General features: G+C 36.6%; 1 protein-coding gene and 1 long non-coding RNA gene across 2 annotated transcripts; both read right to left on the bottom strand.

The window, feature by feature from the left end:
- Window positions 1-46,264: 46,264 nt before the first annotated feature.
- Window positions 46,265-46,795, bottom strand: LOC147504251 (uncharacterized). The gene is made up of 3 exons (XR_015220367.1): window positions 46,751-46,795; window positions 46,408-46,677; window positions 46,265-46,294 (listed from the first exon to the last, which is right to left on the bottom strand). It is a non-coding gene; the product is annotated as an uncharacterized LOC147504251 (long non-coding RNA).
- Window positions 46,796-55,435: 8,640 nt separating this feature from the next.
- Window positions 55,436-58,507, bottom strand: LOC147504250 (uncharacterized). Its single transcript, XM_086605113.1, has 6 exons — window positions 57,884-58,507; window positions 57,081-57,693; window positions 56,376-56,745; window positions 55,993-56,286; window positions 55,807-55,912; window positions 55,436-55,729 (listed from the first exon to the last, which is right to left on the bottom strand). The coding sequence occupies exons 1-6, from the start codon at window positions 58,505-58,507 to the stop codon at window positions 55,436-55,438; spliced, it is 2,301 nt and encodes a 766-aa protein (XP_086461239.1).
- Between the last annotated feature and the right edge of the window lie 13,582 nt (window positions 58,508-72,089).

Raw genomic sequence — 72,089 nt, 5'->3', positions numbered from 1 at the left:
GGATTCTCCTCGGCCATAATTAAAGGAGATAATGGCAATGGAGAAGTTTGACGAGGTTGGTTTACGGAGGAGGAACTATGTTTAGGAGATAGCATAAGCAGTTGTTTATTATATTTCCGATGCCGATATGTAAGTTCTAATTCCTTATGTTTACCAGACCGTAGTCTCATATAAATACAAATTATAATTCAAGGCTTCATAAGGAACGAATTATGACTGGAGGTTTTAGAATTAAAGGAGGAGGGAGGTGAAGCACGTCTTCCTGAGCTGTTGCTAACTTGAGTAAGTAAGCTAGGATAACGTGTGAATATTCCAGTAGCCAGGTCACTTGATATAATTAAGGGAGGTTGTTCGTGCTAGCACGTTCCTTAATTAGGCAACCTCAATTTTTTTCAAGTTTCCTAGGCACTGATGGAATAGGATGATGATTTATGATGGTGTATTATGCGGGGTGTTATTAAGAAGATTAAGATGAAATTTTAATTATTAGGGCTTTTTTATTTTTATAGTTTTATAGTTTTATATTTTTTATATTTTTAATTTCTTATTTAATTTTTAGTTTACGTAATTAATGTATTATGGAGACGTGATTACGAAACATGCAATTAAAAATGATGGATGTCAAAATAGAAACTAAATATAAAATTAACACATGTTAGTTTTACACATGAAGTCTACATATGCAAATCTATGTGAATAGAAATATGTCCATACACATGCAGTTATCTATAGCTATCGATATGTGCAACTTAAATGTGAGCTAGGAGAATGTCGAGAACGAACTCATACAAATGAATACTGCGTACGTGAATTGATGTAACATACGCATACAAAAATATTCTAAGAAGGTGGTTTGAAACTACACATACATCTAAATATATTCGAATAATATTAATCGTGTTAACGTGAAGATGTAATGACGAACCACATTTATATGCAAAGAGTTCTCATGCCAACACACAAACATGCAAGGTAAAACAGGTTATAGCAACAACTAATTAATATCTTCGACAAAGTTTAAGGAGTTTAAGAATTTGAAACCTGGCGTCCCGCAATTCCTCGTACAACGATCGAACTAACTCCCGAGCTCATGAACTTACTGGATAAATTGGACAAGAGAGTCCAAAAGAATACTGAAAGGGAAAGTGGCCTGTACCTGAAAACCGGAGTGTTGATACTCCAGGTTAGTCTCGCGCACTACTAATATAGTCTCGTCCGAGACTCTTTTGTCAGTTCAATGCTTCAAGTTCCTACGGAATACTTAGACTGTGCTAATGAAAATAAACAAGACTTGGTTTTATGTTTGATGTATTCCAGTTATTACGTTAAAGGTCTAAAGTCCTTCGGCGTGCAGCAACGCTATTTGATAAATGTTGATTTTACGTTTTATTGGTTTTAGTTTACTTAAGTTCGTAGTCCACAGTCCGAAGTCCGAAGTCCGAAGACCAAAGTCCAAAGTCCGTATAGTCAAGTTACCTTACTCACGTGGGTTTGGTAGGATAGGTCGAGTAAGGGATCGTCCAAACCTTAGGGAGCAAGGTTCACAACTGGAATTACAACTTTTAATGAGTAGGATTTTAGGTTTTTTAGTTGGTTCAATTAATTTAACGGAAATGTAAATAATATAAATTACTAACAATGATTTCGATGTGAATAAACAAAGATAGAGAAACAGGGAGAGGGTTAATCATGCTCATGCATGAATAATTTTTTAACAGTTTATATTACCACATCACTACAGCTCTAATTCGTCTCGAGTTCATAGACAAATCCGAGACGACGTCGAGTATTGATCCCTAGCGAAATGCCCACATCTCTGAGCCGCACCGTGCTAGCATAAGAAGTTGAACTAATATTTCATCTCTAGAATATCATTTCAGCTCCTGACTCGATTCTACATTAGCTGGACCAATTGGAGAGCTGTCTGACACCAGAGAGTTGTGCGCGAGACATTTTGGGTCTCTCGTGAGACTATTCTGGAGCATCAGCACTCTAAATTTGTACAGTCTTAGTCATTTTGGGACCGGGTGTCTAATCTACACCTAATTCCTAAGTAGTGATTCTAGAATATGAAAGAGTCAATCCGGATTTTCATACGAGCAGCATAACCCTCCTCCTGAGGGGGGGATTAGCTCATGGTCATTGGAAGAATAATTAAACTTGTTGTATACATTAAATAAATAAATGCAGGACAGAAATTAAACTGGAAAAGAAATGACTTTCATTAAGAAGAAAATGACTTACAGTATTAAGCTGCTGAAATAAAAGGGACAGAATTTAAGTGCTGAAATGAAAAACTAACTGACTGCTAAGCGGAGGCTAAAGCATGAAAATGCTGAAGGCCGAATAATGAAGACCCCCCCCCCCCCCTTCATATATATAGGCTGAATGGCTCGTGAAGCTTTTAACTTGATTTTGTCCTTTTGTTGAATTGCGAGACTCAAAACTTTGAAATACAAAGTTTTTGTTTTACCTGGTTTAGCTTTTGTCTTTTTCTCCATATCAAACCAAATTTTGTTTTTTGTTTTGTCTTGTAGCCCAATTTAATTTAAACTTTGAATTGGTACTTGTCTTCTCACATTGCAAGGTGGCACAAATTTGTGACCACCTCTTGCCACCTGCGTATGCTGACTCGTCATGCCTTTTGGGCCCGCCGAGTGGATCAACTTAGTGTCTAGTGGCGGCGCTGATATTGGCATTTTTACAACTTTTGTCTTTGCGTAGAGTTGGTCGCCCTAGTCGCTCTGGCAGTTCACTAGCCAACGTCGGCATCTAGATTTATCAGATGTGAGCTTCGGAAGTTTGCTGCTTCTTTATATGTGGACCCGTTCTGCACTGGTTTTGTTCTTTTGGAAACTTCGGCTCTAGTCAAGCTTTGTTAGGCTTCACTGGGGTTGAGTGGGAAACTTCAAATATTACAGTATTCCCGTACTTCGATGCATGTTTTAGTATTATATTCATGTTAACTACGAAACCTGCAAAAGTACGAAAATATAATTATTACATGATTATTAAACACATAATCGATCAAAATGCTATGTCTCTCAGGGTTTAATATTACAGTTTTGGGTGCTTATCAATGATCCTATTGCTCATGATGAGATAAAACCTATTGATATAGAAGATGCACATGAAGCAAGAAATGAGGCTCAACCCCTTGGTTCTAACTCGGTTAAGTAAAAACTCCTTCCCATCGACCCATATCACATAACCTCCCTATTATTTGGGTCTCGTTAAATAACCTTCCTGTTTTCCAAAAAAGAGATAAAATCTGGTCTGTTTTTATTTCCCATTTTATCTTATTTCCTTTTTTACCCTTTTGGGATTGAAAATTTCCCGACTATATGTAAATGTATTTTTACATAGTCATATATATATGTAAAACTATATTTGCATAGTCATTGGAGCTATAAAAACTTAAATTTACATAGTAACTTTTGGGATTGAAAATTTTCCGACACCTGACAGAATATATGTAAATGTTTTTTTTACATAGTTATATATATGTAAAACTATATTTATATAGTCATTGGAGCTATGAAAACTTAAATTTACATAATAACTTTTGGGATTAAAAATTTTCCGACGACACCAGACATAATATAAATTTAAATTTTCCTATGAAAAAAAATTTCATATGAAAATTTAAATTTAAATAGGTTAAGAAGACTGTGTAATTTTATATTGTCATATGTAAATACAAATTTACATAGGATGACGTCAGCCCAGGTTTGTTATTAAGCCGAAATTATAAGTAAATATTGATGACGTCAGCCCGGTTTTTACAGGGGTATTTTGGTATGTTTTGGCTTTAATGTTATGTTTTAAATAATAGGGAGGTTTTATGCATTTGTTTGCTTACAGGGGGTTTTTGTGCAACCATTTAAGTACCAGGGAGATTAAACCCATTGTCTAGCAGATGAAGTGCATTAACCACCACCTGAGCAAGCAGAAGTGCATCCTCCTGAGCCACAAAAAGATGGGGTAAGAACGTCCAACAGAGAGAGACAAGCTTCAACCAAGTATCTACCACATACGTATGTTTTACTATCTGATGGTGGAGAACCTATGTACTATCAAGAGGCTCTTGAAGGTACAAACAAAGAGAAGTGGTTGAAGGCCATGCATGATGAGTTAGTTGAGAAACCGAAAGGAAAAAAAATTCTCAAGAATAAGTGGATCTATAAAGTCAAGCATGAGGAGAATAATTCACACCCAAGGCACAAAGCTCACCTTGTTGTGAAGGGATTCGGTCAAAGGAAAGGGATTGACTTTGATGAAAATTTCTCTTCTGTAGTTAAGATGACTTCTATCAGGGTGGTATTGGGTCTAACCACAAGTATGAACCTAGAGGTTGATCAACTAGATGTCAAGACAACTTTTCTTCATGGAGACCTTGAAGAAGGTGTCTACATGGACCAACCATATATAGGGGTTTGAGGTCAAAGGTAAGGAACACCTAGTATACCAGCTGATAAAGAGTTTGAATGGGTTGAAGCAGGCACCGAGATGAAGGTACATAAAGTTTGATTCCTTTATGGTGAAGCAAGGATACAAGAAGTTTGCTTCCGATCATTGTGTGTTTGTTCAAAAATTTCTAGATGGGAATTTCATAGTGCTTTTGTTGTATGTGGATGATATGTTGATAGTTGGCCCAAACATCAACAAAATATCCAAGCTGAAGAAAGACTTTAGTAAGTCCTTTGAGATAAAGGATTTGGGTCAAGCAAAGTAGATAATTGGGACGCGGATCACTTGTGATAAAAAGAGTGGGAAGTTGTGGCTTTCTCAAGAAAGCTACATTGAGAAGGTGTTGAAGAGATTCAACATGGATCAAGCGAAGCCAGTAAGTTGTCCGCTTGGTGGCCAGTTCCGCATGACCAAATAGATGTGTCCAAAGGGTGAGCATGAGAAGAGTCAAATGGAAAAGATTCCTTATGCATCCGCAGTGGGCAGCTTGATGTATGCAATGGTGTGTACAAGACCGGATATTACTTTCGTCATTAGTGTTGTAAGCTGATTTCTATCAAATCCGGGTAATTAGCATTGGGAAGGTGTTCAGTGGGTATTGAGATATCTCAAGGGCACTTCCAAATCGTGTTTGTGTTTTGGTAGAATTAAGCCCTTACTTGAAGGCTATACTGATGCAGATAGACATGGCGGGTTATGTTGACTCTATGAAGTCCACCTCCGGTTATCTGTTTACTTTTGCAGGGGGAACAGTTTCTTGGCAATCTAAGTTGCAAAAGTGTGTTGCCCTCTCCACTACTAAACCCAAGTATATTGCAGCCACTGAGTGTTGCAAAGAGATGCTATGGATGAAGAGGTTCTTCGATGAACTAGGGCTAAAGCAGAAATAGTTTGTAGTTCTATGTGACAGTCAGAGTGCCATCCATTTGAGCAAGAATCCGAGTTTTTATTCTAGATCCAAGCACATACATGTGCGTTATCATTGGATTAGAGAAGTACTCAAAGACAAGCATTTGTGAATTGAGAAGATCCATATCGATAAGAACGGGTCAGATATGATGACCAAGGTCTTACCGAAAGGTAAATTTGATGTTTGTTGTGCTACTACTGGAATGGTAGCACACTCCTCCTGTTGATTTGGGAATGCATGGAGGTATTGATCGACCTCGGCTCCTTTGGACGTCATTAAGATTGAGAGGAAAAGTGTGCCCATCAGACATGAAACGAAACACGAACCTGGAAAAAAAATCGAGTATTTTTGTCTTGACATATTTGATAGGATCTACTTAGGGACGCTATTCCAAAAGTTTCAGAAATGGACCTGCCATTGCATTTCATAGTATTGTTCATTGCATGTATGTTTATATTTAGGTGATTTGATTATTATGCATGTATTAACTTAGGTTTTAAAATGAGTATTCATTATTCCTTGCTAGTGAGAAGTATGAATATCTGAGATAAATTAAGGAAACATTACTGTTGCTTCTTAGTCATTATAGTATAGATGAAGTTTGTGAGTATCTTCTCTGAAAAATCTCACGAGACTAAACTCGTCCACTAGGGGTAACCTAGTGGTTTAAAAGGCTTGTTGCACATGCTGAGTGTAATCGTGATTCCTATGAAAGTGAGTTAGAATTTTTGATTTTTGTTATTTGTTTAGTTTTAGTTTTTCTCGAGGACTAGCAAAAACTAAAACTAAACTAATAACAAAAATAAAAAATTCTAACTCACTTTCATAGGAATCACGATTACACTCAACATGTGCAACAAGCCTTTTAAACCACTAGGTTACCCTTAGACAAGTTTAGTCTCGTGAGAGTTTTCAGAAAAGATACTCACAAACTTCATCTATACTATAATGACTAAGAAGTAACAGTAATGTTTCCTTAATTTATCTCAGATATTCATACTTCTCACTAGCAAAGAATAAAGAATACTCATTTTAAAACCTAAGTTAATACATGCATAATAATCAAATCATCTAAAAATAAACATACATGCAATGAACAATACTATGAAATGCAATGGCAGGTCCGTTTCTGAAACTTTTGGAATAGCGTCCCTAAGTAGGTCCTTACAAATGTGTCAAGATAAAAATACTCTGATTTTTCCACTCAAGTTTCGCTCACTCTATACTATAATGACTAAGAAGTAACAATAATGTTTCCTTAATTTATCTCAGATATTCATACTTTTCACTAGCAAGGAATAAAGAATACTCATTTTAAAACCTAAGTTAATACATGCATAATAATAAAATCATCTAAAAATAAACATACATGCAATGAACAATACTATGAAATGTAATGGAAGGTCCATTTCTGAAACTTTTGGAATAGCGTCCCTAAACTTTCTTACCAATCCACTGAGCTACAACTAGTTGGTTGGTTCGCAGAGATGATTGTCGAGCACAATGAGAATTCGGATTGTATTGACCCTCAATGACAGTGTCTTTCATCAATGCAGGAACTCCAATATACTGGGATTCCTGCAAGGTGGCGTCGAGGTGGAGTTCAGGCGTAATGCCTAAAATCTCAGCCAATAACTCTCTCGATAATTCTCTCTTAGTCCCAGCCACCTTCATGAAATTTTTCTGACCCTCAAACTCTCTCTTCTTATAGAATTGTTCGACCAAATCAGAGTGGTAGAAATCATCTGTTGAGTACCACAACTTGTTCCAATTCCTCCTAATCATCTCGTCATGAAAAAATGGCGTAAAGCGGGCGGCAGTAAAAACTTGTTCAGGCAAAATTCTTCGTCCTAGAGCCACTGAAGTTTTGGAACGATTTGTGGGTTTGAATAAGGTGGAGGAGACGAGTTTGAGTAAACTCACTAAATATTTGGGAGGAGGCACGGTGGTGGTTTGAATTTTTTTTATAGTTTGGTGATTTTTTTATTTATTTTCGGTGGTGCAAAAGGTTGGAATGATGGTGGAGATGTTTTGGAGATGATGAGACTATTTTGGCATGATGTTGTTTAGGTTTTTTTTTTTTTTTTTTTTTTTTTTTTTTAATTTTTTTTATTATTTTATTATTGTTTATTTATTTATTTATTTATTGGTTAAGGTTTAAAATATGGTAATGGCGAAATTGGAAAGAGGAAGAAGAAGAACGCGATGCGTTCTTGGTTCGTACTGTTGACTTGGGCCCAAGCCTAATCAAATTCGGAAATGCCCATTTTGTCCTCATGCATGCAAAAATTAAAATTGGAATTCTCGACTCGTTACCGGTCCGATTTTTGCGAATGAGATATGAAAATGATCAGGAGAGAATTTCCGATCCAATGATCCATACCACATTCTAATCCAACCGCGGATGACATATAGAAAGGCGGTAAATGCCTCAAAATGCGTGAATGACGTAAGTTATGCGTACGAATGAAAACTAAATTCATAAGTAATGTCAACCCGAATCAAATTATGATTAAACGACATATGTAACAAAAATAGAAACTTGAATAATCAAGGACAGAAAAACCAACACCTCACCCCTAAACAAATTTTTGGCAACGAAGTTTGAAAATTTGTTATGACGTGGGTCTTTTAAAGTCAGATTCCCGAGACTTCCTAGATTACTATTTTTATGGTTTTGATATTTTTTTTACTTTTTATGAATAAGATTTAATATAAGAAAAACGAAAAACAATAAAGACATAATTCACACCATAGAGGGACATGACTCAAAAACCGAGAAAACATGCAAGAGTGAAGAACGTAAATTATGTTAAACGTGGACTTAGGATCCGATACTTACAGCCACACACTCCATAGGGAGGGCCCAGTTACCTGAATGGTGCACTTACCAATATATGGACGTGAAAGGAAGTACACCAAGCAACAAATGTCAGTCCTTATAGACAGGGTCCTGTAAAATGACTTCCTCCACATCAGGGGACATTAGCTCATGAAAATGTTTTAACCGTTGGCCATTAACTTGAAAGGTATTGTTGTCCTTGGGATTTACCAAGGAGATTGCCCTGTAAGGGGTGACTTCAGTAACTAGAAAAGGACCAGACCAACGGGTTTTTAATTTCCCTAGAAAAATATGTAGACGTGAGTTGTAAAGTAAGACCTTTTGACCTACCACAAACTCTTTGCGCAAGATTTGCTTATCATGAGCACGTTTCATGTTAGCTTTATAATCTTTTGCGAGATCGTAAGAATCGCTACGGATTTCTTCAAGCTCATTCAATTGCAACTTGCGCTTGACACCCGCCTCATAAAAATTGAAGTGAAGGCTTTTTATAGCCCACATAGCACGGTGCTCCAATTTAACGGGCAAATGACAAGGTTTCCCAAATACAAGTCTAAAGGGAGACATACCTATAGGAGTTTTGAAAGCAGTCCTATATGCCCATAAAGCATCAGATAGACGCTTCGACCAGTCTTTCCTATCAGGATTTACAGTTGCTTCTAAAATCTTTTTGATTTCCCTATTAGAAACTTCTACTTGTCCGCTAGTTTGTGGATGATACGGAGTTGCTACCTTATGTGTAACTCCATACTTTTTTACTAGAGATGCAACAACTCTGTTGCAAAAATGTGTTCCACCATCACTAATGATGGCTTTAGAAAGGCCAAATCGATAGAAAATATACTCTTTAACAAAAAAAACAACTGTCTTATGGTCATTGCTACGACAAGCCATGGCCTTTATCCATTTAGACATGTAGTCCACGACAACTAGAATATATATAAAGCTGTGGAAAATAGGAAAAGGACCTATGAAATCAATGCCCCATACGTCAAAAACTTCTACCACCATGACTGTATTTAGTGGCATCATATTAAGCGTAGTGATTCGCCCAAGTTGTTGGCAACGAACACACGTCTTACAATGCACTTGGGCATCTTAAAAAAGAGTAAGCCAATAAAACCCACATTGAAGAATTTTAGCAGCTGTTTTCATACCATTAAAATGGCCACCACACTCTTTGTCATGGCAGAATGAGAGAACCTCATTGTATTCCCACTGGGGAATACAACGACGAATAATCTGATCCGCACAATACTTAACTCTGGCCAAGAACTTCTTACGTTCATTTCTTGACCAATCATCAGGAATAATATCAAACGCTAATTAATTCACAATGTCAGCATACCATGGTGCAGAAAAAATAGCATACAGATGCTCATTAGGAAAAGAGTCCGGTATGGACTCAGAATCACTATCATTGTCATTTGTAATTCTAGATAAGTGGTCGGAAACAACATTTTCGACCCCTCTTTTGTCATTTATTTCTAATGTGAACTCCTGCAAGAGAAGAATCCGTCGGATTAATCTCTGCTTAGCATCCTTCTTTGCGAGAAGGTACCTAAGGGCTGCATGGTCTATGTAAACTAGAGTCTTAGAACCGACCAAATAAGGACGAAACTTATCTAAAGCATAAGCGACAGCTAAGAATTCTTTTTCAGTAGTTGTATAATTCCTTTGAGCATCATTTAGAGTTTTATTAGCATAATAAATAACAGTGGACTTATTATCTAGTTTATGTCCTAAGACATCACCAACAACATAATCACTAGCATCACACATGAGTTCAAAAGGTTTAGACCAATCGGGAGGTTGTATAATGGGTGCAGAGGTTAAGTCAGCTTTTAAAGTTTCAAAAGCCTATTTACAGATAAAATTAAAATAAAAAATGGCATCCTTTAAAAGTAAATTAGTCAAAGGCCTATCTATTTTTGAAAAATATTTGATAAAACGCCTGTAAAAACCTGCGTGGCCTAGAAAGACTCTAATATCACGGACAGTCCGTGGTATCGGTAGAGTCGCTATCTTATCTAGTTTGGCCTTATCTACTTCGATGGCATCACTAGATACAATGTGACCTAACACTATTCCCTTTTTCACTATGAAATGACATTTTTCCCAATTTAAAACCAGACTCTTCTCTTCATACCGTGTCAAAACCTTAGACATGTTAGATAGGCAGTCAGTGAAAGAGTCTCCATAGATAGAAAAATTATCCATGAATACTTCCATGAAGCGCTCTACCATGTCACTAAATATATGAAGCATACACCGCTGGAAGGTACCAGGAGCATTACAAAGGCCAAAAGGCATTTGTTTATAGGCGTATGTTCCAAATAGACATGTGAAGGTAGTATTTTCTTGGTCATCAATATCAATAATAATTTGAAAATAGCCAGAGTAGCCATCCAAAAAATAGTAAAAAGCATGACCAGCTAGACGTTCTATCATCTGATTTATAAAGGGTAAAGGAAAATGATCCTTTTGTGTGATGGCATTTAAACATCTGTAATCAATAAAGATCCTCCATTTCATAGGACCATGCATGGCAACATATTCACCCTTGGCATTACGTACAATGGTAATCCCTGATTTCTTAGGAACCACATGAATGGGACTTACCCATTCGCTATTAAAGATTGGGTATATGATGTCAGCGTCGAGTAACCGTAAGACTTCTTCCCTGACCACCTCTTTCTTGACAGAGTTCAAGAGACACTAAGGTTCGCAAGAAGTCTTTGTGTTATCCTCCAAATGGATACGATGAGTGCAAACATTAGGGTCAATTCCCTGATAAGTGCTCAAAAAGTGCTATTTAACCCTCGATTATGCCTCTTGTTTAGCCATCTTAGTGGACTAATAGTGTTTGTAAGTTATGTTTTATGATTCTACAGGTCAAAGAGAGAGTTTTGTGGAATATTAGAGAAAATGGGATAAAACGGAGCAATTCGGAGCATTAAGGATCACATGGGAAGCCCGTGGACAATCATGGAGAAGGCCAAGGAATTGGAGTTATTAAAGATGCGACTTGGACCTATTTTAAAGCCTATTTGGAAGCCCAAGGCCAAAGAATTTGTTGCTTGGACCAAAGCCCACAAAAGAGGATAGAATGATAGAGCAGAAGAGACAAAATAGGCTTACGCGTCTGGGACGCATGGATCAAGCGTCCAGACGCATTGATCGCATCTGAGACGCATGGATCGACACTGTAGCCAATTTCTTCTCAGTTTTGGAGACAAAGTTGGACACTAAAAGAAGTCTATTTGTATTAGGAAACAAATGATGGTTTGGAATGCTTCTAGAGCTCATTGTAATCTCTATAAATAGAGGACCTAAGTGCCTCATGTAATTTCCCAATTCACTTATACTCTTGTCTCCAGAACTTGAGGCAGAGAGAGATTAATAATAAAAGATCGGTTTTAACTAGCTGAGTCTTAATAAATTAGTCTTTCAAGTCTTACGTTCTTCGACTCTTCTTCTTCTCGTTTTTCGTATTCTTCCTTCTTTATGGAAGACTAATCTTCTCCTTCAAGGGAGGAGATGAAGCCAGTGCTTAAGGTTTAATGATTCTTCTGGTTTATGGTGTTCTTCAATCAGGTTAGTTCTTTATGTTTTAGTTATTAGTTCCATTGCCCACACGGGGATGGAAGTATAGAATAGGGTTTATGTTTTGCAATATTAATATCATGCTAGTGCTCTTTACTTTTCTTCTAGTAGTATAGTTCTTTAGAGTTAGGAAGTATTCTTTGTGTTGCCTTAGAAGGGTAGCTCGGGGAGCCGCTGCCTAGGGAAGTATTCTTTGTGTTTGCCTTAAGTGGTGATTCATTGAATGGCCGCCCTATTAGGAAGTACTCCTTGATGTTGCTCTCGGTAATACATTGAATTACTGCCCGAGCTTACATAAAAGTAAAGAAGATATTAATAGCATAAACATAGGAACAACCTTAAGTAGAGTTAATTGTTAACGATGTTTCGTCCAAGAGGGCATCGACACTCGCTCGATTGCCTAATTCTAGTCTACTTGTAAGAACAACCATGAAGCAGAAGGTCATAGATTAAAAGTATTGGTGGATTCTAATCTCTTGAATTCCCTCTCTTATAAATTCTCAATAGTTTAGTTAATTTAGTTTAGTTTAGCATTAGAATCTAAAATCTCTACAGTCATAGTTTTTAATCCCTTAAACCCCCTTTTCAGTCCCGTCCTTCACATAACATACACTTAAAAGTGGAATGATACCTTACTCATCCTTTACTTATTGAGGGATAATTAGGTTTTGATATGCTTCTATTTTGTTCAACGACCATACACCACCTACATACACAAAAAGAGGCAAGGTCAAATGGCCCCGCTACCGGGGATATAATTAATTGTAGCCCTGGAAGAAGGTCAAATGGTACCGCTGCTGTTTTAAGTTGTTTATGTTTAACGTTTTCTTTCAAGATTAGAACTTTGGATATTGAGGTAATTTTAGCTGCATCATCCATCCTTTTATGAAAGAAAGAAGCTTGAAGGACATCTTGAAGACAAGATCTACCATCCAAGTTAGTCGAATCTTCATTCTTTTTATTGCTTTCTTAGTATAGTTGCATCGTAGTTTAGTTTTATTGCTTTCTAGTATAATTGCATTTAGGACCTTCTCAATAATTGAAGTTGTAAGCCAACACAGCGAAACATCAAACTCTAGTGTTTCTTGTTTGAATCTTGACAAACGGACTATCGTCTGTGGGCAGTGGTACTTAAGCAATCCAAGTGATTCACCATAACCCTAGAAGAGACAGCTTTAGACAACGGGTGAGATACTAACTGCAAAGCCCAACCCAGTTGAAGGAAAGTAGTTTTACATTTTAGTATAACTTATAATAATTGCATACTATTCAAGCATAGTAGGATAGTTTTTCGTTATTTTCGCATAACATTTTCTAGTGTATGCCCCGTCGTCCATATCATCGTCCAGTAAGAATACAACAGTGGACAAGGTTTAACGACCGACTCACAAGAATACTAGACGAGATTGATACAATGGCCGCACGCAATGATGGAGGTGTTTTGGACACCAATAATCCTGAAGCTATCCCACCCATGCAAGCACAACAGAGAAAGAAGCTGAGTGATTTTTATTCACCAATCATTGGAGACCCACCCAGCAGTATTGTTTTTCCAAAGACATAAGCTAACCAGTTTGAACTTAGAGCATCAGTAATATTTATGCTTCCAAAGTTCAATAGTTCAGACAATGTTCAGCCTTATGTTCACATGAATAAATTTCTATCAGTCCTCAGAACTTTCAAGAACCAGAATATCAATGATGAGAGTATCAAGTTAATTCTTTTTCCACTCTCACTCAAAGGTAAAGCATCTGAATGGTTAACTACACAGCCGATCAATTCAATCAACAACTTGGAGAAGTTGAGAACAAAGTTTATGAACAAGTTCTACCCACCCCAGAAGACAGATGCCATGCAGCAAGCCATCAGCAATTTCAAAGGGAAGGTGACTGAAGAATATCATCAAAGCTGGGAGAAATTCAATAATCTGCTAATCTCATGTCCACATCATGGTTATGATAAGAGCACACTAGCTCATTTTTTCTTTCGAGGACTTTCTACTATGAACAAGCAGATGTTACAGTCAATGCATCAAGGTAAGTTTACATCATTGGATGGAGAGGAAGCCAACAACTTTCTCGAGAATTTAGCGGAAGAAACTCAACAATGGAGTACTAGCAACGAGGACGTAGCTAGAGTGGAGGGGGTGCTGAAGCAATTTGGCAACGAAATTTAAGAAGACCCAAATTAAGCGGTGATATCAATTATGGCAAGCCTATCAATAGGACTTGAAACTCTGAACAAGAAGTTTGATCAGTTCTCTATGAATCCTCCAAAAGCAAACAATTTCCAAGCTAAACCTCAGCCAACCAAGCCTTTTTATGCCATTTGTGAGCTATGTTCTGATGAAGGCCACACCACTGAAGAGTGTTCGTACTATCTGGATACTAATGCAGAGGCATGTAGTATCAACTCTTTATGAAGAAATAACCAGTTCAATCAGGGACAGAATTATTGGAAGCCGCAAAATACAAATTAGAGGAATTTTCCTCCAGGATTCCAAAATCACTCAAATCAGTTCCAGAATAACCAATATCAGTTCCAAAAACGCCAGCAACCATACAAAAATCAACAGTCATTCCAGAACCAGCAATACCAAGCCAACACAAATAGAGAGTTAGTACTAGATCTTATGAGTGGATATATTGCCCCTATGCCTCAGTCGAGCAAAGCAGTTATTCCACATCTGGAAGAAGCTATCACCACCATTGTCAATGAGTTGAAACAGACAAATCAAAGAACCCAGAAGTTGGAGAGTAACTTTAGTGTCATTCAAGGCCATATAGGGCAAATCGCTACTGCCTTGACGAAAAGATCGAAAGGAGCATTACCAAGCCAGCCGGAGCCAAATCCGAAAGGTAGAGGTATCCTGCAGGTGTATAACTTGGAGATTACTCAGTCGAATGCCCAAGTTAATTCTGTCACCACTCTGAGGCCAGGCAAGAAAGTTGATAACAAGATTGTCTATGAGCCAGGAAAAGATTTTGCAGAGCCTGAGGTAACTTATGTTCCCATCATCCCACCCAGTTCTAACATTCCAGATATATCTAGTGTTGTGCCACCCACTGAAGTAACTGTTGAGAGAGAAACTGAAGGAACTATTGTGGAAGTAAGTAAGAAGAAGCCATCATGAGTGACTCCACCTGTCACTCCACTATCTATTACCAAGCCAACCGAAACTGAAAGAAGAGAACCAATATTGAAAAATTTGCCAGCACCGTTTCCTTCGAAACTAGTGAATACCAGGAAGGATGACCAGTACAAGGAAATTTGTGATGTATTTCAGAATTTGCATATTAATATCCCATTTCTGACCGCCATCAAGCAAGTTCTCTCGTATGCCAAGTTCGTAAAAGATCTAGTGAAGAAGAAGACCAACATTCTTAAAGAAGCTTTTATCGCTCAAAGATGTTCATCATACCTACAGAATCTAGCGGTTGTGAAAATGAAAGATCCTGGAAGTCCAATTGTTACATGTAGAATTAGAGATTCTTTGGAGGAGCAAGATTTATTAGATTTGGGTGCCAGTGTGAATCTTCTACCATATTTCATCTACGAGAAGTTAGGCTTGAAGGATCTTAAACCGACTGATGTTACTTTACAGTTGGCAGATAGATCAATAAAGATACCTAAAGGAATCATTGAAGACGTCATAGTCAAGATCGAAGATTTCTATTATCCACTTGATTTCATAGTACTCGACACAACACCTACATCTGGTAGGCAGATGCCAATCATTCTAGGCAGACCATTCTTGGCCACTGCAAATGCACTCATCAACTATCAAAACGGTAATATGACATTATCCTTTGGTAATATGAGAGTCGAAACCAATATCTTCCATACATTACAGCAACCACAGGAGGTGTGTGCTGTGAACGAGGTATGCATGATTGAAGCGTTAACACAGGATTATTTGACGCATTCATATCCTGCTGACGAGTTGTTGAAAGCTCAGATAGACTCAGACTATGAGGAACTTAGTGTCGAGGAAATCAATGCAATTTTGGATTCATCACCTATCATGGATGACAGCAAGTTCAAAGAAAATTTTAGATCGCCTATGCCTGATGGACCATCTAAAGAGCTTAAGAAGGAGCGGCCTAAGCTAGAATTGAAGCATTTGCCGTTTACACTCAAGTATATTTTCTTTGGAGATTTGGGAACCTACCCAGTAGTCATTGCATCAGATTTGACTGAGGAGCAGGAATCCAGGTTAGTAGCACTTTTAAAGGAATACATGTCAGCCATAGGATGGACAATTGATGATATCAAGGGGATCAGCCCTATGATAGTTCAACAAAGGATTCATTTGGAAGAGGATTCCAAGACTTCTAAGCAATCACAGAGGAGGCTTAATCCGAAGATGAAGGAAGTAGTTCGAGAAGAGGACGTCAAACTCCTTGATGCCAGCATTGTCTACCCTATTTCTGATAGTCAATGGGTTAGTCCAGTTCAAGTTGTGTCGAAGAAGTCCAAACCACGATGTCGAAACGAGAACAATGAGTTGATTCCAACCGTGATTCGACCGATGGAGAGTTTGCATCGATTACAGGAAGTTGAATAGCGCATCGAGGAAAGATCATTTTCCATTGCATTTCATCGATAAGATGTTAGAAAGATTAGCTGAACAAGCTTACTACTTCTTTCTTGATGGTTACTCAGGATATTTTCAGATCCATATTCACCCTGGAGACCAAGAGAAGACCACATTCACATGTCCTTTTGAGGATTGTCTGCACCATCTCTCCTTAGTCCTTAAACGCTGTTGCGATACCAACTTAGTTTTGAACTGGGAAAAGTGCCACTTCATGGTAAAGGAAGGGATAGTGTTGGGTCACCAAGTTTCAAAGGAAGGAATTCTAGTAGATCAAGAGAAAATGTCAACAAGAAGTAAGCTAGGTTGCTATAAGAATTGCCATTCTGAAACTTGTCCTGGGTTACAGCCATTAAGAGAAAATTGTTGGTACAAGGTATACTTTTGTCAATCACATGCTGAGAGAGATCAGAAGAATTCCTACAAAGTGGAACCTAGTGGGTGGGAATACTAGTCTTGAGGATCTGACTATAAAGGACTCAAAAGTCTTGAGGATCTTACTATAAAAGACTCAAAAGTCTTGAGAATTTGACTTTAAAAGACTCACATTACATCTTTGGGATCTGACGTAAAAAGACCTAAAAATTTGTTTCTTGAACTAATTCTGATATTCGGCATCAATGGTAATATCCTACCTTTTTCTCATCCATTTCATTTACTTCTTTATACATTGAGGTCAATGCATGCATAAGTAGGGGGAGGGTGTACTTGAGAAATGAATTTCAAAAATTAGTTTTCAAAAACAAAAATATGTTTTTTCTATATCAGTAGCATGAGAAAAATGAATTTTAATGATAAGTTTGGGATATATATTCTATACTTCTTTGTGTTAAGTTTGATAGATAGTTGATATTATTGATTTCATTACCGCTTAGACTATTCATTATGCTCGGACATAGTTCTTGTTGATAGAATTCTTTATCAAGGCACCACCATAATACTTGGTTAGTTTTGTGTACTTTTGCTAGAAAAGAGATTTAAACCACTAGTAAATTGGAAGTAGAATTTTTTGACTTAGCCCATGAGACTTGAGCTTTATACCCATTCTTTGGAGAGTTCTTACAAAAAATCCGAATCTTAGTGACTCAACATCTTTCAGTTCTTTATGTCGTTGTAATATAGTCTCATTTTTTGTTTTGGTTAATCACGAAGTGACATCAACTGGGGAGATAGCCATTAGGTCTTGTAGTCTATTCGAAATAGAGTATCATACTGATAAGTCAAGTAGTGAACCCATTCAGCCTTTATCCCACCTAGTAGGACCATCATGTTAAACCCTTTTAAGCCTTACAATAAGCCATTTTCTTTCATAAAACAATTTACCCTTTACCCAACTCTAGACAAGGAGTATAACCAAAATCTTTATCAGCCATACCCATATGTTTCTGAGAATATGAGGGGCACAAAGAGGAAGAAATAGCACAAAAGGAAGATTACAAGGAAATACCAGAGAGATACAATGAAGACCATCATTCTGTTCTAAGTGAAAGAAGCTAGTGGAAAACAAACATATCAATTACTAATCAAGGATATACCACTGAGTTTAAAAAAAAAAAAAAAAAAAAAAAAAAATAGAATGGATGGAAATGCTAAGACAAAGGAAGAACTTTCTCTGCAATATAAAATTTGAAGAAATCTTCCAAGAGAATGAAGGAAAACCCTTAGTGTTTTCAGAAACAACCTTAGAATCCTTTTTATCTTTCCTTCATAAACCAATACCCAAGCCAAGTTACAACCCATGACTTATCACTATAGTATGATACAAAGTCTAGAATAGGTGAGAGGATGCTAAAGTGAAGGACCCGACACTTCATATGTGATTGACATTCTTTCCATGAGACTACTTTTATTCAGAAGTCTGTTTTTCAAGGTAGTATGTGAGATGTTCGTATGCGTTATTCTTTTCCCCACATACATGAGGTAAAATAGTAGACCATCTTCTGAGAGATTCTTTTCTGAGAGTATGATCGGTGAGGATTAAAAGTCGAGATTATCTACCTATGGTAAACTTGGGATTCCGTTTCTTGGATAGGAGAGTATAGGAGATTGACTAAGTACACACATAAGCCTTGATTAAGAATTTTGTCAATTTTTACTATCTCCCATCATAATTTATGAGTCTTTGTAGCAATACAGTTAGCAATGGAGACTGTCTATTGGAGTAAGCACTAAGTGGGTAAGGAATTTTTCTCTCTGAAAAATACTATCATTCTTAAACATGATATTGATTGATTTTGTGGGTATATCACCTGAAAACCCTCACGAGATTATAACTCGTCCTTTTTGGGGAACTTAAAGGTTTAAAGCCTTGTTGCATATGGTAAATGCAATCGCGATGCCTGCGAAAATGAGTTAGGATTTTATTTTTGTTATTAGGATGTGATTTTGATCACTTATCTATTTTTTTTATCTTATTTGCTAAGAGACTAGCGAAAGGCTAGTTGGGAGTTGTGATAAGTGCTCTAAAAGTGCTATTTAACCCTCGATTATGCCTCTTGTTTAGCCATCTTAGTGGACTAATAGTGTTTGTAAGTTATGTTTTATGATTCTACAGGTCAAAGAGAGACTTTTGTGGAATATTAGAGAAAATGAAAATGGAGCAATTTGGAGCATTAAGGATCACATGGGAAGCCTGTTGACAATCATGGAGAAGGCCAAGGAATTGGAGCTATTAAAGATGCGACTTGGACCTATTTTAAAGCCTATTTGGAAACCCAAGGCCAAAGGATTCGTTGCTTGGACCAAAGCCTGCAAAAGAGGATAGAAGGATAGAGTAGAAGAGACAAAATAGGCTTACGAGTCTGGGACGCATGGATCGAGCGTCCAGACACATTGATCGCATATGAGACGCATGGATCTACACTGTAGCCAATTTCTTCTTAGTTTTGGAGACGAAGTTGGACTCTGAAAGAAGTCTATTTGTATTAGGAAATAAATGACGGTTTGGAATGCTTCTAGAGCTCATTGTAACCTCTATAAATAGAGGACCTAAGTGCCTCATGTAATTTGCCAATTCACTTATACTCTTGTCTCCAGAACTTGAGGCAGAGAGAGATTAATAATAAAAGATCGGTTTTAACTAGCTAAGTCTTAATAAATTAGTCTTTCTAGTCTTATGTTCTTCGACTCTTCTTCTTCTCGTTCTTTATGTTCTTCTTTCTTTATGGAAGACTAATCTTCTCCTTCAAGGGAGGAGATGAAGCCAGTGCTTAAGGTTTAATGATTCTTCTGGTTCATAGCGTTCTTCAATCAGGTTAGTTCTTTATGTTTTTAGTTATTAGTTTCATTGCCCACACCAGGGGATGAAAGTATAAAATAGGGTTTATGTTTTGCAATATTAATATCATGCTAGTGTTCTTTACTTTTCTTCTAGTAGTATAGTTCTTTAGAGTTAGGGAAGTATTCTTTGTGTTGCCTTAGTAGGGGTAGCTCAGGGAGTGGCTGCCTAGGGGAAGTATTCTTTGGGTTTGCCTTAAGTGGTGATTCATTGAATGGCCGCCCTATTAGGAAGTACTCCTTGATGTTGCTCTCGGTAATACATTGAATTGCTGCCCGAGCTTACATAAAAGGAAAGAAGATATTAATAGCATAAACATAGGAACAACCTTAAGTAGAGTTAATTGTTAATGATGTTTCATCCAAGAGGGCATCGGCACTCGCTCGATTGCCTAATTGTAGTCTACTTGTAAGAACAACCGTGGAGCAGAAGGCCATAGATTAAAAGTATTGGTAGATTCTAATCTCTTGAATTCCCTCTCTTATAAATTCTCAATAGTTTAGTTAATTTAGTTTAGTTTAGCATTAGAATCTAAAATCTCTACAGTCATAGTTTTTAATCCCTTAAACCCCCTTTCCAGTCCCATCCTTCACATAACATACACTTAAAAGTGGAACGATACCCTACTTAACTTTTACTTATTGAGGGATAATTAGGTTTTGATACGCTTTTATTTTGTTCAACGACCATACACCATCTACATAAATAAAAAGGGCTTTCATTCCCTTAATCATCCTAATCAATCGCAGAACGATGTTCCTTAATCACCCTAATCAAACGTGCATTTTCATCCTTAGATAACAGAGAAGATATTATTACCAGATGACTACCATCCAGATCAAGTTGAATATACTTTAACTCAGACGGAAGAGGTTTAAGCATCGGGGTGGTGGGAATGTCGATAAATGCTTTTGGAGGGTTCTCATCTTGAGTATTGAATATTTGCTTAGGTAGCAGGTCTTCAAACTCAGTAGATGGAACAATAGAAGGGTCTACGATAGGTGTAGACTTCCTCTGAGTAGGAGTCATTGGCGAAATCTAAACTTCCAAAAGAAAGGAATTTATGCATGTAGTTTTCTGGAAATGTGTTGTTAAAATAATCTTGAGCTAAACTCTCGATCATGCTAACCTCCCCATCTATGGACGAATCTAGTAACTGTTTCATCATTTGAAAAACATTTATCTCAGCAGAAAGATGGCCAAAAGACAAGGACATCGAACCATTGTAGCAGTTTATGAGCGTGTTGGCAGCAGCCAAGAAAAGACGCCCTAAAATGATTGGAACAGAGTCATTAGGGACTTCTGTATCGAGAATAACAAAATCAGCAGGATAGTAGAAATCCTGAACCTTAACAAGCATGTTTTCAACCACCCCCTTAGGATACTTAATAGACCGATCCGCTAATTGCAACGTCATTTTAGTAGGTTGCATCTCCTGTAGACCTATTTGTTTGTATTGATAATACAGGAGTAAGTTAACAGTCGCCCCCCAGATTTAATAAAGTGGTGGTCATGTGTGGGAATCTCCTAAGGTGCATTGTATAGTAGGACGACCAGGGTCTTTGTACTTAATGATTACATTATGTTTTGATAAAGTTGGAAACTGTTCAGTTAGGAAGGCGTCTTTAGGAATATTTGTCTTACGCCTAGTAGTGCACAACTCTTTAAGAAACTTAGCGTGGCGAGATAACTTTTTAATTGCTTCAAGAAAAGGAAGGTTTATTGTTAGATTTTTTAAAACTTCCCTAATCTCATTGTAATTTGTATCCTTGTTCAACATAGCTAATCTCTGGGGAAACGGTGGTTTCTCTCTATATTTAGCGTATGGATCAACTGGATGTCTAACCTTGGCTTTATGTTTCTTAGGTTGTGGTTTAACTAGTACTTCTACAGGGGTATGATCTTCAATTTCTACGTCGGTATCTAGTACAATATCTAGTGTAGGGACCACTGGTGGGGTAACTATAGGCATAGTTACGTTGTTATCAACCACTCTGCCAGAACGGAGAGTGGTGATAGCATTTAGCTCACCTACATTTTCATTGTCCGTACTAGTATTACTGTTATCTCAAAGGCTGTGTTTGTTGTTTTAGGATTAGGTATCACTTGACCTGGAAACACACCTTATGTTTGTACCTTCTCTTGTGCTATCTGCTGTAAGGAAAGTTGGATAGCTTGTAAAATCTGTTGTTGGGTTTGCATAAAGGCGTCAAAATGATCCGGTTGTGGAGGAGTGCTAGCTATATGTTGTGTGACATGGACCATGTCACGTTGATTATTAATTGGTAGATTTTGATAGTTATTATTTAACGGAACGATACCTCTATTAGCATTATAATTATTATTGTTATAATTATTATAAATACCCTAACCTTGTGCTTGACCTTGTCCTTGTCGTGGTTGGGCTTGGTTGTTATAATTATTATAATTACCCTGACCTTGTCCTTGACGTGGTGGATCTTGGTTGTTATAATTAATGGGTGGATTGTAGTTTAAACCCCATAACAATAATACTTTTAGACCAATTATATGAGTAATAAATTAGAGTTAATGCTGATTACGTGCTTTTATATATTTCAGGCATTGGAGTTAATTATGTGCAGAAATGTGTCACTTTGGCGAGTTAAAGGAGCAAGGGTTGGTTGCTAAGAAGTTCTGTGATTAAAGGCCAAGATTCAAGGAGAAAAAAACCACTTTAAAGCCCGGTCAAAGTTGAAAAGTCAAAGTCAATGCGGGCAGAAACAACGCCCAAAACTGTAGTTTAAACCCCCTAATAATAATCCTTTTAGACCAATTATACGAGTAATAAATAAGAGTTAATGCTGATTACGTGCTTTTATGTATTTCAGGCATTGTAGTCAATTATGTGCAGAAATGTATCACTTTGGCGAGATAAAGGAGAAAGGGTTGGTTGCTAAAAAAGTTCTGTGATTAAAGGCCAAGATTCAAGGAGAAAAAGCCTTTTTAAATCCCGGTCAAAGCTGAAAAGTCAAAGTCAACGCGGGCAGAAACAGCGCACAAAAGTCAACGCAGAACTTCTAAAGGCCATATCTTTGGACTTAGACTTCAGAATTAGGCCTACCTTATGTCAAAGCGATCGGATCGGAAAGAGCTTTACAATGGTCTAAACCTTGACCCAATCAAAGGAGCAGAAGTGGATGAAAAGTTTGTTGACACAAAATCCAGCTGAAAAGGCCTCTGTGGACTGAAGAAATTGGGTTTTGGGCTCGATTTTCCGGCCCAATACATGGCTCCTCAGCCCATGCATGAAAATGTGGATCTTGTCTCCTCCTTTTCAGTACACAAGACTTAACTCTTAAAGAAGTAGAAAATTATGTTGCCATTAGCATAGAATTCTAGATCTAGTTTTAGAATCCATTAATTAGTTTTCATATCTTGTTTAGATCTAGTTTTACCTTTCAATTAATTAGTGTTAGAACAAGTAGATTATTATTTTAGAATCAATTATTAGTTTCATAATAAAGTATTCATTTTCATCTAAATTTAGTTTATTAATTAAATTCTTATTTAATTTTAGTATTGTTAAATTCATATCTTAGTTGTTAATCATTTCTTAGTGTTAATTTAGTTTTGAATTCTTGATTAGTTCAAATTCGTAAGTTAGAATCTTTATATTATGTCTTGCTTGAATTCGATTGGAAATTATAGTTTGATGAATCAAGGCTAAACCTCCATTAGAGGGGTTTGATGAAGCCTTGATGAAAACTTGATTGTGTAGTGTAGAACTAGTTATAAGAGTCTATTCCACTCTAGAAGGTAGTTGATTCGCCATGAGAATGGGTTGAATTTTCTTACATGCTAGTCATTATTTGGTAGAGATTGCCATGATTGATTAGGGATTAGCACGACCAATTCTTATCGTAAGAACGTAAGAATTGGATTACAACAATCTATACTAGTTTATTAAGTTGGATTCAAGGTGGATTCAATTCTCCCTAATTCTTTATCTATATTCACACCTAAGTATTTCTGTCATTTCGTTATCCGTATCTTGTTTAGTATTTGAATTGACATCGTAGTATAATTCCCATCATACTCTCATTAACTTTGGATAGAACTGATAATAATAGAAAACGCCAATACTAAAGAACTAGGAGTGGAACGAATCTTCTATTCCCACTGTATTGCTATAGAATCGAGAGTAGAATAACTTTGATAAACATCACACGTAAAATTTAGTTTTAGTATTACTTGCGTTTAAGTTTCATCATTTATGCGTAGGTAAAACTAGCGTTTTCCCATTTATGTGCGCCTTCTTGCTTCGCTTATGAATAACGTATTGTATACGCGAGCTCAGTGTATTTAACAAGTTAGAACACTGAATAACTTGAAGAAATGGTAGTTTGAACTAACCTGTGGAAATCGGGTGGTTCAGAGCAGAGGGCGCGGGGGGCGCTCAGAATCAGCCTAGGTAGGGCGCGGGTCGCGCTCAGGTCCAACTTGAGCTCCAGGCGCTTCAGCGTGGGGGTGCTCAAATTTTGCCTTGGTAATAGGGCGCGGGTCGTGCTGAGGTAAAACTCAAGTTCCAGTGCCTTCCAGCTGGCCTTCGAGTTTTGCCTTGGCAAGGTTGCGGAGTTAGCTTCGAGTAAAAACTCAAGTTCCAGGTGCTTAAGCATGGGGGCGCTCGAGTTTTACCTTAGTAGGGCGCGGGTCGCGCTCCGTGTATTCCTGCGAGGAAAAATTTAGTTCTGAAACAAACAACTACAGTTAGAATCAAACAAGGGTGGGTGGGTTATGGGAAACTTTGGAAGACTAAAAATACTAAAGAAAACAATACTAAAGGGAACTAAGAAGGCAGCGACGCCATTTAATAAATATAAAATGTAGTTTTACCTACGCATAAATGACGAAACTTAAACGCAAGTAAAACAAATGGCAGCGGCGCCATTTGATAAATGGGAAAACATAGTTTTACCTACGAATAAGCGATTAGACTCAACCCAAGTAAAACTAAAACTAAACTTTACGTGTGATGTTTATCAAAGTTATTCTACTCTCGATTCTATAGCAATATAGTGGGAATAGAAGATTCGTTCCACTCCTAGTTATTTAGTATTGACGTTTTCTATTATTATCAGTTTTATCCAAAGTTAATGAAAGTATGATGGGAATTATACTACGATGTCAATTCAAATACTAAACAAGATAGGAATAGCGAAATGACAGAAATACTAAGGTGTGAATATAGATAAAGAATTAGGGGGAATTGAATCCACCTTGAATCCAACTTAATAAACTAGTATAGATTGTTGTAATCTAATTCTTACGTTCTTATGATAAGAATTGGTCGTGTTAATCCCTAATTAATCATGACAATCTCTACCAAATAATGACTAGCATGTGAGGAAGTTCAACCCATTCTCATGGTGAATCAACTACCTTCTACAGTGGAATAGACTCTTACAACTAGTTCTACACTACACAATCATGTTTTCATCAAGACTTCATCAAATCCCTCTAATGGAGGTTTAACCTTGATTCATCAAACTATCATTTCCAATGGAATTCAAACAAGGCATAATATAAAGATTCTAAGTTACTAATTTGAACTAATAAAGAATTCAAAACTAAATTAACACTAAGAAATGATTAACAACTAAGATATAAATTTAACAATACTAAAACTAAATAAGAATTTAATTAATAAACTAAATTAAGATGAAAATGAATACTTTATTATGAAACTAATAATCGATTCTAAAATAATAATCTACTTGTTCTAACACTAATTGAAAGGTAAAACTAGATCTAAACCAGATATGAAAACTAATTAATGGAGTCTAAAACTAGATCTAGAATTCTATGCTAATGGCTACCTAATTTTCTACTTCTTTAAGAGTTAAGTCTTGTGTGTTGAAAAGGAGGAGACAAGATCCATATTTTCGTGCATGGGCTGAGGAGCTATGTTTTGGCCCGGAAAATCGAGCCCAAAACCCAATTTCTTAAGTCCATAGAGGCCTTTTCAGCTGTATTTTGCGTCAACAAACTTTCTATCTACTTTTGCTCCTCTGATTAGGGTAAGGTTTGGACCATTGGAAAGCTCTTTCCGAGCCGGTCGTTTTGACATAAGGTAGGCCCAAGTCGAAGGTCTGAGTCCAAAGATACGGTTTTCAGAAGTTCTACTAACTTTTGTGCGTTGTTTCTGCCCGCGTTGACTTTGACTTTTCAGCTTTGACCAGGCTTGAAAAAAGCTTTTTCTCCTTAAATCTTGGCCTTTAATCACAGAAGTTCTTTGCAACCAACCCTTGCTCCTTTATCTCGCCAAAGTGACACATATCTGCACATAATTGACTCTAATGCCTGAAATACATAAAAGTACGTAATCAGCATTAACTCTTATTTATTACTCGCATAATTGGTCTAAAAGTATTATTGTTAGGGGGTTTAAACTACAATTTTGGGCTCTTATCAAACCACCCCCAAACAGCATTTTGCTTATCCTAAAGCAAATATGAGAAATTAGAATAAGTGACCTAAAATGGAGTTCTAACTACTCTCCTTTCGCCGAGTACGATTGCATTGACCATATGGAACAAGGCCTTAAACCACTAAGAATTCGCTAGTGGATGAGTTATAGCCTCGTGAGAGTTTTCCAGTGAAGGTACTCACAAACTTCATCTATACTACAACGACTAAGAAATAAAACTATTGTTTCCTTATTTATGTCTCAATTATCTATACATCTCACTAGCAATGAATAGAAAATAATCAAGTTGAAACATAAGCTAATATATGCATAATAATCAATCATCTACGAATAAATATATATACAATGAGTACTACTATGAAATGCACTGGCAAGTCCGTTTTTGAAAACTCGGAATAGCGTCCATAAGTAGGTCCTCACATATATGGCAAGTACATTTTCCACTCAAGTGTCGCTACTCTAGTGTGCAGTGGGCACACTCTACCTTACAATCTTAATAACACACAAGGAAGCTGGAGTCGATCAAATACATCTGTCACTTACTATCACACTAACCTATTCTTAATTGAGATAGAGGTCTTTATTAGGTGTTACAGGGATTAGGAGATGGTTTAAGAAGGAATGAAATGGATATTCAAAATGGACAAGTCTGAGATAATAGAGTCTTCATATTATATAACTAGAGAAAACATTGTTCTTTACTTTTTCTTCTACACTTTGTTTCCATCTTTAGCCATATTTTTTTTTTCTTTTTCTTTGGCTTTTGACTCCTTTGATTCTATTTTTTGGAGTTCTAACTCTTTATTTTCTTTTATTTATTTATTTATTTATTTTTATTTGGATGGAAGCTTTCTTTTTCTTAACTGAAACGACTAGCAAATTCTTGATTTCAAAGGTCTTTTTCTTTTCTATTCTTCATCTCTATTCTCAGACTCATTCAAAGAATGGGTAGGCTGATTTTATTTTTTTTTTTTTTTTTTTTTTTTTGTAATAGGGTAAAGGATTTGTGGTTTATGAAAAGGCTAAAGAAAGGCTCAAAGGGGCGACTAGCAGAAAATAATTCATATGTTTGAATTTCTGGATATATCGATAAAAAGGGGGCCTAAATTCTCGTTTAGGATATGGTATAGTGATCAAACAAGTGGACGTGTGATTTCTCTATCCGGATTTTACTTCTCCTTTGTGTCATTTCTCAAATGTTTCACTCATATAAAGATTTAGGCTATATTCTCACAGGATTTGTAGAATAAGTACTCTAGCCTAGATTTCAGAAACTTACTGCCAAACAATCATAGATACTCATGTAATATATTTATAGATAGATACAAGGATTATTATCTACATATTAACCTAAGTTTCTAAAAATTATTCTAATGCAAAAGCTACGTAAGACTTCTAGATTATTTAGAGCATAGAGAAAGAAAACAATACCAATATTCCTAAGTGTAAGTGTATATCATAACTTTTTATTTATTTATTTTTTTGAAATTTTGAAATTTTTACTAGAAAACAAGTGTATACTGTACATATCTATATCTTAACAGATGCCTTAATTACACGTGTTTCTATGCCCCCCCCCCAAACAAGAAGCATGCTTTGTCCTCAAAGTGTTTAAATAAAAAGGGTAGAGAAATACCATGGAAACGCATGAAATTCTGTAACATCTGCAAAACAAGGTTAAAACATACAAATATAGAAAAAGAAAAATAGATGCAACTCTATATGAGTTCCACCCGTTATGGGCTTAACAAGAATCAAATTGCTTGGGACATAAGCAGACACTAACTGAAATAAAAACTTACCTTAACTCCTGTTTAATCATCATCCTCATTCTCTTCAATAAAGAAATGAGGTTCCTTCGCATCCTGCCATGCCATGATGATTTGCCAGGCTTCACGCCACTTATCATCTACTATATCTAACCTGTCAAGCACCACTTGGTCAGATGGGGTGTAAGGTGCAACCTGATGAGGTTGTATCCTCCACCCTTGCCAAGTCATTGCACGAAAAGATCGAATAATACAATTGGTGGGTCTCACAATGTCGACCCTAACCCAATCCGTGAAGTGGGCACAAAAAATAGAGAATAAACATAGCATAATACGGCAAATTAAAACAGGCATAAGAAGGTACTTATGCCTCTTGTTATGGGCTTGAGCTAAACTAGACATTAGGGTATGGGGAATATCATAGAGTGTACGTCCCCCAACTAAAGCAAGGAAAATATCACAAGTTTTGTCATTCATAGAAGAATAACACCATTCCCCTCTAATGTTTAGCATGATCCAAAATATAACAGTGCCCACGTTTATAGACAGGCTACCAAGGGCGACGTTATAATCCCCTTGGTCCTCTATCCTAAATATTCCTACCCGTACTGCTCATGCAAATCCTTATAGTTATACATGTACATATTATCTACCAAATAGGCCCATGAGTCTTGTATTTCAGCGGGCATAGCAAGTCCAAGAACAAAGGCTAGCAAAAACCTAGAAATTTCCATCGGTTCATCCCCGATGGTGATGGAGAACACATGTTCTCCATCTGGTCTATCAAAGAACTTACAATTATCATAAAAATAAGATGTAAGTGCGAGAGAATAAAGTTCATAAGGTCTTACCATTAGCGGTTCCCAGCCTACATGTATGATAACATCACGAAACCAAGCACCATCAGCGTCACTTTGGAACAAGTCTTCAAAAGACTGCTCCTGTATGAGTGTAGGAGAGTTCATTTCAATAAATGCACTCTAGAATTGTTGCAAACTACCATGGAAAACCAGACAAAAAATCAGAATTTTTTGTGGCTACGAAGGTCAGGGTGCGGGTGGCGCTCAAATTTAGCCTTGGAAGGGCGCGGGTCGCGCTCAGGTGTAAATTGAGTTACAGTGTTTTGGGCGCGGGGCGTGCTCAGAATTGGTCTTGCTAGGGCGTGTGTCGTGCTCCGTGTGTTCTAAGTAGGATGAAGGGAAAAATAAAAGGAAAAATTTAGAGTTTTAAGGTGAGAGATGAGAGTGAGATGTGTAGGTTTTGTGTGGAGGATGAAGGAAGTTTATATAGGGTGTTAGTTTCTAAAATGAATCGACAAGTTTCCAAAAATCTTTAAGGCAATTGTCGGAAACAAAATATTTCCAAAACCTAAAACGGAAACAACCCATATGCATTATTCCAAAACAAACCTAATATCTTTTAGATTGAATTTAGAATAGCAACTTCCTAACTCTTTGAAATTTCATCCTACCACAATATCTAATCATAGCCATGCCAATATCAGCAACATTTCCAACAATCATCGCAAAATTACTGCTAAAATTGTGGATCATATAAAAACAATGCTAAAAAAAATAATACCACCCTTAAACAATTCGGGAAGGTGGGATTAACGCAAAAATCATCGCATGCTTAGACAAGAACCAAATTAAATTAAAATAGAAATTCAAATAACAATTAACTACCGAATTCAAATTTAACTACTGAATTTAACAACTTAACATCCAAACTACTAAAAACCCTAAAAACGACATCAACACAACAAACAACAAGAAATCTAGCTACGAGATAAGGAAGGGATAAGAATAGGAATTTGAGTGATCAAGACTGGAAAAACCAAACACCCCACTTGGATGAGGAAATTCTTGCAGACGACTCTTTAGGACTAGTTTTGGATGACCACTCAAATTTGAGCGATGCCTCCGAGGAACCTCCCACTGATCCATCTGACGATAAATATAATGATGACACTTTAGAAGATATTTATAAAGGTGTGACAAAGGAAGAATTTGATAACTATTGGCATTCTCTTAATATGGACCCCTCCTGTTGAGCATGTCCAGGCCTTTGTGTTTGCTAACCACACTCGGCTGGATGATTCCTTGACACATTCGAATGATGCCATTGAGGATACTTATAATGTTTAAGAGGAAGAGGGTGAGGACATAGAGATTAACAATTCTAATCTAAGGCATGAACAAGTTAATGTGCAAGAAAAAGAGGAAGTAACTTTTTTAGCGCAATGTGAATCAAAATTTAGTTTGGCAGCTAAGGAAATAACAATGGAAGAAATAGATAAATTTCTTAAAGATAAAGCCACGAACCACAACTTATGGATTCAGCTAAGCTAGATGAAGATTTCTATGATTTCTTAAGAGCGTGTGAGGATCCACTAATTGATGAACCACCAACCAACCACCATCCACCTGAGTTACCACCTCCTATAATCCAACCATCTACCACAACTAAGCCATCCATTCACCCACCATTTCAAAGGAACCTCAATTTTGCCCTTGAGCAAATTGCTTCAGAGACCCTCTATAAGTTTTTCAACCCTCACGATGAAGAATGTTTGCCTAGCACACAATCCTATGAGTACACCATTCTTGTAGTTGAGAGCCAAGCTTTGATCGAGTGTAGTGAGAAACCTAGTTTGTCTTATTTTTCCGCATCTGAGCCTCATGAAAGACATCAGGATCCATACTTCATTCCTTTCTCACCTAAAGTATCGATGATTCATCTTTTGGGTCATTCTAACTCTTTAACATAGCTACAACATGATGGTTTGCATATGTTCTTTGATGGGTTGCTTACGGTTTTTTTTATTCTTCTACATGATTGCTTCCAATTATACAACTTCATTCTATTTAGGGGTGCATTTAGTATCATGTGTTTATGGCTAGACCCCCAACTCTTTCAACTATTAGTTTATAATTGACCACGCATCATTCATTTTGTGCCACCCTAGTTTTTTGCTTGTTTGGGGGTGTGCACAGTCTACGGGAATCTGACTTGAAAAGACCCACATTTTAAAACAAATTTTCAAAAATCTATTTTCAAAAATTTAACCTATTTTCAAAAACTTGATAGGAATTTAACCGGCCTAACTAAATAGACTAATTAAACCCTACTTTAATAATAATAAAACTCGCAAGCGCACGAGGTCTATTATAATAGGTGTGCAAGAACGAGGTCGATCCCACATGGATTGTTGTTTAGGGACAATTGAATATTAAAATATTACCTAATCTAATTCGAACAATATTTGTTGATTTGAATTGATTACTACTAAAACTATTTTACTTAACTACGGTCTAAAACGGAAATAAACTAAATAATTGGGTTTATGTTATGTGGAAAGAATACTAGGACTATGACTCCATCTTAAACCATTGTTTGTATTTGTATGATTGGATTCTCTATTTCGATCAGTTTTTATACGAGCGGCATTGGCAATGAGTATTGACTGCCTTCTCGATGATATGAACGTGGTAACTCTTAATCGATAAGTGTCTTCTAACGGTTCAACACTAAGGTCAATGTCACATAAATATTCGTCTTCTTACAGCACGAATAGTACACAATCTGGACTTAAACAGTAAAAATGTGTTTAACTAATAACAAAAGTGACCAAACAATATCGCATGCATCACATACCATATGAAAGACTAAACCTTTTGCTAATTAATCATGAACAGTGAAGAGTTTATATAAATATTAAGTATACTGAAAATCAGAGAACCAATCCCGAACACAAACAACCAGTTCCAGACTTCGCCTGTCCTAGTCTAGAGTTAGCTATGCATGGTATTTCGAACAACCAAGATAGAAGAAAATAAAGTCATTAGTAAAACCAATATCATGTTGTGCTCGTCTGGCTTCATCCTCGTCTGTTCTCGATCTCGATCTTAGAACGACTCCAATTTTCGGTGTTCTGTTCTCTTTTGGTCTCTGCAGCAGCCCCCTCAAAACTCCCTTTTTCTCAGTATTTTTCCCTTTTCTTCAGTCATGAAAGTGGTAGAATAGAATTAGGATTTTCCCTTTCGGTCTCGAGATTTTCGGGATTCAATCCCACCAAATTGGAAAGAGACGTACTGGGGGTTTGTTTTGGTTTTGATTTATTAAATGAAATACTGGAATTGGAAATACTTATATGATCTGGTGGTTTAGTATGTATGGAAGGAATGATTGATGGGTTATGATGGTGTGGGGTTTGATTGGTTTGGTTGATTGGTTCGATTTGGTCACGGGAATGTGAGAGAAACTTTGCTCCTGTTCGTGAGAAAGAAAGGGTGGATACTAATAAGGTGCTTTAAGATGGACGGTGAATGGTATGGCCATTAGTTAGTTGTGTGGGCTTTGATGTTTATGGGCTTTTCTATTTAAGTTTAAGTATAAAAGATGGATGCACCTGGTCTGGTCTTTAACACCTGGTCTGGTCCAATAGTTCATGTTCATGGATCACTTTGGCCAAGCCCATATTCTAACCAACATATCCACGCCTCACTTTATAGGCATCCGCCCATATTTTTCTCACAATATATATAAGCGCGCGGATCAATCCATGTAATTGTAGTCCAATAAATTCTTAGTAGCAGACATGCGAACAATATATTCCCAATAGTACTGAGCACCTCCATTGAACTGAATAACTAACACTGAGCAAATCACGAACTTATGCATTTTCGATAGTTTTGACACTTTTAATCAACTTAACTCCAATTCCTGCAAAATCACTAAAAACATACTAACTAAATCAAACAAATAAAGTAAACGAACTAACTGATATAAAATTGGGCATAAATAATATAACATTTACGTGCTTATCAAATACCCCCAAACTTACATTTTGCTAGTCCTCGAGCAAAACTAAAGTTAAACTAATAAGAAAAATAAAGATCCTAACTCACTTTCATAGGAATCACGATTCCACTTGGCATATGTAACAAGCCTTTTAAACCCCTAGGTTTACCCTAGTGGACGAGTTTAGTCTCGTGAGAGTTTTCAGATAAGTTACTCACAAATTTCATCTACACTATAACGACTAATAAATAACAGTAATGTTTTCTTAATTTAATCTCAAGTGCCCATACATCTCACTAGCAAGGAATAAAAAATACTCATTTTAAAACGTAAGTTAATACATGCATAATAATCAAATCATCTAAAAATAAACATACATTCAATGAATAATACTATGAAATGCAGTGGCAGGTTCGTTTTTCAAACTTTTGGAATAGGGTCCCTAAGTAGGTCCTCACAAATGTGTCAAGACAAAAATACTCTGATTTTTCCACTCAGATTTCGCTCACTCTAGTGTGCAGTGGACACACTTTTCCTCTCAATCTGAATGACATCCAAAGGAGCCGAGGTCGATCAAACACATTTGCCACTTACTATCACACCAACCTATTCCTATTTGAGCTAAAGGTCTTTATTAGGTGTTATGGATGGTTTAGGTGATAGTTTAGGAATAAATGGAATGGATAAACAAAATAGACAAGTTTGAGAAAATAAGGTCTTCAAATTATCTAACTAGAGAAAGTCTTGTTCTTACTTTGCTTCTACACTTTGTTTCCATCCTTAGCCCTTTTGTTTTGGCTTTTAACTCTTTTGATTATGTTTTTGGAGTTCTAACTTTTTATTTTATTATTTTGGAAACTTTCTTTTCTTTTCTATTTCTTTTGAAGCAACTAACCAATATTTGTTTCTACACAAGTTTTTCTCCTCTTCTCTTTTCTTCATTTCATCCTATTTCTCAAACTTATCAACTGGGTGGGTAATTTTATTTTTATTTGGTTTTTATAAGGGGTAAAGAATGTGTGGTTTATGAAAAAACTAATGAAAGGCTCAGTGAGGCGACTGGCAAAAAAAATATTCTTAGGTTTGAATTTCTGGCTATATCGATCATAGATGGCCTAAATTCTCTTTTAGGATATGGTATAGTGATCAAGCAAGTGGACGTGTGTTTTCTCTACTCGGAATTACTTCTCCTTTGTGTCATCACTCAGATATTAACTCAGATGAGGCTATTAGGCTAGATTCTCATAGGATATGTAAAATTAAGCACTCTAACCTAGGTCTCAGAAAAGTACTGCCCACTACACTCATGATGTTCATGCAAGACATTTATGAAAAGATGCAGAGACTATTACCTATATATTAACCTAAATTTCTAATAACTACTCTTAATTCTAATGCTAACTGAGATTTCTAGACTATAATCATCATAGAAAAGGAAACAATACCATTACCCCTAAAGTGCATAGTATAAATAAGTTTTATTTTTTGCTAAACAAAACATTTTGCTCCCACCCCCAAACTTATTTTAGACATTGTCCTCAATGTTGACAGATATGCTCAATTCCAAAAATTAATAACATGGACAAGTAAAAGAATAAGGAAAGAAGTTACCAATAGCTCCATGAACGAAAAATAAAGCTCGAGTCACCTGCAGAAATTAGTACCTCACTAAAGATATAACATTGAAAAATAGAAAAGGAACCAATTTACTACGATGACTAACCTGTTGCACATATCTCATTCCATAGAGTTACACGTCTCTAAAAACACGGAGAAAAAGTGCTAAAGTGGAATGCATGAGATATGCGAAAGGTACACATGACTAAAAAAAAAAAACATGGGTTGCCTCCCACAAGTGCTACAGTTAACGTCTCTAGCAGATGAATGCTTCACACAACTGATCAGTGCTATGTGAGCTTAGTTTCGCAAACATCCACAAATAAAAGCATACATATAGAATAAGCAAATATGAACAATAAAATGGAAAATAAATTCCCAACTGTTATGGCCATATTCATTGCTCCATCTTGTTCACCGAACTCTTTTTGGTTTCCTTCGCTTGGTTTGGCGGGGTTCGGGGCAGCGCCCCGATTTTATTTTATTTTATTTTTTATTTTTTATTTTTATTTACAAGCCTGAGCGTGCCACACGCTCAGTTTTGCCTTGCATACGGCGCGACCCGCGCTCTAGCCTAGACCAACTTACAATACTTTGAGGGTGGGGTGCGCTCGGTTTTTGTTTGTCTAAGGCGCGACCCTGCCCATGCCTATTTCAGTGATTATTATTATTATTTTATTTTATTTTTTTTATAGAGAAATCCATTGCCGTTTCGTGCTCTCGACACTTAATTTTGGCTAAGTAAGATGCCAACAACACTTAAAAAGAAATGAAAAGCAATAAAACATACATGATACTCAATCAGTCATGATAAATAGGATCAAGAAGACTTACCTCTTCCACATCCTGCCCGGCCAAACCGTCAAGGTATGGTTTCAAACGTTGACCATTTACCTTAAACACATGACCATCCGTAGGATCTTCTATCTCAACAACACCATGAGGAAAAACAATTTTAACAATGAAAGGACCAGTCCACCTAGAACGTAACTTACCAGGAAAAAGATGCAAACGAGAATTATATAGCAAGACTTTTTTATTAGGTTCAAAAGACTTTCGAAGAATAGATTTATCATGAAAAATCTTAGTCCGCTCTTTGTAAATCTTGGCATTCTCATATGCCTCATTCCTTAACTCAGCTAACTCATTCAAATTGAGTTTACGCTAGAACCAGCCTTTTTTACGCATATCAAAGTTAAACATTTTAATGGCCCAGAAAGCACGATGTTCTAATTCTATAGGCAAATGACATGCCTTTCCAAACACAAGCCTATAAGGAGACATACCAATATGAGTCTTATAAGCAGTTTTATAAGCCCAAAGAGAATCATTAAGACGTTGAGACCAATCCTTACGGTCAGGTCATACAGTCTTTTCTAAAATCCACTTAATTTCCCTATTTGATACTTCAACTTGGCCACTAGTTTGAGGATGGTATGGGGTAGCAAGCTTATGATTAATAGAGTACTTTTTCATTAAAGATTCAAATGCTCGGTGTGTAAAATGAGTACCATTATCACTTATAATTGCACGAGGAGTACCAAAACGAGAAAATATATTATATTTTAAAAAGTTAACTACGACTTTATGATCATTCGTTTTACATGGCATCGCCTCAATCTACTTAGAAACATAGTCTACGACAACAAGGATATAAAGATAACCAAATGAAGGAGGAAGTCTATACCCCATACATAAAAAAACTCCATAACTAAAATAGGGGAAAAAGGCATCATGTTCCTATGGGAAATATTACTTGTACGCTAGCATTTATCACAAACAAAACTCATGTGCATCCCTAAACAAAGTAGGCCAATAAAAACCACACTGCAAAACCTTCGCAGCCGTCTTTTTAGGACCAAAGTGACCACCACATGCATGGTCATGGCAAAAAGAGAGAATACTATGAAAATCACTCTCAGGGACACATCTCCTAACAATCTGATTAGGGCATGACTTAAACGAGTATGAATCATCCCAGAAAAAATTCTTAACCTCAGCAAGAAACTTAGATTTATCTTGTTGTCCCCAATGAGAGGGAAACTGTTTTGTTACAAGATAATTAACAATATCCGCATACCAAGGCGACTGGGATATAACAAAAAGTTGCTCATCAGGGAAAGATTCATTCACAGGCAAAATATCAGTAGAAAATTCTACTATAAGTCTAGACAAGTGGTCAACTACCATGTTCTCCGTACCCTTCTTATCCCTAATCTCTATATCAAACTCTTGCAACAAGAGTACCCAGTGAATCAAACATGCTTTAACATCCTTCTTAGTAAGGAGATACTTCAAAGCCGAATGATCAGTAAACATAACAACCTTAGACCCTATGAGGTAAGACCTAAATTAGTCTAAAGCAAACACAACAGCTAACAACTCTTTCTCAATTGTAGTGTAGTTCATCTGTGCATCATTAAGAGTTCGACTAGCATAATTAATAACATGGGGCAACTTGTCAAACCGTTGACCTAAAATAGCCCCAATTGCATAGTCAGACGCATCACACATTAACTCAGAAGGCTCACTCCAATCAGGCAGCTGTATGATAGGAGCGGTAGTCAATAAATGCTTAAGCTTCTCAAAAGCTTTCAAACAATCATCATCAAAGACAAAAGCGATGTCCTTACCAAGTAAATTGCATAAGGGATGAGAAATCTTACTAAAGTCTTTAATGAAACGCCTATAAAATCCAGCATGACCAAAGAATGACCTAATATCTTTCATAGTCTTAGGTGGTGGAAGACCAGAAATGACATCAACCTTGGCCTTATCAACCTCAATTCCTTTACTAGAAACAATATGACCAAGAACAATACCATGTTACCATAAAATGACACTTCTCCTAATTCAACACAAGATTCTTCTCGTTACACCTAATTAACACTAATTCTAAATGGTGCAAATCCTCATCAAGAGAATCTCCAAACATTGAGAAGTCATCCATAAACACCTCAAGAAACCTTTCTACCATGTCAGAGAAAATACTAAGCATGCATCGCTAGAAGGTACCAGGTGCATTACATAACCCAAAAGATATACGACGGTAGGCAAAAATTCCAAAAGGACAAGTAAAAGTAGTCTTTTCTTGATCCTCAGGTGTAATACATATTTGGTAATAACTAGCATAACCATCAAGAAAATAATAGTACTTATGACCGGCTAACCTCTCGAGCATCTGGTCAATAAATGGAAGGGGAAAATGATCTTTCCTAGTGGCCAAATTCAACTTACGATAGTTAATGCAAAAACGCCACCCGGTAGTCATACAGGTGGGCACTAACTCGCCTTTTGAATTCTAAACTACTATTAGCCTAGAATTTTTAGGGGCAACCTGAACAGGACTCACCCATTTACTATCGGAGATTGGATAAATGATACCCACATCTAACAACTTGAGAACCTCGGCTCTCACTACCTCTTCCATGTTAGGATTAAGCTGTCTCTGAAACTCACGGGTTGGTTTAGCATCCTTCTCAAGATGAATATGATGCATACAATCAATTGGGCTTATACTATTAATATCAACAATATTCCACCCTAAAGCTGCTCTATGTTTTTTAAGAACCTTAATCAATTTACCCTCTTGTTAACTATCGAGATTAGAAACAATAATAACCGATAAAGAATTATTAGGTCCTAGAAAAACATACTTAAGAGTATCAGGTAATGGTTTCAACTCTAGCTTAGGAGGACTCTTTATAGAAGAGACTGGGGTAGACTTAGATGGAGTCAGAGGCTCTATTGTGGCTCTCCACGTATTAGTTTCTAAAATTGGGGTCATCAAGCAACGCATTAACTTCACAAATGACATCATCTACATCACAACCACTACCAGAATTAGTTAAACAAGACTCAAGAGGGTCATCAGAATAACTCTCCAAGAAAGTCTCGTGAACTATACTATCAATAAGATTAACATCCCAAAAATCATCAGGTTCAGGAGGTTCTTGACCCACATTAAACACATTAAGCTCTGTAGTCATATTACCAAAAGAAAGCTTTAACACTCAATTATGACAATTAATGATAGCAATAGAAGTGGCTAAAAAGGGACAACCTAAAATGACCGAAATATGGTGTTTAGGATCTTGAATAGGTTGTGTATCTAGAACAACAAAATCAACAGGGAAATAAAATTTATCAACCTAAATTAAAACATCCTCAACAACACCACGTGGAATCCTAATAGACCTATTTGCCAATTGAAGAGTAATTGGTGTAGGTTTCAGCTTACCAAGACCAAGCTGTAAATAAACTGAATAAGGCAACAAATTAACGCTAGCTCCTAAATCAGGTATCCACCCTCGCTGTTCGGGAGAGGGAGATTGTTGGTATTATCCCTCACATGAGGATGAGGTAGAAGAGGAGAGAAATCAATTCTGTTTGCGTGAAGAGGTCTGAACGCGCGTTCATATTAGTCTAAGCCTAAGGTGCGCCTGCGCCCTTGTTACTGGAAAAAGAAGATAGTTTTTCAGCCTCTCACGAAACAGGCACTTGAGGGTGTGCACTCGGAATTGGCCTTGTCGAGAGCGCGCCCACGCCTATGTCTATTTTTCGCAGTTTCTATCTATAGTAACCGGGAATTAGGTTTTGGAGATATAAACCAAAAACAAGGTTTTGGAAAACCTAACCAACACAAAGCAAACACAAAAGTTACAAAATTGAGACCCAATTTTGAGAGCAATCAAGATTAAGAGAAAACCTTTGCAGAGAGAAAAGCCTGTAAAGAGAAAGGAGCGATCTAGTAAGGTGGAGAGACTTGAGAGGAGAGATTGTAATCTTCATTCCCACATTATAAAAGGATTAGCTCTTGTGGAAGTAGGCACCATTGGCCGAACCATGTTAAATTTTTGTGTTGTGGTATGCTTTACTTTTCTTTGCATTATTATTTGTTGTTGATAGTTGTTTAGAGAGTTGGGCATGCTAGGTTGGTTGTAGTGAATATTTATAATTTGTCTAGAGTAGTAGTGTGTTAATATTACAAGTTATCTATGTAGTGGGGATCGATTGTTATCGTTATTGATAACCGTAAAAATGATAGTTTTACCTACTCTTAACTAGTTATGCTATGAATAAGTAAAACTAAATGATGTTTATACTATATGATCAAAGTTCTACTCTTGTGAATCAGAATATAATTGGAGTAGAGAATTTGTTCCACTCCTAGCTCGTTTAGATGTAACGTTTCCTAATTTATGTAATTCTAACAAAATTGAAGAGAGTAATGAAATGAAATTATGTTAAGACTGTGACTTAACTAATTTAGATGTTATGATTTAAACTACGCCAATTCAATACTATGATGCAAATATAGGAAGGAATTAGAGGGATTTAATTTCACTTTGAATTCAACTTAATTAATTAGCATAGATTTGTTGTAATCCTAATCCCTAATTAGCATAGACTCTTTTACATAAAGATTGGGTCTTTCTAATCCCTAATTATTCGTGACAATCTTTACCAACTAATAATTAGCATGTGAGGCAAATTAAATCCATTCTCATAGCAAATTAACTACCTTCTAGAGTGGAATAGATTATTACAACTATTTCTACGCTAACACAATTAAGTTTTCATCGAAGCTTCCTCAAACCCCTCTAATGGAGGTTTTAGTTTTGATTCATCAAACAATCATAAATAAATGAATAAGAAGAAGACATCATGAAGAAATGTAAAATTACTTTATTTAATCTAATGAAAAAGAGTCTAATGATTCAAAACTATATTAACAACCACTACACCAAAAAAGGTTTTTACTAACAGCTATATCCGTTACTTATATTTTTACTAACGCTTATATCCGTTAGCTCGGGGTTATTCTGATCCTTAGGCAAAATTTAGTAACGGATATAATCAAGCTGTTAAAATTAATCTTAGTAACGATTATATCCGTTACTATAATTCTTTGTAATGGATAGCCAACTGTTGATCGGCAGTTTAATCTATTCATTTCTAACGGATATAAGTGTTAGTAACGCTTGGCCGCTTTAGTTTACTTTTTTCTCGGTGGAAATTAATTTTCATATGTCACGATATATCCGTTAGTAATAGATGTGCCACTTGCTATTAATATCGATATGTGTAACGGATACATCCGTTAGTAATAAATGTGCTACTTGCTATTGATATCGATGTGTGTAACGGATATATCCGTTACTAAATTTTTGTCGCTTAAAAAATATATATATTTATTTTTTTTTCCCGGGTCAAAATGTCAAAAAAAGTTCACCCTGCGCATATGAATATTCCATCTTATAGAGATATCACATTCCACAAACTTAATCAACATATAACAACAAAAAACAAAACCACTAATCAATTAAACATTATTATAAAAATATAGACACTAGTCCAAATCCCAATTTACAAATCAAACTTATATAGAAATGACTTCACCTAACCTAATCTTGGGATGTTTAATATGCTGTCATAGAATATCCCATTGTATTGGTCGTCATTGGTCGCCTGTTATTGCTCTCTCGAGTGTTCCCCCATCAGTTTTAGGGGTGCACATCTACAATTCCCATAACTTCTCCCACGATATCACCACTTATTTGACAAAGCCTGGCAAGAATTGAAATATCTGAGAAACATTGACACAGGTGTGTGTTGGTTTCTGACATGGCAACCTATATGAAGTAGGACATAGTTAGGTAAAAAAATATTTCAATCCTCTAGTTACACAAATATTTCTTGGGGTTAAAACCTTATAAAGCGCCTCCTTACAAGGAAATCAATGCTAGGGGCATCTCATGGAATTGTGACTATATGTTAACAGAGAGTGTTCTTAGTCTATCAGGGTAACCACAATTAGAAATTTTATGCGTCAATGTGTTTGTGTCCACACAGATATGCAGATACTTATCTTATTGGGCACATATTAGCATTTGTTTCAGAGACACAACACAAACCTTTCCCTACTAGAAAGATTTTTTTTTTCTGCAAGAGTCAATTCATTACTGAGGCTTTCAAAATATGAAGTGTCCATGTCACATAGCTTAATGTGCTACTAAAGTACCAAAGAGAAAGGCCAAACCACCAAGGCAATGCCTTGCAATTTATCCTCTTTGCAGCCTAATACTTGTTCGGCAAAGACAATATTATTTCCTTAAATTCTAACATAAGCATAAGAAGTTTGTAACATCAATTGTTCGAACGAATCATTTAACACAATAAACCACATCCCTAGTTGCTCAAAAAATACATAAGTTTTCAAAGTTGGTACAAAGTTACCCGAGTACTCACCGAGACGTCTTTGAAAATGGCACCTGCCCCAGCAACCCTTGCTCTTGTGCTAGCTATAGAGGGTAGACGTGATCCTAAAGCAGATGCAGATCGATAAACAACATTCAAAATTCTAGTATGCTCGACTTGATCCCGTAGATCACTTAACCAATTAAGATGATGCATTGACCTGCAAGAAATTTCAGGATTCTGATGTTAGCTAGCATGGTATGATAAAAGACAATCACAAAAACCACTTGCCATAAGAAGAACGGGAGAATCATGGAAAGCCATTCTTCCCTTACCCAAAATCTCTTTAGAAAAGCAGCCATATCCAAATATACTTTCCATAAAAATAGAAAGAAACTTCACAAAGTGAATAATGGGTCCATGCTCCCACAACATTTAACAAGCCCAAAATGATGTCTAGGACCCTTATATAAGCACCTGAAATGATGACATTAATAAAAAAAATTCCAGCCACCAGTATATCTAACAAAATGTAACCATCTAGTATGCTACTATAAAGGATCCAGTAGAGTACATGAGAAGTTTTGCGGTCATGTGAAGATGAAAATTGGATGTCTCATCTTTTAGAACTGATGAATCACTTTCTTCCCCCTTATCGAATTTGATATTACCAAGATGATGAATCACCGCGACAACTTTGAATATTGAATCCTGGAAAATAGAAGAATGAGGACGTGGCTCTTATCAATGCAAGTTGTAAAGAAATTAAAATATCCAGTTTGTGCATCCGTTTCGCTTGGTAATTCTGTTATATCCATAGCTCTGCGAAAGTGGCAAGGTATTCATGAGCATCGCTTACACCAACTAGTTCATAGCAATTTAACCGGTTAAGATAACGAAATGATTGGGGATTTCCCAACTTATACTTCTCAATTTCCCCGTTAAGTTTTAAAACAATAGGCGATCGGCTATATTAGCACTGTATCAAATCTAATAATGAAGGAACTTTCCCAAGGACGAGGATCAAGTTCATAAGAAAATACCCGTGATGATACCGCATTATAGAAGGTAGAAACAATGGTAGTGGCCGGGATCGGAAATTTGACAAACACGAGATCTTTCAAGAAGATAATTTCTAATAGTAGCTCATGAAGCTACTATTAGAAATTATGTCATATGGTATCCGGAATCTACCAACACTCATATTTTAAGGCTATATTTCTTTCAACGGACATAAAAAATAATATCGAAAAAGTCACCATCTTGCGAGGACTAGTCGTGACAGCCAGACTTGCTTGCCGCGTGGTTGCTAAATCAAGCACAAAGTCATCGGTTATTTTATGGCCAAATTTAGCCACAAAAATGAGAAATAACATTGTTTTTCTAGCATTTGACACAACAGTTGGGGATGCTCTTATCCAAGTACCGTTTTGTGATATCAAAGGATAATACTCGCAAAACCACAAACCATTGTGATATCATTATTTGCGGTGTTTATACGAGACTATAAACAATTCCCCTCACGCCCTCTGAGATATTGACATTTATCCTTGTTTGTAGTTATGGGATGAACGCCTAATAATTTTCAAAATAACTTGTAAAGTAATTACAACACATAAATTGTATATAAAAATTCCCGACGATATCAATCTCAAACATACCTGCTTCTTAAGCTCATTTACACCATCAATATGGGAAAGAGCATCAACTGCTGGCAACAATGAAATCATTCCCTGAACATTGTTTGGAATAGCTATTCAATTTTTAACAATATATTCAACACACAGGAAAATTATCTCTGAATTTGCTATAAAGACTATAGGAATTGCAATAGAAGGCTTTCAACATACAGATAAAGGAGAATCTGCACGGGACTTTTGTCACGGAAAAAGACGCGAATCCATGGACGCCACTACTAATAAGATAGGCTTGGGCTGTCCCGATGTAATACTAATTGGCGGGAGTGAAGACAAGACACTACCCTTCGGATGTCGAAAACAGCAACCGAAGGTTATAAGTAAAAAACAATGGAATGGTCCTTCAACAAACAAGTACTTCATAGCATGTAATATTACGCACGATATAGAAACTAAAATGTTCGTGTCATGACCAACATTAAGAAACATTGGCTTATACACCAGAAAACATGAAGGTATGGGAAAATTCCAAATTGCAACAAATCAGATCAATGAGAAATATTAGGAACTAGAGAGACAGTGAGTAAAACCATCCTATATGTCAATATTTTGGCAAATCAAGATATCCACCATTGAAAAAATCGTACTAAGTCCAGACAGAGTAAACTTCAATTCACATAATGTTACACATATAGCTTAAGCATTATACTTTCTTCTCCTCTAAAGATTCTTCATATTTTTCAGAAAACAGAACACATAAAATCTCCATCAACATAAAATCTTGAAATATTTCAAAATTACTAAATCATGTCAATCGCGCTGCCTCTTACTTAAACTAAGTGTGGCCTAAATTTATTATGAACCTCCCAAAATCATAATATCTCTCGAGATTTTGGAACTTTCTTTATTCTCAAATATGGATAAAAAATTGAAACATTTTTAATAACAAACAAGGTTTTCATGTAGTATTTCTATTATCAAGTTTGAAATTGAAAATCAACCCCATTATATATCTCATTATAATCTCAATTAAACTCCTATTTGTAACACATGCACGAGAGAGATAGAGAGTAACGATTTCTCACAGAGCCACCCAAAGGCAAACAAGATCACGCCCTTTGACAAGATTCTCAATCATGGGTCCCCGCCGTTGTCTAGTTAAAGATATCAAATTTAATGTGGATTGTTAAAGTTGAAGGACCTTATATAAAGCTTCCACCTAAAGTTATCAATATAAGAGTAAACATTTTACCTGCATCACAAGATCGAACTCATTCACGCCTCTACACTATATGCTCGCTTGTTCTTCTCATTCTTACCAAAGAATCTGAAAATTTATAAGGAATTTCAATTATACGAATCTGAAATACAAGCAAGAATAGATGCCAATCAACATAATCTAGACACTTTCATTCCATAGATTGTGAGCAAAGAAAATCACTCTCCAGTGGGCATGCATGTGCCAAGAACAAGAAGCTGAGGTCTTTACATTATTAGTTTATACACAATGGTTCAAAGATCAACAGCCATTAAAGGTCTTTTTTTCTGAGTTTAATGTTTCACAAACTTAGGTAACACCGTAACACAATAATTAGACTACTTATATACAAATACTTATATAACTGTGTTGGTCCTAATACTAAACTCGTACATTCTTCAATGTTGAGCATTAACTTATTAAATTGTGGGGAAATATACTAATCTATTCCCATTGGGAAAACTCAAAGTTGTAGGATATAGAAGAGATCTTGATGAATATAATTTTTTCTATGCAAACACTAAATGAGAGCGTCTTTAGAAAGATACCAGCAAGATCTTCCTAAAGATACCGTATCTCGAAATGCTATTTTCGATACTCACCAAACTTGAAAGTTGAGATAACTAAGGCCACTGGAAAAGACTGATACATGGGTGAAGTTTTGTACTTAACATTAGCTTGGTAATGAAGTACATAAATATGACTCTAGATTCTAGAAACATTCAGTGCTTTATTATAAACACTCCATTGTGATACTTCAATAAGATCCCAAGATGTTGTTATGGGAATCAAAAGTCGCAAACCAAATTTGCTATTTTTACAGTCGGCCACCTTGGCTATTTTTACAGCTTACGGCATTACCTCTTGCAGGGTTACTGTACTATCCTGGGATAGAAGGAATACAGGAAAGTCATATTTGTTCCACATAATATTTGATCCTTGAAAAAATTGACAAGCTCCATCATTTCACCTTTCTAGAAGTTGGTGGAAAGGAGTGAATAGCTAAAAATATAGAAAGAAGGAGCCCATTTAGGGATTCACCTCCCTATTTCTCATGCACTTCATGACTTACAGCTGGATTCCATATATAATCAACGTTCTTGTAAGGTGCAAATTTGACTTGTGGAAATTTTTCAACAGGCGAAAATCCTATGAAGAGAAAGTTTGAAAACTATTAACTGTTTTGTTCAAACAGAAAGAAAATTGAAAATAAGGATAAAAAACTACAGAGCTAACCTCTTTCCACGGTTGGGACTTCAGTTCCAGATTCAACCAAAACACCAGCTACTTTCTTCGCAAAGTGATGATCGTTTAATACACTGAAATAACAACATATATTACTTAACATTGATAAGTGCAAAGAATTTGTTCAAATCAAACATCAGCAATATTGAGCACCATGAATAATATCTATTGGTAGCTTAGAAGTTATAACAAGAAGTAACATTGTCGAGATGGTTATGCAATTGTAAAAGTCCCACTGAGAAGTGCATTTGCTATTTCATCGTTTTGCAGAACAACATCAATGTGAAGCATGAACTACTATAATAATAATAATAATAAATAAAATGAGAACATCCATACTTGTTAAAGAAGTTCTCCATTTCATGGGCAAAGTAGATAGATATTGCCCATGAAGCTGCATGAAATATACACAATTCATGAATCAAATACCACACAAGCTGGAAGAACTGCATATATATATATATATATATATATATATATATATATATATATATATATATATATATATATATATATATGTTTCCAAAGAAGATAATACTTACAAGCATACACCAATCGCATGTAGGGATCTTCAGATTTGTCCGCTAGATCTAATAAGTAGGAGTACTCCATTAACTGCACAATACATGAACAATATGGGTATAAGCAGCAGTAAATAAACCAAGCAATTTGGCTTCCTTCTTTATAATCATCACAGGCAAGCCTTGGAGAATACTAAGATGGCATACCTCAGCCATTTTCTGGATCATGGTCATTGGTTCAAATATGAGAACAGGAAGTGTGACCATGGAGGTGATATCTGCGCCAACATAGTTTTGCATCATCCTCCAGTAACTATCACGATCCTGGAAAAATAAATATGGGTCAAACATAGTTCATAATATCTTTTTGTGTGGAAAAAAAACTCTTGCTTCCATCTTCCTTTATGAGCTTCTTCTTCTGCATCTTCTGTTCCTCCGTCGGGGTTTATAACTTCTAGGCCTTCATAACCAATCAATCTGGAAGGAACAAAGATGACAAAATTATACTTTTAAACTATAGATGCACAATTGAGTTAAATTTTCACCATACCCATTAACAGATTTAAACCGGGTGCGTCGAAAAACAGACCCATCCTCAATTCAACGAAATCAAGGGTAGAGCTAGTGGCTGTGACCAAAGTTTGAAAGATTTGGAAGAAACCCGGGCCTTTAACAAAGCCAATATTGACCCATTTGCTACCAATTACCTCCAGATGAACATAAAGAACAACCATGCAACTTGACAGCTCCAGCAAAATGAGCATTCAATGCTATAATTGTCCAATCAAACGCGTGTTTCATCATACCCTGATGCTATCACTATCTAATAACATCAAATCATACATTCAAATTTTCAACAACATTAAACTCAAATTACATAGAATAACAAGATATTAAACCTGTTTTACCAGGCTACAAGCTTTCTCTCGTGAATATTCGATGTCGATATTCTATCGCGTGAGCTTCAACTTCGTATGTGTATTAATTCTTCTAGGTCTTATATAAAAACTTGAAAATTTGATTTCATTGAGTTCCATTCAATCACAAAATTTGATTTGCAATTCAGAAAAAAAAAAGGTTATAAATAATATTTTAACTAACATTACTTGAACAAATAGGTAAATTGACACCTTCTTTCTATGGGGAGACACCTTCTATTTCATTAATAAAGATCTCTTTTTGTTTGGCTTCCCAAATTCATTGATTTCAATATAAGGTGTAGAGGGAGCTTGTAGCTGCAACTTCTCATCAGTTTTGGCTTTGATGCTTGCTCGTAAGACAACCAATTTGATGTTGAGAGAAAAGTTAACTTTGTTTTTCAATAAAGCGATCCAAACAATGAACCCGACCGAGAAGTGGAAGAGTTCATGGAGAATTAAATGTGCAACAATTGGGATATGATAACAAAGAAACAGGTTTGGAGAACATCTAAGCTAGACATATTGGTTTGTAAAGTTTCATCGCCTTGTACTGCAAAAGCTCAAGCCCGGTGACACGGCTGAACTTTATGAGAGCCATGTGGTTGAACGTAAGTAGGGGCGCGCTTATAAGCGGGAAAGATTCTAGATACACTTGATGTCTTGACCGCATTCAAACTTCGCAAATTTAAAATCGGGGAGGTGTATTGATGAAAATTTCAAGGAAGAAAAAACAGCAAAGAGTGAGTTTATACTGAACCTTGGGACATCGATTGCACATGCTTTCACAACCAAAACTAATCCGAAACAGCAGTTTTAGCAAAGACTCTCCCCGCTAGTCACGATCCATTTCTACAAGCATGTAAGTATAACCCTGGAAAGGTGTCGAAATGGAGCATAAACCCTATTTGTCGAATTCCCATGCTCTGACTATCGAGTAAAGAGAGACCTCACCGCAGCAGCTTCTCTTAGCTCTCTCTCAAGTTTCTCTATTTTACACTCTAATTCTCAAGCTTTACCATCGGTGAAGCTATTTCTTACATCTTTACGACCAACTAGAGTGTCTTTCTTTTCAAAATTCACGAAGGTATTAGCACCACTACAAAAAGTCAATCAAGACATCAATTTCCTTTATTTCTTCATTGCATGGACTGTTTTTAGTTGACTCATTGCTTGTAGCTGAGTCCAAGCGTGTTTGAATAGACTTTGGATGCCTCGGTTTCTTCCTAGGGAAGGTACCACTTGCTGCAATACTTCTTTCATTACAGACGCGGAAGTGTAGCACGGAAGATGTTATGAACTTTTGGGTAGCATCCGGTGAAAATTTAGCAAATCCCTTGTCTTACGTAGAATCATTTTCCTTTCGCTTTGTTCTTCTTGTCCTTTCTCATGCCACCTCTCACCATTTTTGCTCTCTATAGGAGCGGACACTATAAAAGAACTTCTTACTTCCTTTCCGTGCCAATTAATGCTTTCATCCCAAGCTCTGTTGTCCTCTGTTGAATGACAAAGAGTCATCGAAGCTTCACAAATATCTTCTTCTCACCTCGTGAGGATCTTGCTCTGAGCTTGCATGTTTGGATACAAGAGAATTGGTGTTGAAACCCTTTACAAGTTGTTGAGCATTTTCTTTAAACTTGTTTCGTCTTTGACAATCTTTTCATGAACCAAATCGAACCAAATCAGCCCAGTCCAAACTTCTCCTCATTGTTGTTGGATATCACATCTGCATCTCGTACCTTCAAAACCAACAATGGGGAAAAATTGAGGACTTACTTTTTCTTATGAGCTAAATGATGTTAATCTTTCTTCATGGTTCTTAACAAAAGAAATATGCTCCTTTTTAGCTACTACACAATACAGACTATATATCCATAGGTGATGAAAAAGGACTTTCATAACGAAGTTTGTAACCTGAAGTCACATGCTTCACCTCCAATCTTTTCGGGCTCTCGTTCCTGAGGCAAAGATCCTATCCCATTACCCCTTCCTGCGCTCACCGTTGTTGGTTCTGATGCATCCTGCAAGTGAATATGAAAGCTGATTATGATCCCCATTGCACCTTCAATATTGGAGCTAGAAAGTATTCATCGGGTTTATTTCAGTTGACAATATAGTATGGGCACAACCAGCACACATTAAGACTAAGTGATAGGTGTCATTATTTGATCATCCGAATAACTTCTTCCAAGATGTAATGCTATATTTTGTGTGACGATCGAAAATTTTGCATTGGCTCACTACCGTTATAGATTGAATCTAAAAAATAGTGGATTCAGCATTACCAAGGGGATAATATCTAATTATGAAAACTGATCTGGCAGCATTATTTGCCTTTGTACACGATCTCTTCATCATCCACGTCATATGCTGGATTACAAAGACATCTGAACAGTCTCCCTATGCCCTGCCACAGATTATATAACAACGTCACATAGTAATAACAATTTTCTAATAGCTAAGTGTGAAATATGCTGTCTTCATAAGAGTGGCAAGTTCTTTTCTACTTGGCAGTGTAAAATTTTGACTAAATTTTAGTTAATAGAATGCAACACTTTGTAGGAACTTGGCAACCTACAGAATAAAAGGGCAAGGGTAGCTTTTCTTTCCTGTAGGAAGGTAGATGTGAAGAATAATTGGACATACCCGAAGTGATTGCAGGAGTTCGATAAGAAAGTGCTCTTGGTGAATCCTCATCAGAAGAGCTATCAGAACTGCTTGCATCTTCATAAACATCAGAGTATGTGACTCAACATCACTTCGAGGGCCATTACCGTCTGTCTTAGATTGATGTTGAATGTCTTCTTGCAGTTCTGCGTAAGGCTGGAAAGCCCCGGATCATTTTTTTTTAATCGCCAGTAAGCAAAATTCTATGAGTAAAGACCAAATGTAATAGAACGCGGTAGAATGAAAATGAGATACCTTTTGTTCTTTGTGACTTGTGACTTCCGGATGTGCCCTTTATTCGAACCCGGTTAGTCAAAAAGGCACACCTAAATATATAGCTTTCTTCCCTAGCTCTTGTGCTGCCTGTCTCACATATATGTAACCAATGGTGTGTAGAATATCAACTCCAAAAGCTGTATTTTCAACACATAAGAAAAGAAATCATCTATCATACTCTGACCATTTTAGTCACATGATTAGCTGGTTTGTGGTTGCAACCTTACTTTGTGGGCACAAGTCTAAAAAAGCGAGGGGTAAGCGGTAAGCCTCAACTTAATTTGAGGGGCCTCAGGGTGTGTGTGTTTCTCATTAAATATCACAATTCGGGCAGAAACACATACTATGCATAAAGGCAATAGAGACAGATAGTACCTGTGCCTTGTAATCACTTGTTTCAGGAGCAAATGCTGCATTCCTTTCTCTTGCATCCTCACCCTCCACAGCATTTAACTTTTCTTCCAAGCGGTCGGAATTTTTGCTTTGGTATTTAAGCCCTCTATTTTGTCTATCAAAGTCGGACTTCTCTTGGGCCGATATATCTTTTGAACCACCGGGAATAGGAAAATCTTCTTGCTTCTTCATGAGAATATCCTTACCAGTTTTGCCTTGTCCGTGGTCCCCACGAAAACTCACACACACCGGTATTTCAAAGCATCCTCCTTGGCTGTCGGCAGATTGAGATGAAGCTTCTCCATACCCAGCATTTTTTGCGGTAACAACCTGTTCATCATTTGTACAGTCTACTTGAAAACCATCCTCTCCAAGAACCCCTGACCACTTCCCTCTTTCAAGATATGGCGTATGCCTCACTAGAGAGTGCTGAATGCTGTGAGTTGGCTAAAGGCCTAGCTAAATGCTGAGGATGAGGATGATAGTAACCATATGATTCATGTGGATAACCACCAGGACGACCGGGGGTCCATAAGGAGGCATACTAGGCGGTCCCCTGTACCAAAGTCCATCGGGAGGATTATGAAATCGAGAATCATGTGATAGGGTCAAAATGCTTTGAGGAGGCATATTGTGATTGGGATACGGTGGGGTTCTCTCTATACTTATCGGTGGCCATCGGGGTGGCACTCCTTCTCCAATATATGGAAAGTCGCCTCTTTTCCAAGTATTAACAGATCCTTTATCGGTGGTTGCATCTGCAGATTCAACTTCAAAATACAAGACGCAAAACCAAAATCGCTCAATTAAAAAAATCTCAATTCTATCATTTAGAACTTCAAATTCTAAAATTTCAAGCGGATGACAATGGACACAGTCTCTTGTGTCATTGTAATTCTTTATAAAGAACTCCAAAATTTCAAATGAAGGATATCGGTCAGGTGCCCGGATAGAATAGTTAAGCATAATCATACCCACCGCCATTCTGAAACTTCGGATCTCCCCTTTCGGTGTTCCTAATCGCCGAGGGCTGAAACAGTTGACCCACGATCCGGAGACACGAACATGTGATTACAATAATTAACAACTAATGGAATCAGTAGTGAGAAAACCCACGCATTGCACGATATGAATAGAGAAAAAATCTATGAATAGAGAAAGTGACCTGAAAAACCCACAACTTGTTGCATGATATGCAGTCATATTAAACAACCGAGGAACATTAGGCGTGCAATATACCCATGCTTCATGAGAGAGGAAGTAAAAATCTGGGCTCTGAGAGCTAAACGAGCTAGATATCGAGGTTTCTAAATTTAAAATACAAAAAGGGATTCCCTCAAGGAGTCCGATTTTTTCATGGGTTTTGAGTTGGTATGATGAACACCCTATGTTTTGTTTTTTATATGGTCAATGATTAACAATATTAGCTTTGATGGTAATTATAAATCTTAAATTGTTTCCCTTAACAATTTTTCAGAAAGAGGCAACAAACCCTAAAACTGAAAAAATGTCAAGAAAATTAATACTCTGCTATTCAAGTATGGACTAATTTCTTATACGCAAAAAACTGGAAATGACCACATTACATTAAATATTAAAACATAAACTTAATGAGGTAAATATGCAAACCTTGTTGATCATGCGACTCGGTATTCTTTTCAGTACCAAGTGTTGGGAAATCTCCAGAACTCAAATCAAACCCATCAATCTTGGAGGATGGCACTCCCTACAGGCAATGTAATTATTGAAAACAATTAGACTAAGCATGATGAAATCAGACTTTCTAATTGCGGCATTGACAGAATCATATATTAAACAGCAAAAGCAAGCCATAATGTTCCAGCAAACCGCGATAGCTGAGAGCTCCCAGGTCTTGTTTCTGCACTATGAGGACGTGCTGCCGCCATTGATGTTTCTGATTGTTTACAATTCAACAGATCCAAACTCATCATCACAAATCATCATATGAGCAATGTAGAATCACCAAAGGCTTGCTATTTTAGACAATTAGTAGAATTCATATGATTATCTTAGTTGTTCACACTTGATATAAGAGAAGCCGCAAGCTTTTCAAGCAATACACACACACAAGAAAGTGATGAAAAGAGTTCGAGATGTTCTCGTGGTACCTTAGTGGCTTAGCATAAGTCACCACTTGACAGCATTTCTCCAACAGTATGAACCTCGCATGCATCAAAAAATTACACATTTATTAGTGATATAAATGAAAATAAGAACTTCATATTAAAATAGCTAATAGAAAGAAGAAGAAAAAATAAACAAAAACTAACCCGGGGTTTACGATCCCCGGGACTACTAATTGCTCAAAATATCTCGACATCCGCCATCCGCACTTAAACTTAAATACAAAAAAGGCCTTGGTTTGTTTACAACAAGGCAAGTCACGACATAAAACCAATAAAAAGATTTGACAGCTAAAGAGTTCATTATATTATTACAACTAGACAAGACTAACCACATAAAAATTTCAAGGCATGACAACACACCCAAAAAGTTCCAAGTCATGGCAACCACAACCACATAAAAATATGTCTTGAGCTTCAACTAAAGCAGGAAGAGCAAAAAGTAGAGAAATCCAAAAAAGGTCTAAAACCTACAAACATCAATCATACTTCAATCGCCCATCAAGCCAAGCTATATACCCTCCTTCAAGCCAAGCATTCAAAGTTTCATTACCATCTTGTGGACCATCATAAACAGTAGCACTTAAATGAAACCAATACTTCATCAATATACACTCTTCTCTCTCCACCAACCAGAATTCTGCCATGACAAATTTTTGCACTTAAATCAATAGACCCTTTAACAACTTCTGTACCAAACTTATCTAGTAATGTGACTCTAGGCTGTTCAAGCGACCCAAAAGCAGGAGTCAAGTTCTGAGGGGTTGCTAGAGAATGGCGTTGAGCGAACTTGAACCAACTTCAGTTAAGGTGTAGTCACACCCATATGTGCTTTGGCATTGGCATCACATTATTGCTGTCGTAGTATTGCCTAGTTGTTGTTGAAGGAGAACCTATGCGGGTATAGATGAAGACATGATAATTTTAAAGTGTGGTTCACATATTACTAACTCTAACCATTAACCGTAATTGCCAAGAAAAAAAACGACCTTGAGCATTGATTTGACCTCAGACATGTCTGTCTCGACCTTTGATTTAAATGTAGCGACATCGGCCTCAACCTTTGCAACTGATGTAGCAGCCATTTGGTTGAGTAAAGCGCTTGCGACAGCAGCATGTTGTAGCTGCTTCCTAGAAACATTAGAACCAACTCCACGAACACGGTTCTTCTTATCCTTGCCAAGTACTTCAGTCAATGCATCGGAGTCGATGTCTCCCGTGTCAGTCTCTCCAGATGCTAGTCTTCTTTCTTTAACTGCTTTCACTTGATCCTGCATTTATTTGTTTTTTTTTTTTAAAAAAAAGCAATCAAATAGCCCAAAATATAGCCGGTAGCAATCAAAAACTAAAGTTACAAAATAGAAGCAGTAAAACTTCTACTCACATATTTTTCCCGAGCACTTTCCAAAACTGTTCCATCACTGCGTTCATGACCCTTAAGCCAATCATCAACTCGAGTTATTTTTGCTTGAGGGTTTTGTTGTTGCTACAGACAAATAATCAATGCTTAGTAATAGTGCTTCAAAAAGGACGACAATAGTATTCATATCTATATACATAATCAAAAGGGTTAATAATTTAAAAAATGATACGTACCAAATCGTTATGCCTTTGGGAGAAGGTTCTCCTACCATTAGTACTACCAATAGTATTCATGGCCCTATTTGCCGCATTTTTCGCATTCCTTTCTTTTACTTTAGTTTGAAGCTCATAGTCGACAAAATCTACCCAAAGAGCAGGATTAATAGCAGGTGGGCAGTTTTCCTTAGCTGCTTCAATGCTTTCAGCTTTCTCCAAAAACTTTGCCCCCAGATGTGTCTTTTACGTGTCCTAAGTTTTTGAGAATAATTTGTCTCGACCAACGGACGAGCTTCAAAGTTTTCGACATTAAATTCGAATTCCTCCTATCATGAGTACAGTTGATAAGAAACAATATATTAAGACATAGCTTAGCTTAATGGTAAAGTTGATTATTTAATTAACACATTAAATAAATAAATAAAAATAATTACCGTCAAGGCTTTCCAAATTGCATCCTTAAAGCCACCATCCACTAGTCTCCAATCCTTGGTGTTGATAGGGATATTAAGCCTCACTTGGTTCCCTATTGCAGTTTTGAACTTGCTTGCATTTTGTCCAACAATTTGGCCATTAGGCCATAACTCAACAAGCACTTTCCCGGAGGGACCCATTAATTGTGTCTTCTTGGATGACTGAGAAGTACATTGAACTGTGGGAGAAGAGGCATCTGATGCAGTACGGTGTGCAGTTGTACCACCTGATTCCATTATTTAAAAATAGCCTAACAATTTCCAACAACATTTGAAAACAAATTATTAAGGATTTCATAACACTTAAAATATGACATAACCAATTATTCAAAAGAACGAAAAAGAAATAAAAAAAATATGCACTATCAAATTAACCATAATATCCAAAATTAATTTTCCTAACTACTAGAAAATCTTAAGATGATCATAAAAAAAAAGAAGGCAGGCATTTGAACATATTTTCAAAATTATTGCATACTACAATCAACGACGTGGTTCTAGCAAAGGATCTCAAATGAGGTTGCTCTGCAAGAGTAGATTGGAAGTCTTCTCGTTTCGTGCTTCTAGCTTGTCCACTTCGTTAGTCATTCACTTGGTGAATGTATGACCACCCACCAATCGGGATATTTCAAATCCCTCGAATAGAATACTTGATTTGCTTCTTTGGCACATGGCTGGCTCATCTAACATTTTGTCGGAACTCTTGAGCCGATTAAAATTTACCACCACCAAGTTAGAGTCTAGGCATAACTTACATCCATTGGTCTTATCTTCCACCCTAACCCAATCACAATAAAACACCACTTCCTTTGAAATTTGTGTAATTCACCTCTAGTATCTGTTTGATGACTCCATACCACTTAGCAGACGCATCGATAGGATTTTTATCTTTCCTACTTGATGTAAATGTAGTAATTGCACTCATGCAAACACCACAGTCTTGCGTAATAACGGTTTCATCGTGAGACTTAGTAGAAAATACATAACCATTGATGCGATACTTTCGAAAAGTTTTAGCTTTGAACAATGGCCCTCTAGCAAAGAACCACAATTCAGATGAAGTGTCGCCATTCTCTAACAACTACAGAGAAAACATACCACAATTCAAAAAGTGAAAATAACATAAAAACATAACTTACTATCCTAATTAACAAATACCTTATTATATAACCAATCGATAAAATCTGTTTGTATATCTACTTCTGTCTTTGTTATCCCTTTTCTGCTGCCTCGGGAACTAGATTGCAAAGACTCACGATACTCACTACAATTTATTCAAATAAGTTAGTATATATGTGTGAATTTATTAATAGGGAAGTAAACATTCATGCCAAAAACTAACACCTGTAGTGATCATCAAGTCCATCGACTTCCAAACGGAAAAGTAGCCATCTACGGATTTGTACAAATTGCTCCTTCGACAAAATCACATCTTTACCTTCAAGCACGTAACCCTCATCGCTATATTCATCATTTTCATCTAGAAACACTTGACCATTGGTTTTGTGATTCTTGGGCTGTGAATTTGGAATGTACTCCATTGCATACCTAATGGACTCGAGACAAGATAATGACTCTGCAATCGATCCTTCAACAAATCGTTTGTTACTGGGTATATCTTTGCACTCCTTCATTGACCTAATTAAGTGATAAACCCATGAATGCATTTATTAATTTTATTTAAAAGCAAGGAAAAAAGAATTGGGATTGAAAGAAGGATTATTTACCATTCAAACGGATACATCCAACGATTTTGAGCTGGTCCACACATCAATGCCTCATCAGCTAGATGCACAACAAGGTGAATGCTAATATCAAAAAATGATGGTGGAAAGTACTTTTCCAGCACGCACAACGCCTCTACAACCATGTACTTGGCATCTTGGATTTCTTTCCGAATTACAACTTTCGAACACAAAAGGTTAAAAAATAAGCTTATCTGATGAAGAGCTTTCCGCAAATTAGGATGAGTTCGAAAAGCATGTTGAAGTAGCACGGGCAAAAGATATTGCATAATCACATGATAGTCGTGTGACTTCATTACAAGCAAACCAGGTGGATCAAGACTGACAATGTTACTCAGATTAGATGAAAAACCTGAAGGGAGCCTCAAAGTTTTCAAAGTTTTAAGGAAATCCATCTTCTCTGCTTTATCTAGGAAGAATGGTGTCAGAGGGTTTAACTTGTTTCCCACTTGCGGGTCGGTTTTGCATCCATCGATCCCGGTGTATGCCAAGTTCCCTCATATCCTCTCGTGGCTCGGATCAGATCTTTCGATTTGTCTTTCTTATTAAGGATCGTGTCTAGTATGTGCTCTGCAACATTCTTTTCAATGTGCATCACATCAATAACATGACGAACTTTGTGATAGATCCAGTAAACAAGGAAAAACAATATGGACTTTCTATACCAGGCCGATGTAACTTCATTACCTTCATTGTCATCAACCACAATTTGACCACCTCTCTTCCACTTCTGATCAGGTTTATACTTCACATAACTCAATGTTTGCAAAAGTACATCGCCATTTAATCGTTGAGGAGGATTTCTACGCTTTTCTTTCTTGCTACCCACTAGCCCCAAGTACTTGCCGTTCCTGAACGGGTGATTGCCTTTAAAAAATATACGGTAATCTAAGTATACATTTTTCCTACTAGACTTCAAATATATGGAAGGAGTATTGTCACCACAAACAGGACAAGCTTTGTAACCATGTGTTACGCAGCCCGCTAAGTTTCCATATGCAGGCAAATCATGGATACCCCACATTAGCATAGCCTTCAAAGTGAAGTTTTCTCTTTTGTTCATGTCATAAGTCGACACTCCTTTCCACAACTCTTTCAACTCATCGTACAATGGTTCAAGAAAAACATCTATGTCTCCTTTTGGTGCCTTTGGACCGGGTATAAGTAAAGACAACATCTGAAACTCTGCTTTCATGCACATAGAAGGGGGGAGATTGTAAGGCACAGTGATAACAGGCCAACAACTATAACTAGTAGATTGAATGCCACGTGGATTAAACCCATCGGTTACAATTGCAAGCTAAACATTGCGCTGCTCATTAGCAAAGTTTGGCCACTTTTCTTTACAAATTTTCCATCGACTCAATCAATTGATGACGATATAAGCCGCAGAAGTCTCTCGCTTTCGTGCATGCCATGTCATCTCATGCTTATCCACGGTATAGTATACAACCGCTGAGTCTTGGAATTAAAGGAAAATGTCTCAGTACCTTGTTAGGCTCCTTGGAATTCTTCTTCCCTTTACTCCCCTCCTTAACTTTAAACCTTGGTGCTTGGCACTCGGGACATTCTGTCAAATCTTTGTTTGTCTTCCAATATAAGATACAATTGTTCTCACATGTATGAATGCACGTAGCCTTCATCCTTAAGTCTTTCAACATCTCCTTCATTACCGGATACTTCTCAGGGAGGGTGTTACCTTTAGGCAACCATCGCCTCAACAAGGATAAGAGTACTGTCATACCAGTTCCAGACCAACCAAATTCTTTCTTTACATTATGAAGTTCTACAAGTGCTGAGAGAGTTGTCTCAGGACCTTCACATGTAGGATACAATTTTTCAGTTGCCTTTTTCTTATAATCGTAATACCTCTTTCCTAAGTCTGGTTCAGGAACATAAGGCTCATCAAATTCAATTCCCAAACTGTCATCACCTGCCACCGCATCACCATGTAATCCAAAAGCAGAGTCGACAAAGTTTCTCATCCCAATCCCAACATCCCCAATGGTTTCTTCCTCAGTGTCCCCCATCTCAAACCCATCATCATCCGGGTTTTTCTCCAATATTTGCAACCAATGGAGGATGAACAGCAGCGTTAGATAAGTCCTCACCATGTAAAGTCCATACACGATAGGACTTCTCTATAGCTTTTGAGATTAAATGGTATCCAACCTCTTTATACGTCAACCAATACCTATTCCGACACTTCTTGCACGGGCAAGGACACTTCTTCCATGACTTCCACTCTGCAAATTTAAGAAAAACCTCAACTCCCAATGAATACTATTCACGCCTCTTTTCGTTTTCACTCATCCATTCTTTATCTATTGGTTCTGACATTCTATACTATATTTAGACACCAAGGGAAATAATGATCAAAGATAAATAATGCATAACTAGCTATCCAAGTACAACCAAAAACAAGAAACAAACGGCATCATAAATATAAATAATGTAAACTTTATATACATAAAATAAAACCAAATAAAACCAATAAGTCCAATAAGTCCAATAAGTCCAACACGCATAAGCTAAATACAAACATGTTTAAATACTACGCAGCTCAAGCAAGATAAAACCAATGCATAAATGATCCGAAGTTATGATTCTAATCATGCATAATTACTAGTTCAATAACCCCATACTGAAATGAGCTCCATACTCAAACCTATATAATCCAATTTAATCTTAGCCTATTTTCGATATGATTTAACCTTACTTTTGAAACAATGTCGCCTAACATATCACTAGTCGCTTCATAGGATGTGCAAATTATACAAGCATTGTTAGAATTCAGTAGCAACCTCTTATTTTATCATCAACATTGCAAAATATAAACTCGCATAATACATTAATTCAACCAAACTAAATATTCAAGTGTGCACAATAATGATATATCTTTCTCAACAAAGATCGATGAAAAAAAAAAAAACCTGAGAAAGAAAACTACTTCAACAACTATATCTAAGATAACATCCAAGACTTAAGATTCCAAAAGATTTTAAATTTCAGCACTTGACAATGTGTAACTCAATACATTGAGTACAATACCATAAATTGTTTGTGTAACATAGAGTTACCATCATCATAAAATGTAACAGAACAAAACATGTAATTTATTCTAAAAACAAAACATAAACCGTCGATTAAACCCCCAATTTACCCCTCTCTAACAACAAAGATGAAAATTGTCATAATCAAATAGGAACATATCTTTTAACAACATGTTTCCCAAAGAACAAAAAGACTAGCGACCAAACCACCAATAACACTAGTAATAACCACAGTTCTAGGACCCGACGCAACTTAATAAAAAGCCCCAGTACCCAAACCAGCTAAAACATTATTCAACAACTATATCTAGATTCATTAAACAAGGTAGACTAAAAAGTAGAGTGAGCACCGATTGGAAGCTTACCGAATTTTGAACTTCCACTTTTGATCAGTCCACTTCGTTACCAATAGTCCACTAGAATTCTACAAATAATTAAACCAGGAGAATGAGAGAGAGAAAGAAAAAATTGATTTGACGAATCGGAATCGAGAGAGTCAACTCACTAACTTGGGGTTGTAGAAAGTTGGAGAAGTAGAGAAAGAAATCGCAAGATTAGGGTTCTTAAGAGAGTTTTTTCTTTTGTTTCCTTCCTAACTTAAAAACGGCGAAATTAGAATTGGCTAATTAAGTGTTAAAAAAAAAAAAAAAAAACGAAAAGAATGAAAAGCCAAGCTGCGTGACCAAATACTGGCCCATTTTCGTTTTTTTTTTTCTTTTTCAAATTATTTTAATTTTGTTGCCTAATTTTCTACTTTTCTCACGGATATAAGTGTTAGCATATCCAAAAAAAAAGTGAAAATATTATTATATTATAATTCAAGATTTTAAGTAACACTTGCGGTCATAAGTAACGGATATATCCGTTACTTAATGAGTAACAGTTATTTCCGTTACTTATTGAAAATTTGCCCTGTTACAAAATAGCAGTTATGAACCCTAAACCCTAAAATTAAGTCTAATATAAATTTATGGTTAACTAACTATATATTTAAGAGTGATGCCTTAGTCCTCTTTATATAGAAGAGGGCTAGGTTTATAAATTCGTGCATGGGCTTTGGAGCCATGTTTTGGGCCATGAAATCAAGCCTAAAACTAGATTACTTCTATCTAAAAAAGGGTTTCTCTGCTGGAAATTACTGCAACAGCTTTTTCGTCCATTTCTACTCCTCTAGTTGGGTCAAGACTTAGACCATTAGAAAGCGCTTTCCGTTCCAGTCATTTTGACATATGGTAGGATCAATTCCGAGGTCTGAGTCCAAAGATACGGCCTTCGGAAGTTCTACTGACTTTTATGCGTTATTTCTACCTGTGTTGACTTTGACTTTTCAGCTTTGACCGGGCTTTAAAAAAGCTTTTTCTCTTTGAATCTTGGTCTTTAATCATTAGACTTCTTAGTAACCAACCTTTGCTCCTTTATCTCACAAAAGGGACACATTTCTATACATAATTGACTTTAATGCCTGAAATATATAAAAACAAGTAAACAACACTAACTCTTATTTATTAATCACGTAATTGATCTAAAGACAATATTGTTAAGGGGTTAAGACTATAATTTTGGGCTCTTATCAAACTACCCCCAAACAGCATTTTGCTTGTCCTCAAGCAAATATGAGAAATTAAAATAATTGACCAAAAATAGGGTTCTAACTAATCTCGTTTCGCCGAGTGTGATTGCATTAACCATATGCAACAAGGCCTTAAACCACTAGGAATTCCCTAGTGGACGACTTATAGCCTCGTGAGAGTTTTCCATTGAAGGTACTCACAAAATTCATTTATACTACAACGACTAAGAAATAAAACTATTGTTTCCTTACTTATTCTCAGATATCTATCCATCTCACTAGCAATAAATACAGAATAATCAAGTCAAAACCTAAGCTAATATATGCATAATAATCAATCATCTATGAATAAACATATATATAATGAACTATACTATGAAATGCAATAACAGGTCCATTTCTGAAACTTTGGAATAACGTCCTTAAGTAGGTCCTCATATAAATGTGAAGGCAAAAACCACTATGATTTTTCCACTCAAGTTTTGCTCACTCCAGTGTGCAGTGGGCACACTTTACCTTACAATCTTAATGACACACAAGGAAGCCGAAGTCGATCAAACACATCTGCCACTTACTATCACACTAACCTATTCCTAATTAAGCTAGAGGTCTTTATTAGGTGTTGCGGGAATAGGAGATGGTTTAAGAATGAAGGAAATGGATATTCAAAAAGAACCAGTATAACATAATAGGGTCTTCATATTATGTAACTAGAGAAAACCTTGTTATTTACTTTGCTTCTACACTTTGTTTCCATCCTTAGCTATTTTTTTTTTTTTTTGCTTTTGACTCCTTCGATTCTGTTTTTTTTTTGGAGTTCTAACTTTTTATTTTATTTATTTATTTTTTCTTTGGATGGAAACTTTCTTTTCTTATTTGAAGCAACTAACAAATTCTTGGTTTCACAGGTCTTTCTCTTTTCTATTCTTTCATCTCTATTCTCAGACTCATTCAAAAATCGGTAGGCTAATTTTTATTTTTATTTTGTTTTGTAAAAGGGTAAAGGATTTGCGATTTATGAAAGGCTAAAGAAAGGCTCAGAGGGGCGACTAGCGGAAAATAATTTCATAAAGTTTGAATTTATGGCTATATCGATCCAAAAAGGGCCTAAATTCTCTCTTAGGACATGGCATAGTGATCAAGCAAGTGGACGTGTGATTTCTCTATTAGGAATTTACTTCTCCCTTGTGTCATTTCCCAAATATTTCACTCATATAAGGCTTTAGGCTATATTCTCATAGGATTTGTAGAATAAGTATACTAGTCTAGATTTCAGAAACTTACTGCCAATACAAACATAAATGCTCATGCAATATATTTATAGAAAAATACAAAAATTATTATCTACATATTAACCTAAGATTCTAAAAACTATTATAATGCAAAAGCTAACGTGAAACTTCTAGACTATTACCATCATAGAAAAAGAAACAATACCAGTATTTCTAAGTGTATAACATAAATTTTTTATTTATATTTTTGAATTTTTGATTTTTTTACTAGAAAACAAGTGCATATTGTACATATCTATATCCTAACAGGTGCCTCAAATTACGCATGTTTCTATGCCACCCCCAAACAAGAACATGCTTTGTCCTCAAAATATTAAAATAAGAAAGGTAGGAGAATACCATGGAAACGCGTGAAATTTTGGAACATCTACAAAACAAAGTTAAAACATAGTAATATAGATAAATAAAGACAGACGCAACTCTATATGAGTTCCACCCGTTATGAGGAAAATAGAGATCAAATTGCTTGAGACATAAGCAGACACGAACAAAAATAAAAACTTACCTCATATCCAGCATTTAGGCGTTGTCAACCTCTTCTATAAAGAAGTGAGGTTCCTTTGCATCCTTCCACGCCATGATGATTTGCCAGGTCTCACACCATTTATCATCTACAATCACTAGCCTATTAAGCACCACTTGGTCAGATGGGGTGTAGGGGGCAACCCAATGAGGTTGTAGCCTCCACCTCGACCAAGTCATTACATAGAAAGAATGAATAATGCAGTTGGTGGGTCTCATAATGTCAAACCCAACCCAATCCGTGAAATGGGCACAAAATGCAGGAAAGTAACATAGCATGATACGACAAACGAAGATAGGCATAAGAAGGTACTTATGCCTTATACTCTGGGCTCGTGCTAAACTAGACATTAATGTCTTAGGAAGGTCATATAACAGACGTCCCTCAGCTAGAGCAAGGAAAATGTCGCAAGTGGCGTCATTGACAGAAGAAAAACGCCACTCCCCTAATATGTTTAACATGATAAAGAACATCACCGTGCCAACGTTAAGGGACAAGCTACCAAGGGCTACGTTATATTTCCGTTGGTCCTCTACACGGAAAATTCTGGCCCCATAAGTCTCATGCAAAAATTTATAGTTGTAGGCAGAGAAATTATCAACTAAATTGCCTCATGAGTCTTGAATCTCAGCAGGCATAGGAAGCTCAACAGCAAAAGCCAACAAGAACTTGGTTATTTCCATTATTTCGTCATTAATGGTGATGGAGACACGTGTTCTCCATCCATTCGATAAAATAATTTACAATGTTCATAAAAATACGCTGTAATTGCAGGATAGAAAATTTCATCAGAACTTACCATTAGAGATTGCCACCCTGCTTGTATGATCACTTCGCGAAACCAAGATCCGTACGTGTCGCTTGAGAACAAATCTTCGAAAGACTACTTCAGTATGAGTGTAGGAGACTTCATATCAAACAACACACTCTAGAGCTGATGGAAACAACCTCGGAAGAACCCACAAATAAAAATCAGAAGTGGAAGTGCTGCAAAGGCCAAGGCGCAGGGCGTGCTCGAGAATTGGCTGGGATTGGCGCGGGGCACGCTCTTGTCTTACTCGACTTCCATGCACTTTAGCGCGGGGCATGCTTGGAATTTGCCTATGAAGGGCGCGGGGCGTGCACTTGTCTTACATGACTTCCAAGCACTTTAGCGCGGGGCGCGCTCTGTGTACCTTGAGTGCTCTGACTTTGAAAAGTGAAAGGAAAAGCGAGAGATAACAATGAGAGGTGCAAGGTGAGAGGTGTAGTGTGGAGTGTAGAGGGAACCAAGTATTTATAGAGGTTTAGTTTCTTAATTGAGTTCCACAAGTTTCCCAGATTGTTAAGGAAATTTGATGGAAACAGAATATTTCTAAAACCAAAATGGAAACAGACCAAATTCATTATTTCAAAAACAAACCTAATAGCTTTATGGTTTGAATTTAAAATAGCAACTTTCCAATTCCATTCCTTAAAATTTTCACCACTCCCACACTATAGCTAATCCTAGCTACACTAAAATAGTAACATTCTCACATAGTCATATTCTCACAAACTTGCAACAAATACTTCCAAAATGGTGGATAGAGTAATCAAAACAATGCTTAACCATTAATGCCACCCCCAAACAAATCGGGAAGGTGGGATTAATGAAAATCAATAGCATTCTTTGACAAAAATTTAATTAAACTTAAAATTATACTAACAACCAAATATTCGACAACAATTATATAATTCAAAATGAACTACTTAACTAAACAACTAAAAATAAAATTCTACTAAAAATAGGAAAAAAAAATCCTAAACACAATACAACTAAACTATGAGCCACGAGATGAGGATGATTCCGAGTCATCAGTCCTGCGTCGACGATGCTCATGCCTCTCAGACTCGTCAGAAGTAGAACTCTGATAAGGTGGCAAGCATCGTAGAACTTCCACTTGGAACTTCCATTGACCTTCTAGATATGCGTTCATGGATTTCTCGCGCTCCTTATCACGCTGGACTAGGGTCTCCATGGTAGCCTGGAGCTCTCGGTTACTAGCACTGAGCTCCTCAAAATTCTGATGGATGTTCACCTACCTAGTCCACAGATCCACACAAATGGTATTAAGATAATGCAGGCCACTACACAATGAAGCAATGCCATGCGTTCTACATCAGAAGTAGCCTTTTCCAAGGCATCGGCCTCAAAACATGCCGTATCTCCCTCATCATCATCCGAATCAACAACCCTATCCTCAGGCAACCGCTACGTCTTCTGAATAAATCGTTGCTTTGGAATGCAACTTCAACATAATCTGATCAGTTTTTGGAACAACACCAAAATGCAACATTATCTTAGTAATCAAAATAGGGTAGGGTGCAAAATGGTTTCCAACGCCTCTAATCATATTTAACATAAAGTCAAGGATGCAAAATTCATACCTCTTCGTCTGCAATATCCACAGAACGTGCAGACAGTTCAAACTGATATCACTAACTTTCGAGGTGCCAATGATGTTCTTACCAACCCACTGAGCTACAGCCAGCTGGTTGGTTCTTAGAGATGACTGTCGAACACAATACGATCTCGCATTGTACTCTCCTTCCAAAACAGTCTCTCTCATCAATGCCTCTATTCCACCCCACTGCGATTCCTGTACTGTGACTACGAGGTTGTGTATTGGCTCAACGCCCAGAATCTTAGCCAACATACCAGTACAAACTTCTCTCCTCGTCCCATTCACCTTCACAAAAATCCTCTTACCCTCAATTTCCCTTTTCATGTAAAAATACAAAACCAAATCCGGGTGGTAAAAATCATTCTCCTTATTCCAAAACTTCTGCGACTTCCTACGCTTCATCTCATCACCATAAAAGGGGGGAAATTGGTCGAAGGTGAAAACTTGTTCGGGAAGAATTTTACAATTTTTAGCGGCCATTGAGGTTTTTGAATTCAAAAATGGGGTTAGGGTAAGGTGGGGGAGAGGTAATGAAAAAAGAAAACGAAATTTGGTTTGAGTAGAGTGGGGGCGCGATTTTTTTTTTTTCGTTCGAACTGATGGAGGCATGAAGTGAAGAAGATGAACGCGAAGCGTTTTTGGTTTTTTTGGAGACTCATGTGCGAGGCACGTGACTGCGAGGTTTTGGGCCCAAGCCCAAACAAATTCAAAAAATGCTCATTTTGTCCTTATATGTGCAAACTTAAAACTGAAATTTTCGATTCATTAACGGTCCAATTTTTGCTAATGAGCTACTAAAACGATCAGCAAAGATAATACAATCCAATGATCCATAAAAAACTCAAATCTAACCGTGGTTGACATATAAGAAAATGTAAAATGCCTCGAAGTGCGTGCATGACATAAGTTATGTGATCAAATAAAATCTAAATTTATAGATAATGTCAACCCGAATCGAAATATGACTAAACGGTATAAACAACAAGAATAGGAAGTTGAGGGATCAAGAAAAGGAAAGACCAAACACCCTACCCCCAAACAAATTTTAGACAACATAGTTTAAAAAAATTTGTATAAAAATGTGGGTATTTTAAAGTCAGATTTCCGAGACTTGCTAGGTTACTATTTTTTCGGTTTTAATATTTTTTACTTTTTATGAATACGAATTAATATAAGGGAAAATAATAAAGCAATAAAGACATAATTCACACCATAGAGAAACATGACTCAAAACCGAAAAAATATGCAAAAGTGGAAAACATGAATTATGCTAAACGTGGACTTAGGATCCAATACTTATAGCCACACACTCTAAAGGGAGGGCCCGATTACCTGAATGGTGCACTTACCAAAGTATAAGATTGGAATGGAATACACCAAAGAATAAAATGAGTCTTTTATAGTCAGATACTCAAGACTTTCTCTAAAACTATATATATATATATATATATATATATATATATATATATATATATATATATATATATATATATAATGAACATGCAGTTTACCATATATCAACAACCAAAATAGTTTTGGATCATTCCATAAATAATGATCACAGAAAACACACCCGAAAACAATCAAACACCATGATTTCCCAAAATGTGGCCTAGTGGGATGAGAGTGAATACTGATAGATCTAACCTAGCATGCAAAGTCTTCTTTTTCCAACAATGAAAGGGTGGCCAAGTGAATGATCGTGAAAAAATGGATGGTTGTGGAAGATGTGGTGGATATGGATGAATTGTAGAAGTAAGGAATAGAAAAAATGAGAATGTGGTTTTAGCATAAAACTCATTTGTGGTATGGGTTGGTATTATCACACATCTGAACATGAAGATATCGGGTGGCACTTTAGGTAGTAGTTTCTTACTAGGAGAGTTTAGAAAATCATGAAGCACAGGAGAAACAAGATGGTCAAGTGCAAAGTCAAGGTTCCTTTGAAAAGGTAGAGGGCAGGGAACATTGATGGAAGGTGAATGAGTTGCACGATAATATGAGGTGGGTGAATGGTGCTCAGCTAGAGCTCTCAGGTCTATATTATCAGAACTTTGTAGATATGCAAGACATTCTTCAATAGGTGGGTTAGAAGAATCACTAGGATAGTGGGTGAAAAATTATTCTTCTGCCATGGCATCAATGTTGGAACTTTCGAAGGAAAGAAATTGGTGCATCAGATTATCAGGAAATGTGTTGTCAAAATAATCTTGAGCTAAGCTCTCCGATTATGCTAACCTCTCCATCTACAATCATATCCGGAACTGTTGCATCATTTTAAAAACATTTACCTCAACAGAAAGATGGACAAAGGATAAGGACATCGAACCATCGCGACAGTTTATGAACGCGTTAGCAGTAGCCAAGAAAGGACGCCCTAAAATGATAGGAACAGAGTCGTTAGCGACTTCTGTGTTGAGGATCACGAAGTTGGCTGGGTAATAAAAAATTTTAACCTTAACCAACATGTTTTCAACCACATTCTTAAGATACTTAATAGAACGATCAGCTAATTACAATGTCATTTTAGTTGGTTGCATCTCTTGTAGACCTATTTGTTTATATAAATAATAAGGGAGTAAGTTAACACTCACCCCCAGGTCTAATAGAGTAGTTGTCGTGTGAGTATCCCCTAAGGTGCATTGTACAATGGGACGCCCAGGGTCCTTGTACTTAACAATTCTATTATGTTCGGATAAAGTTGGAAACTGTTCAGTTTAAAAGGTGTCTTTAGGAATATTTCTTTTACGCCTAGTAGTGCACTACTCTTTTAGAAACTTAGCATGTTGTGGTAACTTTTTAATAGCTTCGAGAAAAGGTAAGTTTATCATTAGATTTTTAAAAATTTACATTAATCTCATCAAAATTTGTATCCTTGTTTAACATGGCTAATCTCTGGGAAAACGGTGGCTTCTCTCTATATTTAGCATATGGATCAACAGGATGTTTAACCTTGGCCTTTTGTTCCTTAGGTTGTGGTTTAACTGGTACCTCTACAGGGGTATGATATTCAGTTTCTATTTCGGTATCTAGTAAGTTTTCATTTGTTATGACCACTGGTGGTGTAACAACGGGCATAATTACGGCGTTATCAACCACTTTGCCAGAACGGAGAGTGGTGATGGCAATTAACTCACCTACGTTTCCATTTTCATTACTAGTATTACTATATACTTCAAAGGCTATGTTTGGCATTTTAGGATTAGGTATAGCTTGACCTGGAAACACACCTTGTGGTTGTACTTTCTCTTGGGTTAACTATTATAAGGAATATTGGATGGACTACAAAATCTGTTGTTGGGTTTGCATGAAGGCATCGAAATGATCCCGTCATGGATGTGTAGTTGTTATAGGTGGTGTGATAGGAACTATCTCCGTTGATTATTAACAGTGGGTTATGATAGTTATTATTAACCTGAACGATATCTCTATTAGCATTATAACTATTATTGTTATAATTATTATAATTACCTTGTCCTTGTCCTTGTCGTGGTGGAGCTTAGTTGTAGTTTTTCACTGGCCTAACATTTTGATTATTAAACCCTGGAGGTATAACTTGTTGATTATTTTGCCAACCGAAGTTGGGGTTTTGTCACCAAGGTGCATTAGGTTCGCTATTAATGGAACAAACATTGTTCGGCTGTGTAGATGGATGTTCATAGACTAGAGGACAATAGGAGTCGGGATGCGCAGGACTCAAACTGAAATTACATGGAATAGCATTGACATTCATGACAGGGGTAGGCTTTTGTTGAACAGAAATAGCTTCCACCTTTTTAGTAAGGGATTCAATTAGAGTTTTAAGCTCAGGATCAAATTTAACCTCAAACATACTGGCAGCCTTAATTGTTGAAGAAAAACTAATGGGCCGGGATATCGTCACTACCCCCCCCTATTTATTATTACGCTTTGTTTGATCTTCTAAAAACATATAAGCCTCTGAGGCTCCTTTACTGAGGGAACTACCCCTATACATTATATCAAGAACCTTTTATGATGGTGTAAAAACCCCTTGAAAAAGGAAAGAACTAATGTATCTTTCACAAGATTATGATGTGTACACCCTATAAGAAGATCAGTGAAACGATTCCAGGCCTATGAAAAGGATTCATGAGGATTTTGGCAGAAAAAATGAATCTTGTAAAGCATTTCATCTGTCTTCAGTGGTGGGTAAAACTTTTCCATAAACAATTGAACAAGTTTGGCCCATGAGTCCACAAAATTAAGTGCTTGGGCAATTAACCAAGACGCCGCCTTATCAGCTAGGGTGAAATGAAACACCCTCAGTTTAATTTGTTCCGCGCCTACCATAGGATAATGGAATGTGGTAAGAACTTGTTCAATCCTATGCATATGCTGATAAGGTTTCTCATGATCTAACCCATGAAAAACAGGTAACAAATTAAATATATTCGCGCGATTCGAAAATCCTGCACTGGGTCTGCAAGAATGATACAAGACTTAGGTCTATCGTTTAGGGCTTTGTAAAAAGTCAGAGATGAGTCTCTCTTTTCTTCACCATTGATTCAGTGTAATGTGTGGTATACTAGATAGGTGTGTGCATTGACATTCCACGATAGATTACGTTAGATATTTTTTCTTACCTGACCTTAATCTCATGCAAGGCTAAGTCCAAAGTTAAAGAAACACAACAACAACAATTAAAACAATCCGGATATGCTAGAATAAATCATCTAACGAGAGGCGTGGAAGAAGAAGGGAGTACCTTAATATCTCCTTGCTACGCTTTTAAATCGCGTCTTGTATACGCGATTTTAGTGTATTCAAGAAGATAGCAACACTGAATAACTTGTACAAATGAAAGTTTGAACTAACCTGTGAAATCGAGCTTATTCAGAAGAGGGCGCGGGGCGTGCTTGGAATTAGCCTAAGCAGGGTGCGAGGCGCGCTCTTGCCTTGGACAATGTCCAGGCATTCTGGAGCGGGGCGCGCTTCAAATTGGTCTGAAATGGGCGCAGGGCATGCTTTTTCCTTGGACGATGTCCAGGCACTTTGGCGCGGGGAACACTCAGATATAGGCTAATGAGGGCGCGGGGAGCGCTCAATGTATTTCTACGAAAAAAATCAATTTCTGAACCAAACAAACATAATTAGAACCAAACAAGGGTGGGTGGGTTTAATGGGACTTTGGTAGGATTAACACTACTAAAGGAAATGAAATTAAACAAAACTAAGATGGTAGCGACGCCATTTGATAACCGTAAAAACGATAGTTTTACCTACTCTTAACTAGTTATGTTATGAATAAGTAAAACTAAATGATGTTTACACTATATGATCAAAGTTCTACTCTCGTGAATCAGAATACAATTGTAGTAGAGAATTCGTTCCACTCCTAGCTCGTTTAGATGTAATGTTTCCTAATTTATATAATTCTAACAAAAATCGATGAGAGTAATGAAATGAAATTATGCTAAGGCGATGATTTAACTAATTTAGATGTTATGATTTAAACTACAACAATTCAATACTACGATCTAATATGGGTTGGAATTAAGGGATTTGATTTCACTTTGAATTCAACTTAATAAACTAGCATATATTTGTTGTAATCCTAATCTTTATGTTTTCACATAAAGATTGGGTCTTTCTAATTCATAATTATTCATGGCAATCTCTACCAACTAATAATTAGCATGTGAGGCAAATTAAACTCATTCTCATAGCTTAATTAACTACCTTCTAAAGTGGAATAGATTAATACAACTATTTCTACGCTAACACAATCAAGTTTTCATCGAAGCTCCCTCAAACACCTCTAATAGAGGTTTTATTTTTTATTCATCAAACTATCATAAATAAATGAATAAGAAGAAGACATCATGAAGAAATATAAAATTACTTTATTTAATCTAATGAAAAAGAGTAATGATTCAAAACTGTATTAAAAACTAAGGTACTGACTAATTAATTAAGTCTAATCTAAATTTATGGATAACTAACTATATATTTAAGAGTGATGCCTTAGTCCTCTTTATATAGAAGAGGTCTAGGTCTACAAATTCATGAATGGGCTTTGGAGCCATGTTTTGGGCCATGAAATCAAGCCCAAAACTTGATTACTTCGGTCAAAAAAGGGTTTCTCTGCTAGAAATTACTGCAACAGCCTTTTCGTCCACTTTTTCTCCTTTGATTAGGTCAAGACTTGAACCATTAAAAGCTATTTCCGATCCGATTGTTTTGACATATGGTAGGCCCAATTATGAGGTCTGAGTTTAAAGATACAACTTTCTAAGTTCTCAATGGCGACTTTTATCGCTATTTCTCGCCATCACGTTGACATTGACTTTTCAGCTTTGACCGAGCTTTAAAAAGGTTTTTTCTCCTTGAATCTTGGAATTTTATCATAGAACTTCTTAGCAACCAACATTTTCTCCTTTATCTCGCATAAGAGACACATTTCTACACATAATTGACTCCAATGCCTGAAATACATAAAAGTACGTAAGCAACACTAATTCTTATTTATTAATCACAGAATTGGTCTAAAAGTAATATTGTTAAGGGGTTAAGACTATAGTTTTGGGCTCTTATCAGTTATTCCCCAACATTACTCATCTCACTCATTCACGTTTTCAAGTTCATCAGAAAGACAAGTTTTCTTTCGGCTTTTCATCATATTCAGTTTACTGTTGATTAGTGTTTCTTGAGTCCAATTCTTAAGAGAACTTTGGTTGTTTATGAGTGGAATTTGCATTAGTTGTTCATTGGTAAAACGTTAATTTTAGGGCACGTTTTATTGGTTTCAGTTACTTATTTCTTAAGTCCGAGGTCCACAGTCCAAAGTCCGAGGTCCACAGTCCAAGTCCAA

Source organism: Coptis chinensis, chromosome 4 (assembly GCF_015680905.1).
Source record: "Coptis chinensis isolate HL-2020 chromosome 4, ASM1568090v1, whole genome shotgun sequence".
In the NCBI taxonomy this organism is placed as follows: Eukaryota; Viridiplantae; Streptophyta; class Magnoliopsida; order Ranunculales; family Ranunculaceae; genus Coptis; species Coptis chinensis.
The sequence above is the reverse complement of the archived record's forward strand: the minus strand, read 5'-3'. Positions and strand labels throughout refer to the sequence as shown.

Excerpts from the sequence above, each read along its gene's own strand:
- LOC147504250 (XM_086605113.1), bottom strand. The coding sequence starts at position 58,507 with ATGGTGAGGACTTATCTAACGCTGCTGTTCATCCTCCATTGGTTGCAA. Across the intron at positions 57,694-57,883 it reads ATTCCAAGGAGCCTAACAAG|CTTGCAATTGTAACCGATGG; the intron begins GTACTGAGACAT and ends CGCAATGTTTAG. Across the intron at positions 56,746-57,080 it reads TGTGGTTGATGACAATGAAG|GTTTTTCATCTAATCTGAGT; the intron begins GTAATGAAGTTA and ends GGCTCCCTTCAG.